This window comes from Mustelus asterias, chromosome 11 (genome assembly GCF_964213995.1).
Source record: "Mustelus asterias chromosome 11, sMusAst1.hap1.1, whole genome shotgun sequence".
NCBI lineage: Eukaryota > Metazoa > Chordata > Chondrichthyes > Carcharhiniformes > Triakidae > Mustelus > Mustelus asterias.
Window position 1 is genome coordinate 91,738,411 of NC_135811.1, and position 60,948 is coordinate 91,799,358.

The 60,948-nt window shown below is 46.0% G+C and overlaps 1 protein-coding gene and 1 pseudogene across 1 annotated transcript; both read right to left on the bottom strand.

Annotated features, from left to right (window-relative positions):
• Window positions 1-30,915: 30,915 nt before the first annotated feature.
• LOC144500968 (cyclin-dependent kinase 6-like) lies at window positions 30,916-60,434 on the bottom strand. The gene is made up of 7 exons (XM_078224468.1): window positions 60,214-60,434; window positions 54,071-54,206; window positions 49,718-49,885; window positions 47,482-47,591; window positions 43,748-43,798; window positions 39,290-39,425; window positions 30,916-31,069 (listed from the first exon to the last, which is right to left on the bottom strand). Exons 1-7 carry the CDS (start codon window positions 60,432-60,434, stop codon window positions 30,962-30,964), a joined length of 930 nt encoding a protein of 309 aa, XP_078080594.1. The 3' UTR covers window positions 30,916-30,961.
• Window positions 52,657-52,890, bottom strand: LOC144500969 (reactive oxygen species modulator 1 pseudogene; annotated as a pseudogene).
• Window positions 60,435-60,948: the final 514 nt, after the last annotated feature.

Here is a 60,948-nt window from a genome sequence, read left to right on the forward strand (position 1 = left end):
CTACTTTATTTATCTTCCTCCCGCCATTGAAATAGTGGCAAATTCATAGAGCAAGCGCACCTTGGGGAATTGATTCCCTATCCTCTTCTAATTCCCTACCCTCTAACACATGCAGTAGAATTCCCAGCTGACATCCAGAACATCACCCAAAGGTCTTGAAATGGATGCCTGGAAGGGCATTGTTGCGCTTTTCAATTACAAGGGCATCACTGTCAAACCTAATCCTGTCCATTCCTACACTTCAGTCGGCACTGAATAGCAGTTGCAAACCGGAACCTTAAGTCACTTTTTTCTCTCTCTCTCTACTCTCCAGCTAAATTTAGCCCCTGTACTGCCACCTAGCAGATATCAGGTAACTTAGTGCAGGCCAAGATCAAATCCTTTCCTATTCTATTTACCTCCCATTCCTGAATAGGGACTGAACAAGTGAGGCATAGTGGAGCATGTAGTAACACTCGATCATGAGGTTAAAAGCCTGGTTTGATCCCAAAAACAGGCAATGTTTCAGTGCTCCGACTTGTTAGACAGTAAATGCAGAGCACAAGCAATTGTGTGAAGTGAATCTAATTCTCCTGTAGCCATCTTGAGTGAGTACCTTCTTCCTGCAGACCCATGCAGTGAGGTTACAGTAAAGGAGGAGGCCTGCAGTTCTTCACTTTCCTACCTGACGTTAGGGAGTATGACGGAGAGATTGAAGAGATGCAAAATGGATTACCAGCTTCTCACACTGTAAAGTTTGTATTATTTTGATTTTAAAAAACCTTTAACGTTTGCCCACATTAGGAATGAATTCAAAAACAGGTTTGAAGGTATCAAGTGAATAAAGCTATACCAACTGGATTTTTAAAAAATCCAAAAATCAAATTAGGATGCTACCATATTAATATATGATGCCATGATGATTTATGTATGCACGGATTAAACTGACTGAACAGCAACAAGATGTCTCGGGTGGCACAGTGGTTAGCACTGCTGCCTCACAGTGCCAGGAACCCGGGTTCGATTCCTGGCTTGGGTCACTGTCTGTGTGGAGTTTGCACTTTCTCCCCATGTTTGCGTGGGTTTTCTCCAGGTGCTCCAGTTTCCTCCCACAGTCCAAAGATGTGCAGGTTCAGTTGATTAGCCATGCTAAATTACCCCTTAATGTCAGGGGATTAGCAGGGTAAATGTGTGGGGTTATAGGAATAGGGCCTGGGTGGGATTGTGGTCGGTACAGACTTGATGGGCGGAATGGCCTCCTGCATTGTAGGGATTCTATGAAGATGTTACTGTTGGGTTATTCAGACCTGACTGTTTGCATTTGGCCAACATGAAACTATTCAGTTGCTTAAATAGGTGCTCCTGTAATCCGTTGCGAAGGAGTTTAGATCTCATTTGCCCTCTAGTGATAAGTACAGCAAACAGCAATGTTTTCCATATTCTCTATCCATGCCAACATCAACTTGTGTTTATATGGCACCTTTCAATGTAATAACATGTACCAAAGTGCTTCACTCAGAAGCCAAATTGACTCCGAGACAAGAAGGAGATATGAGGATGAGTGGTCATAAGCTTGGCTGAAGAAGTAGGTTAAATGTGGTGGAGGTAGATTTAATCCAGGCCTTCAAAGAGAATTACCTGAGAGAGGAAATTTCCGAGGCTACAGGGAAAAGACAGTAAAGTGGGTCTAGCTGAGCTGTTCTTACAGAGCGTCGCAATGAACCTATGGCCTCCTCTGTGCTGAAACCATTCTTATGATTCTCTGAGTTTCTGAAATGAAGAGAGGTGGAGGGACAGGTTTAGGGCAGGAATTCAGCTTGGGGCCTAGGCAGCTCAAAGCACAGCCAGTGTTGGAGTTATTAATATTGTGGATGTGCAAAAAGCCAAGATTTCAAGAGTGCAAACACCATCTGTGTTCAGCACGCAAAAATAAAGCTGGTTCTTTTATTCTGTGCAGAAAGAGCTAGTGTAAGTCTCATTCAGAACTTGTTCAGGCGACAAGTTGGCCAAAATTTAATGTCCTGACAGTTTTGGTGGTGGGAGGAATTCAGTTGGGCAGGATAGTGGTGGGTGGGACCCTGCTGCCTTCCTGCCCCAATACCAATTAAGGCCCTTAAATGGGCGATCAATGGCCACTTAAAGGTCTCATCCCACCACTGCTGGTATTTACCCAATGGCAGGCAGGGTACTCGCTTTGCTGAAAGCTTGAAAAGTAAGTCCTGTTGTGTTGCGTATGGACTACTTTGGTTGTGGGGGGAGGGTTTCATTCAGAGTCTGGTGGAGGGACCTGGCATTGGGAAGGAGGAGGCCTGTTGAGATCCACCGCCCTGCCCTTGTTGCCACTTCTCATCCCCCTCGACCCTAACCCTGCAACCCCCATCCCACCATTACTCACTTGTGGCTGGGACCAGTGCAAACGTGGGTCTCAGATGGGTGTAATACTGGCAGCAGCCACCAGCTCCCTGATGGCACTGCTGAGCAAATGAAGAGCTGCCACCCTCTGGCCAGCAGTTCTTGGCGGGCAGGACTTCCACCACTACCACCATCTCTTCCCCCCCACTACCCCCCCTCTCCCCAGGGTCATTGATTTGGTGAATGCCTGCCACGTTAAACTGGGCAGTAGTGGGCCATCCCAAAATGATTCAGTACCGCCCCTTATGTCTTGTAATAGCAGCCTGGGTCCCTCCTTTTCATACAACAATGTATTTGTCCAGAGTCATTAATAACTGGGAGGTTATGTTCAGTTTCTGATCACCTCTATAATATTGTTGACTTAGCACACCTGCTACTGAAATCCTCATCCAAGCCTTTGTTACCACTGGACCTGCCTAATCCCACGCATTCCTGGCTGACTTCCTATGTTCAACCCTCTAAACTTGACATCATTCAATGTCCCCCTTCCCACTGCACCAAGCCCTATTTGACTATCATCCCTGTTCTCGCTGATTTACCTTGGCTCCTCTTGAAGCAAACACCTCAATTTTAAAAATTCTCATCCTTGTATTCAAATCCCTCCCTTGCCTAATTTCCACCAGCCCTACGACCTCCCTGGTATTTCTGTTCTCCACCTATTGCTTCTGATAGTTAACAGATTAATAAAGTTATCACTGTGGACCAAAATGCAAAACTCTTTTCTTTCAGTTCCATTGGTCCTTCATTTGAATCCTTGAGGCCATCTCTACTAGTATTGTATTAAGAGATTTCATACCCACCCCCCAAAAAAAAAGGGTATTAATTCAATTTCCACATCAAAAATTGTCTGTGTTTAATGGTAGTCTTGATCTAGAATCATAGAACCTCAGAGTGCAGAAGGAGGCCATTCGGCCCATCGAGTCTGCACCGACCACAATCCCACCCAGGGCCTATCCCCATGCATTTAGCCGAGCTAGTCCCCCTGACACTAAGGGACAATTTAGCATAGTCAATCCACCTAACCCACACATCTTTGGCATGTGGGATGAAACCGGAGCACCCAGAGGAAACCCATGCAGACATGGGGAAAATATGCAAACTCCACATAGACAGTGACCCAAGCTGGGAATTGAACCTGGGTCCCTGGTGCTGAGGCAGCAGTGCTAACCACTGCGCCGCTGTGCCACCGCTATAAATCAGTAAAGGGCAGGTAGATCTCAGTACATCAAACTGCATTATCCATTTTGTTATTTAATAACTCCCGCCTTCCAAAGTAGTATAGACTGCCCCCTTTTGTTCTTTTTTCGACCCTCACACTCCACCCTTTTCCCTCATTCAGTATTTAACTTCTTCCAATTCTGCCAGGAGATTTATCCACCTGAAACTTTTATCCTTCTCTTCACAGATGCTGCCTGACCTGCTGAGTGTTTACAGCATTTTCCCTTTCGTGCACACAGCTATTCCTGAGCTCTGAAGCTTCATTATGTTCAGTTTCTGATCACCTCTATAATATTGTTGACTTAGCACACCTGCTACTGAAATCCTCATCCAAGCCTTTGTTACCACTGGACCTGCCTAATCCCACGCATTCCTGGCTGACTTCCTATGTTCAACCCTCTAAACTTGACATCATTCAATGTCCCCCTTCCCACTGCACCAAGCCCTATTTGACTATCATCCCTGTTCTCACTGATTTACCTTGGCTCCTCTTGAAGCAAACACCTCGATTTTAAAAATTCTCATCCTTGTATTCAAATCCCTCCCTTGCCTAATTTCCACCAGCCCTACGACCTCCCTGGTATTTCTGTTCTCCGCCAATTCTGGCATTCCTGCTTTTAATTTCTCCACCATTAGTGGCCATCCCTTTGACTGCCAAGGCTCCTTAGTTCAACAATATCCTCCCTACACCTCTCCTCCTCTCTATCGCATCTTCCTCCTTCAGATACTCCTTAAAACTTCGCTCTTTGACCAAGTCTTTCGTCACTTGCCCTAATATTTCCTTAGGTGGCTCAATGTAAAATATTGATTGATAATACACTTGTGAAGTACCTTGGGATGTTTTAGTCCATTAAAGAATTAATATATATAAATACAAGTCATTCAAAGAAGAATCTAGATTTAATTCCAAACTGGTTTATCAATTTTAAACTGCTTTACCTTCTAAAAAAGTGATCTATGTGCCTGGAGTTATGATATGCCTCTTGCACCTATGAGCCTCCATTTTTCTATTTTAAACATTCTGGCACAGTGGTTAGCACTGCTGCCTCACAGCGCTAGAGACCCACCCTCAGGTGACTGTGTGGCGTTTGCACATTCTCCCCATGTCTGGGTGGGTTTCCTCCAGATGCTCCAGTTTCCTCCCACACTCCAAAGACAAAGAACAAAAAAAATTACAGCACAGGAACAGGCCCTTCAGCCCTTCAAGCCTGCACCGACCATGCTGCCCGACTGAACTAAAACCTCCTACGTTTCCGGGGACCATATCCCTCTATTCCCATCCTATTCATGTATTTGTCAAGACGCCCCTTAAAAATCACTATCGTATCTGCTTCCACTATCTCCCCTGATAGCAAGTTCTAGGCACGCACCACCATCTGTGTAAAAAAAAAAAAAAAAAAATCTGCCTCGTACATCTCCTTTAAACCTTGCCCCTCACACCTTAAACCTCTGCCCCCGAGTAATTGACTCTTCCACCCAGGGAAAAAACTTCTGACTATCCACTCTGTCCATACCTCTCATAATCTTGTAGACTTCTATCAGGTCGCCCCTCAACCTCCGTCGTTCCAGTGAGAACAAACCAAGTTTCTCCAACCTCTCCTCATAGCTAATGCCCTCCATACCAGACAACATCCTGGTAAATCCTTTCTGTACCCTCTCCAAAGTCTCCACATCTTTCTGGTAGTGTGGCGACTAGAATTGAACACTATATTCTAAGTGCAGCCTAACTAAGGTTCTATAAAGTTGCAACATGACTTGCCAATTTTTAAACTCAATGCCCCAGCTGATGAAGGCAAGCATGCTGTATGCCTTCTTGACTACCTTCTCCACTTGCGTTGCCACTTTCAGCGACCTGTGTATCTGTACACCCAGATCCCTTTGCCTATCAAAACTCTTAAGGGTTCTGCCATTTACTGTATATTTCCTATCTGTATTAGACTTTCCAAAATGCATTACCTCACATTTGTCCGGATTCAACTCCATCTGCCATCTCTCCGCCCAATTCTTCAACCGATCTATATCCTGTTGTATCCATTGATGGTCCTCATCGCTATCCGCAAATCCACCAACCTTTGTGTCATCCGCAAACTTACTAATCAAGATAGTTACATTTTCCTCCAAATCATTTATATATATTAGACGTGCAGGTTAGGTGCATTGGCCATGCAGGGTAAATACGTGGGGTTATGGGATAGGGTAGGATTGCTGTCACTGCAGGCTTGATGGACCAAATGGCCTCCTTCTGCACTGTAGGGATTCTTTGATCCTCCCCATCATACAAATAATCTAGTTGGCAGCATCCTCTTTCTACACTAGTATTGTGGGACTCTCTAATCCCAGATATTCAAGAGCAAGGCATGCAATTAATCCTTGATAACATTGATGAGCAAAATAGGAGTAGTTGGATCCCATGATTAGTGAGAATTTGCCTCACTTTTTTTTACCTTTATCTGAGCCACGAGAAATCTTCCGATTCAGCCTCACAAACAATTATCTCCCCTTCCTATCAGCCATTTCTAAGCTGGCATTAGCAATTGTTTTCACAAAAAAAACATTTGAATGAAGGGACCAAAGATATCATTGCTAAATTTCATGATGACATAAAGATAAATAGGAAAGTAAGTTGTAGGGAGGACATGAGAAAGCTACAAAAAGATATAGGGGGTGGCTCTCTGACCTCACCATGCCTGGCACAGATCACGGTGATCTCAAAGAATAACATGTGGGCCTAAAAATACGTTTTGCGCCCTGCGCCAAACAGTTTGCGATTCTCCCGGCCCATTTTTAATGGCACAAACTGGATCACGCCCAAAAAGGGTGCAAGGCTGATTAGTGCATTTAAATATTCATAGCCTGTTCAACCCCCAGCGCGCACATTCTCTGGCCTTCGGGTGCCGCACAATAATGGCAAGAATCACTAATGACCTAGCAAAGATCTAACAAATTAAATATAATATGGGAAAATAGGAGGTTGTCCATTTTGGAAGGAAAAATAAAGGAGTATTTTATCGTCACAGTAAGAGATTGCAGAGCTCTTAAGGTACAAAGGGCAAAATGGTTCAAATGGAGATGCAGCAAGTAGTTAGCAAAGTAAATGGAATGTTCTAATTTATTCTAAGGGGAATTGAATACAAGAGTAGGAATTTATGCTTCAGTTGATGAGATCGCATGTGGAATACTGTGTACAGTATTGGTTTCCATATTCAAGGAAAGATATAAGTGCATTAGAAGCAGTTCAGAGAAGGTTCTTAGAGTCATAGAGGTTTACTGCATGGAAACAGGCCCTTTGGCCCAACTTGTCCATGCTGCCCTTTTTTTTTTAAAACCCTAAGCTAGTCCCAATTGCCCGCATCTGGCCATATCCCTCTAAACCCATCTTACCCACGTAACTGTCTAAACGCTTTTAAAAAGACAAAATTGTATCTGCCTCTACTACTACCTCTGGCAGCTTATCCCAGACACTCACCACCCTCTGTGTGAAAAATTGCCCCTCTGGACCCTTCTGTATGTCTCCCCTCTCACCTTAAAGCTATGCCCTCTAGTTTTAGACTCCCCTACCTTTGGGAAAAGATATTGACTATCTAGCTGATCTATGCCCCTCATTATTTTATAGATTTCTATAAGATCACCCCGAAGCCTTCTATGCTCCAGAGAAAAAAGTCCCAGTCTATCCCGCCTCTCCTTATTACTCTATCAAGTCCTGGTAGCATCCGAGTAAATCTCTTCTGCACTCTTTCTACTTTAATAATATCCTTTCTATAATAGAAGATTAATACCTGGAATGGACGGATTGTCTTATGAGCAAAGGCTTGTATCTGCTGGAATTTAGAGTAAGAGATGACCTGATTGAAATATATATGATCCTGAGTGGATTTGACAAGGTGGAAGTGGAAGGGATGCTTCCTCTTGTGGAAGGGGTGTTTCCTCTTTCCTCTATGGGCGGCAACGTGGAACAGTGGTTAGCACTGCTGCCTCACAGCGCCTGGGACCCAGGTTCGATTCCCAGCTCGGGTCACTGTCTGTGTAGAGTTTGCACGTTCTCCCCGTGTCTGCGTGGGTTTCCTCCGGATGCTCTGGTTTCCTCTCACAGTCCAACGATGTGCGGGTTAGGTCGATTGGCCAAGCTAAATTGGGTCAGCGGGATTAGCAGGATAAATATGTGGGGTTATGGGAATAGGGTGGGATTGTTGTTGGTGCATGCTCGATGGGCTGAATGGCCTCTTTCTGTATTGTAGGGATTCTATGGGAGAATCTAGAACTCGGGGTCACTGTTCCAAAATAAGGAGTCACCCATTTAGGGCAGATGAGAAAAAAAAATTCTCTGAGGGTCGTGAGACTTTGGAATTCTCTTCCTCAAAACATGGTTGAGGTAGAGTCTTAAAATATCTTTAAGGTAGAGATAAATAAATTCTTTCACCCCCTTGCTTATTGGGTATAGGCAGGAGTACACAGTTAAGGTTAAAATCAGATCAGTCATGATCTTATTGAAAGTAAAGCAGGCTTGAGGGGCTGAGCAATCTATTCCTACCCCTAACTTGCATGTTTGTATGTAACCATGAATAATTCTCATGGAGACGTCTACATGTCTAATATTTGAATGTTTCTCTGTTCCCAACTGAACATTTTCAGAACCCCACACACCACCAAGATATGGACATGAGAAGTAGGAGCAGAAATAGGCCATTCAGCCCTTCAAGCCTGTTCCACCATTCAATAAAATCATGGCTGATTTGTCTGTGTTTTGAATTCCACATTCCCATCTACCATTGATAATCTTTGATTTCCTTACCCAACAGGAATCTATCTACCTTTTGCCTTAAACATATTCAATACCACCCACCACCATCCCCCCACCCACCACCATCCCCCCCCCCCCCCCCCCCCCCCCCCCACTCCTCCACTGCCTTCTGAGGCAGAGAATTTCAAAGTCACACAATCCTCTGAGAGAAAAAAAAATCTCCTCATCTCTGTCTAAAAAGGATGACCCTTAATTTTAAAACCGTGCCCTCTGGGTTCTGGGTGGCACAGTGGCAGTGGTTGGCATTGCTGCCTACAGCGCCAGGGACCTGGGTTCGATCCCCGGTTTGGGCCACTGTCTGTGCGGAGTCTGCACGTTCTCCTCGTGTCTGCGTGGGTTTCCTCCGGGTGCTCTGGTTTCCTCCCACAGTTCGAAAGATGTGCTGGTTAGGTGCATTGGCCATGTTAAATTCTCCCTCAGTGTACCCGAACAGGTGCCGGAGTGTGGGGACTAGGGGATTTTCACAGTAACTTCATTACGATGTTAGTGTAAGCCTACTTGTGACTAATGAATAAATGAACTCATCCACAAAAGGAAATATCCTTTCCACATCCACCTTGTCAAGATCATTAAGGATCTTCTATAGTTTAATCAAGTCACTCCTCACTCTTCTTAAGTCCAGTCTATCCAAACTTACCTCATGAGATAATTCCAGGTATCAATCTAGTAAACCTCTACTGAATTGCCTTGAACACATTTACATCCTTCCTTAAATGAGGAGACCAAAATTGCACTTCATATTCAAGATATGATCTCACCAATGTCCTGTGTAACTGAAGCATAATATTGTTGGTTTCATGTGCAATTCCTGTCATAATAAAGGATAGCATTCCATTTGTCTCCTTGATTACGTGCTACACTTGCATGCTAGCTTTTCATGTCTCCTGCATTAGAACACCTAGATCCCTCTGAACCTTGGAACTCTGTAGTCATTTCTCATTTAAATAATACTCTGCTTTTTAATTCTTCCTGCCAAAGTGAACAATCTCACTTCAGCGCACATTATACTCCATCTGCCCGATTTTTGCCCACTCACTCAACCTATGTATAAGTCTGCAACCTCCTTATGTCCACTTCACAATATACTTTCCTACATTTCTTTGTGTCAAGAGGAGAGAATGAGGGGAGATTTTATAGAAACATATAAGATTATGAAGGGAATAGATAAGATCGAAGCAGGGAAGGTGTTTCCACTGGCGGGTGAAACTAGAACTAGGGGGCATGGCCTCAAAATAAGGGGGAGCAGATTTAGGACTGAGATGAGGAGGAATATCCACACCCAGAGGGTTGTGAAGCAGTTGAGGCTACCTCCATTGAATGTTTTTAAGGCAAGGATAGATAAATTTTTGAACAGTAAAGGAATTAAGGGTTATGGTGAGTGGGCGGGTAAGTGGAGCTGAGTCCATGAAAAGATCAGCCATGATCTTAGTGAATGGCGGAGCAGGCTCGAAGGGCCAGATGGCCTACTCCTGCTCCTAGTTCTTATGTTCATCTGTAAATGTAGCTACCATGCCTTCACTCCGCTTGTATAGGTCATTGATACAAATGGTTAAAAGTTGAGGCCCCAGCACATACCCCTGAGGGATTCCACTTGTCACATCCTGTCAATCAGAAAAAGACCCATTTATGCATACCCTCTGCTTAACACCAGCCAACTAATCTTCTATCCAAGCTTTCCATGTTACCCCCTACCCCATGAGCTTATAATTTCCGCAATAACATTTAACTTGGAACCTTATCAAATGCTTTCTGGAAATCCATCTCCAGGGTCCTCTTTATCAATAGCACATTTACTCCTTCAAAGAACTCCAATGGTTAAATATGATTTTCCTTTCACTAAGCCATGCTGATTCTTCCCAATTACCTTGAGTTTTTCTAAGTGCCCAGCATTAACCTCCTTTAATAATTGACTCTCACACCTTCCCCACAATAGACATCAAGCTAACTGGGCTATAATTTCCTGTTTTCTGCCTCCCTCCCTCCTTGAATAAAAAGGTTATATGTGCTTCTTTCCAGTCTGTTCGAACCTTTCCACAATCTAGCAAATTTTGGAAAATTATCACCAACACATCTACTATCTCATTAGCTACCTCTTTTAAGACCCTAGCAGGAAGTCCATCAGGACCAGGAGACTTGTCAGCCTGTAGCTCCCAGTTTATTCAGTACGGCTTCCCAGTGATTGTAATTTCACCAAGTTCATCTCTCCTTCCCACCTCCCTCATTTACGCCTATTACTGGAATGTCGTCTGTATTTCTATAGTGAAGACAGGAGCAAAATGTTTGTGTATTTCATCCACCATTCCCTTATTATCTACTATTAATTCCCTATTGTCACTCTTGAGAGGACTAACACTCACTTTACTTACTCTTCACCTTTTTAAATACTTGTCGAAACTCTTGTTATCCATTTTTTATATTTTTAGCTTTCTTCCTCTCGTACTCTAATTTCTTTCTCCTGATGAACTTTCTCGTCATTCTCTGCCATTCTTTATATTCTGACTAATCATCTGACCTACCACACAGTTTGCGCATTATATGCTTGCTTTTAAGTTTGAAGCTTTCCTTAACTACTTTAGTTAACCATGGATGGTGTCCTCCCTTTGATAAATGTTCATTATTGTAGGAATAAACTTAGGAGTATTCTGAAATATCCCCTTAAATGTCTGCCACTGCTTCTCTATTGTCCTATCCTCTAGCCTGCACAGGTGTCGGAGTGTGGCGACTGAGGGATTTTCACAGTAACTTCATTGCAGTGTTAATGTCAACCTACTTGTGACACTAATAATTAAAATTAAACTTGGTTCACTTCAGCTATCTCTGCTTTCATGCCCACATTGTTGCCCTTATTTAAGTTTAAAATACTAGTCTTAGACCCACTCTTCTCCCTTTCAAACTGGATGTAAAATTCAATCATAGCATGGTCACTGCTTCCTCGTGGGTCCTTTACTCTGAGGTCATTAATTAATCCTGTCACATTACGCAATACCAAGTCTAATATAATATCTGCACTCCTCTAATTCGTGCTCCTTTTAATCACTCCACCTTTGGCTGCAACAACAGTTGCCTAGGCCCTAATCCCTGACACACCTTCCCTACACCTCTCCACCACTCTGCCTTGCTTTACTCCTTTTCAAAACACTTTTTAAAGCCTACCTCTTTAACTAAGCTTTTGGTCATCTGACATCATATCTCTTTAAGTGGCTCAGGGTCAGTTTTTAATAATGTTCCTGTGGGAAGCGCCTTGTGCCATTTTATTATGTTAAAAGTGCTAAACTGTAGTTGGACTGCCATCCACCTTCCTCTAAACCTCAATATTCCACACATTTCAAGTAACAGGAAACAATGAACGGGAATGTTTTTAGGTGATCCCTGTTTTCTAATAAAGTTTAAGTTTATTTATTAGTGTCATAAGTAAGCTTACATTAACACTGCAATGAAGTCACTGTGAAAATCCCCTAGTTGCCACACTCCTTTGCCAGTTCAGGTACACGGAGGGAGAATTTAACATGGCCAAACTCCACACAGACAGTAACGCAAGCTGGGAATCGAATCTGGGCCCCTGGCGCTGTGAGGCACCAGTTCTAACCACTATGCCACTGCGCTGCCTATAATAAAACTACTTTCACTGCTCTTTTTAATAGGTGCAATGTATTTTTATGCTACTATTAAGATACAGCAAAACCCCATCACATTCCCAAGACTGAAAATCGGTATGCAAATGGCTGGGGTAAAATACATTCAGTCGTTTGCTTGCAGGATAACTTGACTGGAACTTGATCTATGTTATTAAGTGAAAGGCTTTGACGTTTTTATTATGCATTCGGACCAGTAAAGCGATGTGCGTTGTACGGTGCACAATTAGATTCCAGGCATGAGCAAGGCTGGATCTGATTTCCTGCCATACATACCAGTAAATTGTTTATTCTATGTCGATTATGAACATCGTTTGATGGTGGCCACCACCAGATTAGGATTGAGAAGGAATCACTTAGCTGAAATGCTGACTTGTACTGGAGATACTAAATCCTGAGCTTAGCTTCATTCAGATCCGCCAACTATGAAGATTTTAACAACACTATAAATTCTCCATCCAGCCTGGTGCAGAATACAGTTTGGAATCTTAGTGCAGTGCAGCAGAGCAGAATATTAATATGGAAAGATGTGCGTGAGGAGTAGTAAGATTCAGATTCACGCGGGTGAATGAATCTCTGCATTTTCCAAGTCGCACTCTCCTGAGAGGAACATTTTTTCTTGTGCTCAAGCAGGTGATTACAGCAACACTGGCTGAGGTTTAAAGGTCATTTGTCAATCTTCAACAAGGGATCCTTTGTAAATGCGAATTGTCGGCAGATAAATATGTTGTACGTGGAGGGAGAATACATCATTGGCATTTGACTTCAATCCATTAAGGGTATAGCTCAGTGGTCGAGTTTTTGACTGCAGATCAAGAGGTCCCTGGTTCAAATCCAGCTGCCCCCTACCATTTACAGGCGGCACAGTGGTTAGCACTGCTGCCTCACAGCGCCAGGGACCCAAGTGACCTCGGTGACTGTGTGGAGTTTGCACATTCTCCCCATATCTGGGTGGGTTTCCTCCAGGTGCTCAAGTTTCCTCCCACAGTCCAAAGATGTACAGGTTAGGTGGATTGGTCATGGTAAATTAACCCTTAGTGTGGGATATTACTGCCTTGCTCGGGCGAAGCTTGTAAAATCCCACCCGAGGCCAACGCAAAATTCTGGTCTTAATGTCAGAGGGATTAGCAGGGTAAATACGTGGGGTTACATGGATGGGCTGAATGGCCTCCTTCTGCACTGCAGTGATTCTATGATCAACTTGGACAAAAAAACAATTCTACCAATTCATAAACACCCAAAAACATGCACAAAGTACGTTACAGATTGCATAGTGCGTTATCCACTGAAAACACCATAAATCACCAAGGACAAAAGTGCAGTGACTGAGACAAATAGGGAGGGAACCTCCCTATAACACATTGGCAACATTTATTTATCAGTGGGATCTTGCATGTATTTGTGATGCAGGCCATAAACTAGTTACAGATTCTACCTTCAGTGTAATCAGTGTCACCAGCAACTATGTGTTTCATGCAGGAATACATGAAATTTGAGATGTTTCACAGGAATTGAATCGATAGTACGCATAGGATTGAATATACCAACTGGGTACTTGCTGCCCTGTACCCATCTGTAACAAGACATGCTCCAAGTAGGGACCAGGCAGACTTAGGATATAAAATATATAACTAGAAAATTGTGCAGTTGTACATTGACAAAGGCAAGCTGGGGACGTGCCAACTAATTGCACCTGGCTGGATTCATAATGGCCAGGATTTTTAGGATGACGGGGTTTTCCTTCTCGCCACCTGATGTGTCAGTGGCCAATGCGTCACCGCTGGTACTGGCTGCCCTGTGAGCCATTTAATGCTCCAAGGGCTGGTAATGAACTGGAGGAGGGAGTTCAGTCCCTCAGTTGGCCATGTGGATTGGCCAGTAGCTCTCAGGTTTCAACAGTACCAGAAGCTGCAGTGGACAGGACTGGTACTGCAAGCAATCCCCAGAGTATGGCGGTGGGATTCTCCACACACCCAACACCCCCACCTCCCCCCGCGGTGTGCTTCTTGTCAATGGGAGGTGGCCTCCCATTGCCTGACAGCGGGATCTTAAGGTCCTGCCGTGATCAGTGGGATTTCTCATTGAATCCACAGCCTGCTGACTGGAAGTCCGTGCCTGGGGTGCGCCATTGGCGGCACTGGAAGATCCCGCCAGCATGAACAGCAGGAAGATCTCACCCAAAGTCCTGGGAGCCCAGGATTGGATAAATGTGGTGATCCCAAGGCAGGGGAAGTGGAGGTGAAGCCTAAGATGGTGGGCAGAGGGGAGATGGGGGTGCTGGTGGAGAGGCCAGGAAGGGCAGGGACCAGACCTTGTGGGGAGGATGCCTGAAGTTGAAAGGAGACTCTTGATGGAGGTGAATTTCCCATTTCCACCCCCCCTTCCCCCCGCCCCCCTGCCCACACACACACACAACCTGAGCAGGGTCAGGGTCACTTTCTGGGCTCCAACTCCCACACCCCCCTCGCCCGACCCCTGAATTCCTCCTGCCAATCTGAAAATTGAGGCTGGATGAGAACAATCCTGAAGTGTTCACTAATTTCCTCAATCGGGGCAAGGATGGGCAGAGGCCTAGGCCTCGCTTGTCCTACTGTTAAATTGCAGAGAGGTTGTGAAAGGCAGGAACCCGGTGGGAAAGCGATCTGAGGAATTTCACACCCTAGCCTAGCTGGGAAACCCGCAGCAGGGGTGCGCCATCGGCAGGACTGGAAGATTCAACTGGCAAGAATGGCCGGAAAATTCTGGCCAATATCTTTGTCTTTGGAATCCGATGCATCTTCAATTCAAATCAGATGGCATGATAATGCATCTTGCACTTTCCCCATGATATTTGATGGCAGTAAGAGATCTGTTTAAAATGGATGACACTGCCCTAGCTCTGTCTATTCAGGTTGAATTAGCTGCTGGACTTTCCAGTTCTGCTGCATCAGAAGAGGTTTGCTCTCCTCATTCTTGGCACTGCCCTCTTGTTTTATGTCCTTAGTTTGCTAGCCCTCCTCTGAGACAGAAAGTTGGAGGTCCGTGCTCCACTATGGATCTAAGAATAAAATCTAAATTAATGAGTGGAATTCTCTTATCCCGTCCGCAGCTGGTTTGGGGCAGACCGGTTCTATCTCCATGCTAAGCTGGTCTTCGTAGGCAGCACCATGCTGCTGCACCCATGGGTCTTTCTGGATCAGTATTGCTCCTGGAGTTGGGGAGTGCGGAGTCACTTCCACCCTCTTTAATGCAACCTGCGCTACAAAGGTCTGAATTTCTACTGGGTATGGAGTGCGAGGTGAGGCGGGGGACTGCTGGTCGTGATGGTCTGATGAGGACAAAGAGGTAATGTGGAAGAAGGGCTGTGCAAGGCGGCACAGTGTATAGCACTGCTGCCTCATAGCACCAGGCGTCCGGGTTCAATTCCGGCCCTGGGTGACTGTGTGGAGTTTGCACATCCTCCCCGTGTCTGCATGGGTTTCCTCCGGGTGCTCCGGTTTCCTCCCACAGTCACAAAGATGTGCGGGTTAGGTGGATTGGCCATGGTAAATGCATGGGGTCACGGAAAGGGCAGAGGGGAGGGCCTGGATGGGATGCTCTTTGGGAGAGTTGGTGCACACTCGATGGGCTGGATGACCTGTACTGTAGAAATTCAATGGTTCTAAGATCTGCTTGTGTCTAATGCCACAAGTTTAATAGAACCACTATATATTTATCCAAACCGTTTATGTTTGTTTTAAAAATATTTCCCCTCATGTTAACTTGTGGTTCATTTCCTACTGCCATCTCCCAGCATTCTTCAGCCACTGATGGCTCTCAGCTGTGTTGCTGAGAGAAGCAGCCACGTCTGACAGATTCCTGTCTGGCTGAAGGATGGAGTATTGCATAACTAGTGTGAGGCTACAATTTTCCTAGGCAGGAGGGGCAAGTTTGAATGACAGTGAAGGCTAAGATTTTCAAACTTGTGACCCTCTGTTTTGAAAGGGGAGGTGGAAAGGATTATTTGAATGGTCTTGTTTAGAGTTGATCCAAAAGGAGGCAGTATTTTTGCGGGGTTGGATTTGACTCTCGAACGGCTTGCACTGAGAATCATTGCGTCAGATTGGAACTCTCGTCCTGTTTTGAGTTCAGAAAATATATAATAAAGAGACTGTGAACGAGAATTTATAGCTTGCTGGTATGGCATCAACTTTTTAAGTTTGGTTTTCTGGAACCTGGAATACGTGAGCTGACTGGGCTTGACAATGCTGTCAATATGCCTTTTGTCTCTTGCAGTTCTTCATCTGCAGGCCCAGACTTGTGAACAGATTGCCTCAGGCTAGTGGCATATTGATAGGTATCCATGTGCATGTAAGAGGATCCACTTGTCATAATTGCTATCACAAATGACCTTGTTGTTTCAAGAGTTAATTGGTTCCACATTTTGTTCATATTCGCATGATTCAGTTGAAATAGATGCACATTGCATCTGGAGACAAAGTTTGTTTTATTTATTAGTGTCGCAAGTAGGCTTACATTAACACTGCAATGAAGTAACTGTGAAAATCCCCTAGTCGTCACACTCCGGCACCTGTTCGGGTACACTGGGGGAGAATTTAGCATGGCCAATTCACCAAACCAGCACGTCTTTCGGACTGTGCAAGGAAACCAGAGCACCCGGAGGAAACCCACACAGACATGGGGAGAACATGCACATTCTGCACAGTCACCCAAGCCAGGGATCGAACCCTGGTCCCTGGCGCTATGAGGCAGCAGTGCTAATCATTGTGCCACCGTGCGGCCCTGAAGGTAAACGGCCCATTATTTACAGGTAGCAGAACTATTTAAACTTGAGCAAAATGTCTATTGCCTTATCATGAGGTTTGTTAAATGTCTTTGGATCAATTTTTCATACTGTGAAGACATCCTTTTATCACTTTCTCACTGTTACATTGTTTTGAAAACACATTCAATAAGTATTGTAATATAGCTGTTTTTGTTCATTGTTTAATATTATTTTGTAATAAAATTGACTTGTAGTCTTCATCCCAAGTTATGCGACTTGTTTATAATGAGACAAAGAGATCTAGGGGGAATTCTCCCCAAAAAAATTCTAAATGTCGAATTCGGGTAAGAACTGGAGTAAATCCTGCTGGTTTTTTCAGCGGGATTTTCAGGATGAATCTCCCACACTCTGTGCGCTGCAGAGAGCCCTAGCATGAATTGTGTTAAAAATCTGTGGGCAGAGCTCATTCCCACTAGAGAGGCCGACAGCCTCTCTAGTGGGCCACTGTGCATACGCTGATCTGTCAGCGCCAATCTGGCTGGCCAGCATTTATTGCTCTGTCTGCCGGCCTCCCGATTGCTGGCCAGCCTCGCGACCCCTGCGTCACCGGCCATCTGACCCCACCCCCAACAGCCCAATCGTTGGCCCCCCAGACATGCCCAGGCCAGCTGGCCTCCTCCCTCTGTCACTCAGCCCAAATGCAGAGTGGCAGCGGGACCCCCCCACTGCCACTGCTTGCTCCCCAGAGGGGTGAGAAATGGCTTAATGCTGAGATTCACTATCCCAAATACTTTACTTTTCAGTTCATAGAAAACGAGAACTTGTATTGGACACAAATGCACCCGTGTGAATTGTAACAACTGTCAATACATGTCTGAAGTTACCATTGGAAATAAATTCTCCCAACCATTATGGAAGGAACCATCTCATTTAAATATACTTAATTTGCAATCAGCAGGGATCCCTACTAAGAGCGCGTTCCCTTCTCGAGGAACGATTGATTCCAATGAATATTGTAAATGGGATCATTTGATTTTTTTTTTGATATTCATTCATAGGACATGGGCGTCACTAGCTGGCCAGCATTTGTTGCACTTGGAGGACAGTTGAGAGTCAACCACATTGCTGTGACTCTGGAGTCACATGTAGGCCAGACCAGGTAAGGACGGCAGATTTCCTTCCCTAAAGGACATGAGTGAACCAGATGGGTTTTTCCAACAATCGATAATGGTTTTGTCATCCGCAGATTTGTATTCCAGATATTTTTTATTGAAGTCAAATTCCACCAGCTGCCATGGTGGGGTTCGAACATGGGTCCCCAGAATGTTACCTGAGTTTCTAGAGTAATAGTCTAGTGATAATACCACTAGGCCATTGCCTTCCCCATATGAATCCTCCAACAGTAGACAGTTGTACCTGTAACGTTAGAATAAGTAATGCTCTGTTACTCATTATTTTCATCCAGTTAAGGTTGGTAAAAGGGCCATTGATCCATTGACTAGAAATAAGGGCAAAGTTTCAATTTGGTGCATTTGGGGAAAAGTCATGTTTATGCTTAGTATTCCACAACCAAACACATTAGCCCTCTGTGTGCAGTAAATGAGTACATTGGCACTGTTCTGGCTTTCAACTGGGAATCTAAGCAAAATGGTAAGTGTCTAAAACTTAAGGATCTAGCTGCAGGGATACGATGCAGAAATAATAACTTGGGTAGGAAATAAAATGACAAGTCAAAAATGTTAAAATAGAAGAATGAGAATGGAGGGAAGGCAGAAAAGAAAAACTGCAATTAGAATGGTTAACATTTCATAGAATCCCTTCAATCCAGAAGGAGACCATTTGGCCCATCAAGCCCAGGGCGGCACGGTGGCAGAGTGGTTAGCACAGCTGCTTCATAGCGCCAGAGACCCGGGTTTGATTCCCAGCTTGGGTCACTGTCTGTGTGGAGTTTGCACGTTCTCCCCGTGTCTGCGTGGGTTTCCTCTGGGCACTCCAGTTTCCTCCCACTATCCAAAGATGTGCAGGTTAGGTGGACTGGCCATGCTAAATTGACCCTTAGTGTCAGGGGGACTAGCAGGGTACGTGCATGGGATTATGGGGATAGGGCCTGGGTGGGATTGTGGTCGGTGCAGACTCGATGGGCCGAATGGCCTCCTTCTGCACTGTAGGATTCTAAGTCTGCAACGACTCTGTGACAGAGTATCTTTGTTACCCTTGATTGTAATGAATGTTTTTGGAATTAATATAAATAATAAAAGCCTCCTGCCATTTAAGAAGGTTTATTAAAGTAATATTAATACTAATTTAAGATTATTCAACTCCAGCTGCAAAAGGTTGACCTAGGAAAATGGTTATTTCCTGGGATTTACTGGCAACATAAGGGTTAAATACAAATTGCTAAGTTTAAAGCTTACCTTGAAAAATGGCCATCCATAAAAATTAAATTGAACATTTGATGAATATTTTAGCATGTATTCTATTGGGTTACACAACTGGTTAAAATCTCCTAACAAACTAAATGTTCCCTTAGCTGAGGCAGATTAGAACTACCTGTTTGCTTTGGATGTGGCCATTACACCTACCTTCAGTGGCAGAGCTGATGTTTTCATGGACTATCATAGAATCTCTACAGTGCAGAAGGAGGCCATTTGGCCCATCCAGTCTGCACCGACTCCCTGACAGAGTATCTTATCCAGGTCCTATCCCTGTTTTTGCCCCATTAATCCACCAAACCTACACACCCTTTGGACACTAAGGGGCAATTTAGCATGACCAACCCACCTAAGCTGCACATCTTTGGACTGTGGGAGGAAACCTGCGCAGACATGAGGAGAACGTGCAAACTCCACACAGACGGTCACCTAAGGCCGGAATTGAACCCGGGCTCTTGCTGCTGTAAGGCAGCAATGCTAATCACTGTGCCACCCCCACTTTTTTAACCTGTAAGCAATATATCGGAGAGCATAATGGACAGACTTCAGCAAGGTTTGGCACACAGGGTATGACTAAAGAAGAACTGATCATCTTTTGGTGAAGACCTATAGCCTTGAATTTTTTAAGGGATCTGTTAACATTGGGGGTAGAATTTTACATCTGCCGGGTGCTTGCACGCCCAACCCAGAAGCGCGTTAACAGAAGCGCGTTATCCCAACATCATCATGCGCTGGCGGGATCTTTCAGTCAGTGCTGTGGATTGGCAGCATACTCGCTGACAATTAAGCTGCTTGTTTGGGGGATTAAATCCCCAGGTGACCCACGTTTTACATGCCCAGTGCAATTTCAATCTCACACATGGAAAACACAGGCAGACGGACCAACCATTTTTTAAAAAACCATTTTTAACCTCTTGGATTCAAGGGCGGGATAAAATGGGAATGGAGCAAATGCTGGATGAGGAATTAGGAATGTCAGGGATTGAGCTCAGGTGGTGTTCTGGCGTTTTCAGAGAGTGCTTTCTGTGTTGGGTTCAGCACAGTGTGGGGCTTTCAGGACACTGCTGGCCGCTGCAAGTTCACTCCCATCTGCTTTGGCCATTCCGCGGGCAGTGACGCCTCTGTGCCCTTTGCATATCATCTTTAAACTTCTCAGTGGACCGCCATTGGCCATGGCACTAGCCATGCATCTGGTCCATCGACCCCACTGGCCCAATGTGGCCACGATTGGTGATTGCTGCCACTTGATGTAATATCGTGATTCTGAATTGATTTCGGGTGTGACTGGAAATTACGGCCATTTCTAGTTCCGCCTACTGAGCATGCGTGTTGCATGTGAATTTCTGCCCCGGGAGATGGGGGCAAATTGATTTTTGTTTCGGAATGCTGTTGATTGTTTTAGGACATTATAGATTGTCTGAGCTGGTGTGGTGGGATTTGTCACAGCTGTCAAAATGTGAGCAGAGTTTTCTGTGCAGGTTGTTGGATGTGCATGGGCATGAAGCCCTGCTCAGTGAGATAGAACCTCTGAATGAAAAGATTCCTTCTTTGAGCTTTGTAATTGCCAAACGTCAACCAGGAAGAGCTGCGTAATTGTAATAATGTTGAGTTAACACAGCGTGGCGGAGGTATGCGCTCTATTGAGTGACCACTTTGTTTATAAAGTGTTAGACATTTCTCACCTGATTTGTTTTGATAGCTTTTTTAACCTTGCACATTAAGTTTGGTGGACAAAAACCACATCTATAACTTCAAATCACCGAGTAAACTAAAGCTATTGGGTAAAAGGTGCTAAATCTTCAGTGACTTTGCAAGTTTTCCCAGCAGTGGGATTTGAATAATGCGTTTTAATGTCATCCCTAATCTCCAGCATAGTCCATTCATTGACACATCTAAGATACTTGATAATAAAACAGTGCCTAAACTTTGATAGCTTGATGAATGACAATAAAAGATTTTGTTTCTTTCCTAATTAAACAAGGCAACTTCAATCACTGAATGACTACTCGAGTACAGAAGAAATGCGGATAAGCACCAAAGGAACCAGATGTCCTCTTATATTAGGTAAAGTGCATTGCTACCAAACACAGTGGGACCCTTCATACGGGCAAACACATCAGAATCTGGTGTACAGCCAAATGTAACAAGCAATTGCAATGGTCCCCTGCTAGAGCTAAGAATAAAACGCTTTTTTTTCTCCAAATCATTAAAATGTAAAATAAGGTACTTTGGTGTGTGTGCCTATCTGAGGATGAATGAGCTGAAAACGATGTCTTTGGGGAATATTTCAATTGTTCGTCACTTGAGTGCTTTAAAGGTGAATTAAGGTCACAGCTGACTAGTCTGAAACATTAAATACTTTCTCACATGTGAATGCCACATTGAGACAGGAATTAGGGTTTAAGGACATGGGAGCAAACAAAATCATGTTACTGTAAATGCCTTTGAGTCAGTAAAACGGCAACATATATACAGCCCAGTGATTGAAGTGGCCATTCCCCAGCACGCTGGTCTGGAACACCAGGTTTCTTCCCTATAACAACTACAAACTGTGACTGTGGGAGATTGATTTTGCCAAAGCAATTCTTAATGAGCTTGTTAAACACAATTAAATGACAGTTCTGACCCAAATAAAATTGCTTGCTCCAGAAGGCTGAGATTGACACCTAATTCTGCTTTCTGCCAACCTCCTTCAGTAGTAACTATGGTTTCAAGCGATTGATTGTAGCTTTCATGACTAGAAGACTTTAAATTCCAACTACATGGAAAGAACAATGAATGTGTCTGGTCATTATCTTAACTGTTCTGCACAGTTGTTCATCGCCACAGAACAAATAACAAATCCCTGCCAGATCTTAACCTCTGGAGCGACTCTCCAAACCTTTTTGCTCCCCTTTTAAGATGAACCTACTTCTTTTGACCAAGCTTTTGGTCACTTCTCCTTTTATGGCTGATTGTCAGATATTGGGCTGGATTGTCTGACCTCTGTTACAGCCGAGATTCTCTGATCCTACGGCAGTGAACGGAGACTCGGCTGAGTGCCAAATTCTCCATCCTCGCTGGAAGCGTTGGCGGGGTGTAAACAGCTGGAGAATTCCGGCCATTGTCTTGAGACATTTTACCATGTTAAATGTGCTGTATGATTGCAAGTTGTTGTAACTTACACCAGTCGGCGCAGTGGTTAGCACTGCTGCCTCACAGCGCCAGGGATCTGTGTTTAATTCCTGGCTTGGGTCACTGTCTGTGCGGAGTCTGCACGTTCTCCCCGTGTCTGCGTGGGTTTCCTCCGGGTGCTCCGGTTTCTTCCCACATCCGAAAGACGTGTTGGTTAGGTGCATTGGCCATGCTAAATCCTCCCTCAGTGTACCTGAACAGGTGCCGGAGTGTGGTGACTAGGGGATTTTCACAGTTACTTCATTGCGATGTTAAGGCTAGCCTACTTGTGACATTAATAAATAATCTTAAAACTTTAAACTTCATTTCTGATTGATGGGGTGTTAATATTGAGGGGGAAAAAAGTCTACTTTTATATTTCAACTTCCTTTCTTAGAGTCACACTTGCAGAGTCAGTACTTGCAGAAAATATCATGCACATAGACTTCTAAAATGTTCACTCTGTTTAATCCTAAGAAATTGCAAAACAAATCCAAATCCACAAAGAAGGCATGAGCTCCCATTCCAGGGTCTTGGCAAAGCACAGGATGCAGACCAAGTCCACGTTGATGTGTGTTCTGAGAGTGCCCAGGCACGATCATAATATTTTGACACTATATTCAGTGTCTTCATCGTATTGCTGTGCAACTAGCTCTTCACGCCCTCCTCACACTGGGATATTGTATTCAGACTGAACTCTACTGAAGATCACACTGCAGCGATTCCAAGACCAACGTCCACCTCCTGCAGCTTCAGCAACCTCCTCACCCACTTGGTGAGGCAGCCTTTGACAGCTTCTCTTAAATTGCCAAGCACGAATTGCACTTTTCTCAATCTACTTGAGGTGAACTTTGTTTTTAAAGAAAAATATTTGGTGGGGGAGGGTCGCGTGGAACTTACAACTTGAATTTCAGGCCAGCAGGGTTTACACGTGTGTGGGTGGGTGTGTGTGTGGGGTGGGGGGGGGGGGGGGGTGGAATTGAAGAGACAGGATTCCCTCTGGGTTCCGGCCCACCACAACCTTGCAATGATTTTATGCTGGAGCGAACAAGACGGACATCCACCTTGCCTCAATTGAGGTCCTTAACTGGCCAATTATTGGCTGCTTAAGGGATCTTGCACACCCTGCCTGAATTTTGGTAGGTTGGCAGAAGGATTTACCAACGTGGGGACACCTGAAAAAGAACGGGCTCAGACCTTGGGCAGGAAGGGGGCACTTCTATTAGAAGCTTCCTTCCCCCACCCCAGTCCTTCCCTACCCTGCGACCCCTGGCTGTCCGATCCCTGGACTTGGGCTCAGGCATCTTCCTGAAGTTCCCCTTTTTCTTACTCATTCATGGGACATGGATGTCACTGGCTTTTATTACCCATCTCTAGTTGACTGAGGGCAGTTGAGAGTCAACCACTTTGCTGTGGCTCTGGAGTCACATGTAGGCCAGACCAGGTAAGGACGGCAGATTTCCTTCCCTAAAGGACATTAGTGAATCAGATGGGTCTTTCCGACAATGATTCTTAATTCCAGATTTTAAAAAAAATTGAATTCAAATTCCACCATCTGCCATGGCAGGATTCAAACCCGTGTCCCCCGAACATTAGCTGAGTTTCTGGATTAATAGTCTAGCGATAATACCACTAGTTCATCGCCTCCCCTGCAGCTCTTGTCGCGACAGGAACTTGAGAACTGCCGGCCAATCAGATTGAGTGGCAGCTCTCTAAGGCGGAGCCTCCTCCCGAGTGACGGATGGAAGTCCCGCTTGTAGCCAATAGATGCCCAGTCGAGTGTGAAATGGCTGTGGGGGCGTTCCCTGCGTCTATTTGGACAGCGGGAAAAATTCAGGCCATTATTATTCAAGGTGGATTTGAGTTCATGTTTTATATTTACTGGAGGTACTTTTTTTTTCACGCTTAACAAAAAGCTTTTTAATATTTGTTCCATTTTTGTTTGCGGCTGCTTTTAAGGAAATGTGTGACCCGAGTAAAATCAGGGAGTAGTTTCTCTGTGGTACAAATATCTGTTGATGCTTTTCACTGTTGCTGAGAGTCCGATTCCAAGCATCCCACTTTTTCCTCCTGTGTACAATACTATGTTGAATTGTTTTTGTCTTGTCCAGAGAGTCCGTGTGAAACTTAACCCATTATCTATGACTGATTTGTAGTATCCCCAATTTTCACACTCCCATTGACAGCCGTGACTTCAGCTGTCTGCTCTCTGAAGCTCTGTAATGCCCTCGCTAAACTTCTCAGTCTCTCTTCTTAAAATGCTCATTTATAACATATCTGTCTCAGTTTTTTAATTATCTGTTTGGTCACTTCTTGGGTCAGAGTCTTAGAGCAATACAGCACGGAAACAGGCCCTTCGGCCCAACTGGTCCATGCTGACCATGGTGTCCTCCCAGCTAGTCCCAATTGCCCATGTTTGGCCCAGATGCCTCTAATTCTTTCCCATCCATGTACTTACCCAAATGTCTTTTAAATGTTGTAATTGTACCCGCCTCTACCACCTCTTCTGGCAGTTCGTTCCATACACGCACCACCCTCTGCGTGAAAAAGTTGCACCCCGGGTCCCTTTTTAAATCTTTCCCCTCTCACCTTAAACCAAGCCCTCTGGTTTTCAATTCCCCTTTCCTGGGGAGGAGACTATGGCTGGAATTTTACAGGCCCACCCGCCAAGGGAATCGGAGCAGGCAAGAGGCAGAGGGAGCATGGGAAGGTCCGTTGACCTCGGGCTGAATTTTACGGTTTTGGGATGAGTGAGGCCATAAAATCCCGCCCTGTGTGTGTTCATCCTATCTATGCCCCTCATGATTTTATACACCTCAATAAGTTCGCCCCTCGTTCTACTACATTGCAAGTTTGGTTTTAGACACTGATAATGCTCCTGTGTCATTTTACTATTTTAAATGACTGTTTTATAAGCTTTATGGTAGATTTACATTTTGCACAATAGGCCATTTGGTCCAATTGGCCGTTATCAGTGTTTATGCTCCATATGACCCGAGCCTTACTGTTTCTCATCTTTCACTCAATTTCTTTCTTTTTCATACATTTAACCAGCTTTCCCTTATAAACGTGTCTGCTATTTGTTTCAACTAATCCTTTATGATAGTTAGCCAGTTCCACAGTCTAACTACACTGGGTAAAACAGTGATACTGAAATAATTGTTGAAAAAGAATCAAGTCTTAAGAGAACTCTCCCAATAGGGGCAGCACGGTGGCACAGTGGTTAGCACTGCTGCCTCACAGCGCCAGGTACCCGGGTTCAAACCCGACCTTAGGTCACTGTCTGTGTGGAGTCTGCACGTTCTCCCCATGTCTGCATAGGTTTCCTCTGGGTGCTCCAGTTTCCTCCCACAGTGCAAAGATGTGTAAGTTAGGTGGATTGGACATGGTAAATGTGTAAGGTTACAGGGATTGGGCCTGATATTCTGTCAGAGAGTCGGTGCAAACTCATCCTAACCCTGTTAGGTGGATTGGCCAGACTAAATTGCTCCTGCTCTGCCCAAGACCCTAAGAAAATACAAAAGGTCCTGAATGTAGCCCAATCCATTACGCAAACCAGCCTCCCATCCACTGACTCTGTCGACACTTCCTGCTGCCTCGGCAAAGAAGCCAGCATAATTAAGGACCCCACACATCCTGGATGTTCTCTCTTCCACCTTCTTCCGTCGGGAAAAAATACAAAATCTGAGGTCACGTACCAACTGACTCGAGAACAGCTTCTTCCCTGCTGCCGTCAGACTTTTGAATGGACCAACCTTGCATTAAGTTGATCTTTCTCTACACCCTAGCTATGACTGTAACACTACATTCTGCACTCTCTTGTTTCCTTCTCTGTGAACAGTATGCTTTGTCTGTATAGCGGACAAGAAACAATACTTTTCACTGTATGCTAATACATGTGACTACAATAAATCAAATCAAAGATGTACTGGTTAGATGAATTAGCCATGGTAAATGTGTGGGATTACAAGGATAAAGTGAGGGGCTGGGCCTGTGTAAGATGCTCTTTTGGCGTGTCAGTGTAGACTCAATGGGCCGAATGGCCTCTTTCTGTACTGTAGGGATTCTATGGTTCTATTTTCACCAGCACAACATTGGCTTCAAAAATAATGCCATAACCTACCTTGAGTACAATGTTCTTATTTTATTTTTGGGATGCTGGCAAAATTTATTACCCATCCCTCGATACCAGATTTAAGTGGACTTTTAACCTTGGAACCACTCGATGCTTCTGTTACTGGTGTTATTTTCCCATGCTGCATCCTTTGTAGATTGAATTCAGGATTTACAGGTTGTTAGATTGACTCGTTGCCTACTGCGAAGTGGCCGTGGGTTTGGGAGGTGCTGTCTAAAGAACATTGGTGAGTTGCTGCAGTGCATCTTGTAGATAGTACCCACTGCTGCTACTGAGCGTCGGTGGTAGAGTGGATGTTTGTAGATGTGGTGCCAATCAATTGGATCACTGACCTCCCTCCTGTTCCCATCGATCCCAAAGCAAAGTGGCAGCGAGAACCCCCACCCCGTTGGCACTGCCCAATGCCTGGTGGGCAGTGCCAGGGTGCTCCCTTGGCATAGGCATTTTGCCCCTTGGGCAGTGTTGGGGGCACAGGCTGGCACTGCCAGGGTTCCCATGCCCAGGGGGCACCCCCCACGCCTGGGGGGTCCCTTCACTCCAGCGGGATCAGGCCACTAGCTTCCCGAAAGTCAGGAGTAACTTTAAACCCCACTGGAGTGAAACACTCTGCCGGGGTGGGAGAGACTAGAGGGTCCAGAAAATTCAGTCCCGGGCTCGCTAATAGCATTTAAATGCTATGTAAAATATTGTTTAAATGCTAACCCTGCCTGCCCGCCGATTTCCAGTGTGGAGCAGACCGGGAGGCGCTAGCAGGGCGCGAACTCTTTCCCCCCGCCACCCTTCCGTATCCAAAACTGTTCACCGTCAGAAGAGTTGCCAACAAATGTGCTCCACAAATATTTAGTTGCCAGGAAAAGGAAATGCATATCAACGTATTTGTCATATTATTTTCTCAGTTACTACTTAGAATCCCTACAGTGCAGAAAGAGGCCATTCGGCCCATTGAGTCTGCACCACCTCTCCGAACGACCATCCCACCCTTGCCCTCCCCTCTGCCCTACCCCCATAACCCCGCCAATCCACTTAACCTACACATCTTTGGAGTGTGGGCGGAAACCCAGGCAGACACGGGGAGAACGTGCAAACTCCACACAGTCACCCGAGGCCGGAATCTAAGCCGGGTCCCTGGCGCTGTGAGGCAGCAGTGCTGACCACTGTGCCACCGTTGATATAAAATTGCTTGGATAATATCCAAGGGAAAAAAAACTCATGAAAATACATTGTGTGATGCCTCAACACATTTCCACACATGGTGGGTTTCATTTTCTTTAAATTCGTCACCATGTCCAATAGCAGATGTTTACCTTATGGTTGTTTAAAAAATATTGAATCTTCCTACATAAAGGACTCCAAAGCCGTCACGTGTTGGCTGCCACTGTAGGGGAAATCCAGCCAGTCTAGTTTGTTGTTCAGAAGGTTAATTGTAGTGAGATTAGGGCCTGATCAGGGGGAAGTCGTTTTGATTTTGAGTGTGTGGACTCAATAAAATAATAAAGCTTCAGGCATCACTATAATGGTAGAAATAATACCGCATTCTCACATTCATAGAATCTCTACAGTGCAGAAGAAGGCCATTCGGCCCATCAATCCGACTACAATCCCACCCAGGCCCTACATTATTCCATTTGTATCTATTTTCACCCAATTAGTTCTTCAGCAAAACACCTGTAATTTTCTTTTAATTTGTTGGAAACAAGACTGAGGAGTTGAGCCTTTAACTTTTCAACCATTTTTTGGTTTTAAACATCGGGCCTCCACAACTTTATTCATCACCATTGCTCTGCTTCCAGACTTGGTAAACTTATAACCCCTGCAGCTAAACCACTTAGTTTAGTGCATTTGCAAATGTAAGCAGCACAATCCAATAGTCCAGGAGGAATTCGGGGAGTCAATATACCTTTTATTAATTCAACACGTGCTTTATACATGGTAAAGGGCTACGGCCTAACTGAACTCTCATTTCCCCTCCAGTCCCAGTCCTTATCTTTCCACTATGAATGATTGGGCTAACGTGTCACCAGAAGCAATACAAACATCTTGCACAGCACCCACTTTGAGAGGTTATCTGGAAAAATGACAGATTGCTTTCCAGTGTTGATATCCTAAGTGTCATTTCAAAATCTTTAAATGTAGCCAGGACTGCACCATCATTGACGCAGCAGCTTGCCATTTTGGATGAGTTATAGAATCGGACGGTTCTAGCACAGGCCATTCAGCCCATCACCATGACTCTGCTGGCCCTCTGAAAGGAGCAATTCATCATCCAGTGCCACATCCTGGCCTTCTACCTGAAGTTTGGTCACAGTTTTCTTCTCCCTTCTGAAAGGAACTGTTGTTGACTTCCTCTTCCTGAGCTAAGGCCATTGTGTATTCAAATCACTGGCCCACCAGTCATCCCATAGCAATGATCAAACTTCGGATCTTTCTACTCTCTAGAACTCGGCTCAAAAAGTATGTGGACCGCATTGCTGGAAATGCAAGTATTTCATTCACAGACATTATGTTTCCGCATTCAATAAAATATTTGTGCACAGCAACCATATACACAATGACATTATCCAATTTTGCTGAATTTTAAAGTTTACTTATTCATCACAAGTAAGGCTTACATTAACACTGCAATGAAGTTACTGTGAAAATCCCCTAATTCGGGTGCACTGAGGGAGAATTTAACACGGCCAATGCACCCTAACCAGCACGTCTTTCGGATTGTGGGAGGAAACCAGAGCACCCGGAGGAAACCCACGCAAACACGGGGAGAACGTGCAGACTCCACACAGACGGTGACCTAAGCCGGGAATCGAACCCGGGTGCTGTGAGGCAGCAGTGCTAACCACTGTGCCACCAGTTTCAGTTTGATATTCCAGAATTTTTAATATTGTATCCACGACCAGTTTATGGACATTGCAAATATGATTTGCTCTTCAGCCAGGACTCTTTTTAAAAAGTCAAAATGAAGTTGCATTGAAATACTGGTGCAAAAGGAAGAAAGAATCTGCAAGCGTCCTTATACCTCAGGCGGAAGGGTTGGCAGAGTGAAGCACTGCTGTAACATCTTCCGATCCATCATAAATGGATCAACCACTCTGACATTGTTTGAAGTGGGGCCCACAGGCTTTTAAGTAGATTGCTTCCCCGCCCCCAACCCTGCAAACAAGGGACCCTTTGCAACACTGGGATTGGGGGGGGGGAGGAATTCATATCAATGGCTGCATAATACTCCTCCCCCCACCTTCTGATAAGTGGAGCATGGGACTGAAATTCTGCTCCCACATGCCCAGAAGGTGCCCCAAGGAGATTCGCTCTCCTCATAATGACATGCTGACCTGTGGGAAGGGTGCAGGTGGGTAAGGATTATCGGCAGTCTATTTGTTTGACTGTCATACAACACAGGTGCCTGCTGCCCTTCTCGATAAATCTTACATCCTCGATGTTTCCTTCATCTGAACCATTGCTTGTTTGTTGAACTGGGCTGACATTCATTTTTCTGAGTGCTGATGTTTCATAGAACTCCTAGAATCCCTACAGTACAGAAGGAGGCCATTCGGCCCATCAAGACTGTACCGATTACAATCCCACCCAGACCCTATTCCTCTAACCCCACACATTTACCCTGCTCATCCCCCTGACACTACGCTCAAACTTAGCACGGTCAATTTATCTAACCTGCATGTCCTTCGGACTGTAGGAGGAAACCGGAGCACCCGGAGGAAACCCAGGCAGACACGAGGAGAATGTGTAAACTCCGCACAGACAGTGACCTGAGGCCGGAATTGAACCCGGGTCTCTGGCGCTGAGATGCAGCAGTGCTAACCACACTGTGCCGGCCCATTATTTCAGCTATATCTGTTTCTTTTTTGTTTTGAAAAGGACATATTAATGATCCCAGTTGCTGAAGTTTATGCTACTCGGAGCCGTCGGGAGTCTCACACCTGCCACTTGGGTTGCGTTTGCCACTGTGTTGCAGGATCCATTTTCAGGGTTTGAAAAAAAAAAGCCCACCTTTCGCCAGTCTATCAGCCGCAGGTCCCTGCACAACAGTAACACAAAGAAACCTTGCTGTCACTCTTCAGGTTGCCAGGTGGCATTCAAAGATTAATAAGCATAGTGCTGTGTTAATGATACGTCATGCTTCAACCACGATCGTTCAAAACCAAAACCCAAACATTTAGCAATCAAAACACTGGAAATCTTTTTCAGTTGCAACGATTCACTTCTTGCCGCGTTTCAAATACAAAAAAGGTTGCATTTATTTCGCACCTTTCACGACTTCTGAGTGTTACAAAGTGCATTACATCCGATGAAGTACTTTCCAATTATGGTCACAGCTGTATTAGGTGGAACGAATCTCACTGTTGGATACCGACGATAGCTGCAGTCATGTTGCCTCTTCCTAACATTTCGGTTTTTAATTCAGGATTAGCCTCCTTTTAGTTCAACACAAAGGGTTCCCTTTGTTCATTCGTGGCTGCAGACCTCAAAATGTCCTGACGTATCGCTGAAATAAGGATGGGCAAGTGCTTCATAGGTGGACGTCCTTCGGTCTGGGCTGAAGTGGAGGCATTTCTGAAAACAGAAGAGAATTAATGCGATCCCTTTGGTGTCCCTTTACCTGACTCCCTTTATTTACAAACTCAATTCCACTCCTATGAGTGCTTCAGATGCAACTTTAAAGTTTATTTACGAGTATCACAAGCTTACGTTAACACTGCGATGAAGTTACTGTGAAAAATCCCCCAGTCACCACACTCCGGCACCTGTTCGGGTACACTGAGGGAGGATTTAGCACGGCCAATGCATCCAACCAGCACGTCTTTCGGACTGTGGGAGGAAACCGGAGCACCCGGGGGAAACCCACGCAGACACGGGGAGAGCGTGCAGACTCTGCACAGACAGTCACCCAAGCCAGGAATTGAACCTGGTTCCCCGGCGCTGTGAGGCAGCCGTGCTAACCACTGTGCCGCCCTGTCAGAATCCAGAGTATCGGTAGACCTGACATTCTTTTTTATATACATACATATCATATATATATATATATAGTGAGACTCCCTGATTGGACAGGCAAACATTACCTCAATCAGGGAGCTCATACTCCAAAAGGCCAACCTCCAGCGGGCTGGTAGAAGTCATTACAATAATAATAAAACAGTTGTGAATCAGAATGTCTTGTTGCCTGCTTTTGCTAAACGGATATCCACCTATTAGACTTAAACATTTTGGACTTGGGAATATACATCAGTCCGTTCCCGTAGCCTGCCTTAGAAATTCACTCTACTCTGACCTGCCCATTTCCAATCTCCAAAATGCTGAGGTACAAATCCAATTCCGCCCTCCCATATCTTCCGCAAGTGTCCATTTTGCGTGCGGAAACCTAGCCCGAAGAGGACATGGTTCCAGCCCACGTGGCTCAACACCACAGCTGTGCATTTTAATTAAATCCTACATACTTAGAAATAAATATGCGACGGCCTAGTCCATTTACCCTATCTGCCTCCACTTTTACATCACAAGACTTTACTGATTAATTATTTTGCAGCACCTCTTTGGCAAACAAAGGTTGTATGTTGTGTTTTCCTCCGGACAGGTTAAGCTGTGCCTGCGGGAGGCAGAAGGCTGGATTTTTCTGCCTGTGCTTCCAGGCTCAAGCCATGTTCCTGGGTTCAGGTTTATTTTAAATCTGTGGTTATTTCATCAAAATAACAAATGGTGCTTTTTAAAGAGAAAGGCACTTGCAATATTCTTAGCATCTTTTTTTCTTTATTCATTCATGGGACATGGGCATCGCTGGTTGGCCAGTATTTATTGCCCACCCCTAGTTGCCCGAGGGCAGTTGAGAGTCAACCACATTGCTGTGGCTCTGGAGTCGCATAGAGGCCAGACCAGGTAAGGATGGCAGATTTCCTTCCCTAAAGGACATTAGTGAACAAGATGGGTGTTTCTGACAATCAACAATGATTTCATGGTCATCAGTAGACTCTTAATTCTAGATATTTTTTATTGAATTCAAATTCCACATCTGCCTTGGCGGGATTCGAACCCGGGTCCCCGGAACATTAGCTGAGCTTCTGGGTGCAAGTGATGGGAACTCGTGGTGTGATGTACTCCCATTATTTGTCCACCAAACAATGTGCCCACCCATATTTGGAATCTGAAATCCATAGAATCCCTACAATGCAGAAGGAGGCCATTCAGCCCATTAAGTATGTACCGACCCTCTGAAAGACCACTCTACCGAGGCCCACTGCCCCTCCCTATCCCCGTAGTCCCACATATTTACCCCATTAATGCCCCTAATCTGCACATCTTGGCAGAGTAAGGGACAATTTAGCATAGCCGATCCACCTAACTTACACATCTTTGGAGTGTGGGAGGAAACCGGAGCACCCGGAGGAAACCCACGCAGACACGGGGAGAACGTGTAATCTCCACACAGGCAGTGACCCAAGCCGGGAATCGAACCCTGGGTCCCCGGCGCTGTGAGGCAGCAGTTTGCCGCCCTAAAATGCAGAAAGTGCCAAGTTTTGTGGTCAATGGCAAGCCGGTGTATAATGGTGGATGTGCTTAACACCTGACATCACTTGCAGTGGAACATTCTAGAATTGCGGTGAGGGTAAGGAGTCGGTGGGGTGGTTCCCCTTCAGATTTGTTTTGCCACCCCAGCCCACTGGGGGGGTTAAACCTGTCCTAATTTGTGTCTTGAAGAAATTCCTTACTGTAATTATTTTTCTGGTGATTTTACAACTTTACTGCAGATCAGTTACGGAGAAACGCCAGGAAGGCTGGAATGTTGCAGTGCAATTTTTTTTCACCTCTGCGGGAGAACCCGGCCAGTTATACAGCTCAGCAATGCCCTCCAGTGGCTCAACTGGAGGCTGCAGCATTAAGTCACCCTTGTTTAAAAAAAAACCTGGACGACTCAACCATTTTGACACCGACGCTGGGACCAGTATTGCCACAATACTGCTCTTCTCCAGCGCGAGTTGGCCGTCAGTGTGTATGAGATCCAGATTGATTCCAACACCAAGAAGGTTTTTAAAGGGTGAGGAGAGGAATAATTTAAAGAAGAAGATCAAGGGCAAAGGAGGGAGGTGAATAAAGAACCAAGCATGGTGGCACAGTGGTTAGCACTGCAGCCTCACAGCACCAGAGACCAGGGTTTGATTCCCGGCTTGGGTCACTGTCTGTGCGGAGTCTGCACGGTCTGTCCATGCAGGTTTTTCCTCCGGGTGTCTGAGGTCACATACCAACCAACTCAAGAACAGCTTCTCCCCTGCTGCTGTCAGACTTTTGAATGGACCTACCTTGCATTAAGTTGATCTTTCTCTACACCCCAGCTATGACTGTAACACTACATTCTGCACTCTCTCGTTTCCTTCTCTGTGAACAGTATGCTTTGTGTAGTGCGCAAGAAACAATACTTTTCACTGTATGTTAATACATGCGACAATAATAAATCAAATCAAAGGTGCTCTGGTTTTCCCCCACAGTTCAAAAGACAGTGCTGACGAGGTGCATTGGCCATGCCAAATTCTCCCTCCGTGTAACCCGAACAGGTACCAGAATGTGGCGACTAGGGGATTTTCACAGTAACTTCATTGCAGTGTTAATGTAAACCTATTTGTGACATTAATAAATAAACTTTTAAACGGAGAGTGAAAGTGTGTGGATGGGGGAGTAATTGTGGAATTTGCAGGTCGGAGGGAGGTTGGGATAAGGGTGCTTCGGACTTTAAAACAAATGCAAGGTGCTGAGTGATGGAGAGTTGGGTGTTTTAATGCAGGACAATGGTATTTAATGGTGGGGGCACTCGCCAATCAGCCCCCTCACACCCAGACCCAGCATTAGAATTGGTACTGACACACACACGCACGTCACAAAGAGAGCACCTGGCAAAGGAATACTGACTCCGCAGGAAAGAAAGTAAAGGTTTGTGGGGCGATTCTCCCAAAAAAATTCTAAGTGTCGAATGCACGTGAAAACTGGAGTAAAACTGGAATAAATCACGCTGGTTTTTTTCAGTAGGAGTTTAGAGAAGAATCTCCCACACTCTGCACACTGCAGAGAGCACCAGTGGACAGGGCCTATCCCCGCTGGGAAGGCCGGCAGCATAGCGCTGAGTGGGCCACTGCACATGCGCCGATCTGTCTGCGTCGAGACCGACGGATGCACAGTAACCCCTGTCTGCCGGCCACCTGCTCGCTGGCCAGCCCCGTGATACCCGCAACACTGGCTGTGCGCGCGCCCCCCCCCCCCTCCCCCACAGCCCAAACGCTGATCACCCCACCCCCCCCCCCTCCCTCCCTCTCCACAGCATGCCTGGGCCCAGCCTCGACCCCACCCCACAGCCCCAATCTGTCCCCACCCTGATGGCCAGCCCCAATCGCTGGCCTACCTCCCACCCCCACTAATCGCCCCCATTAGGCCTCGCCCCCTTGGCACTGCCCATGCCTGGTGGGCAGTGCCAATATGCCCCCTGGGCATTGCCACTTTGCCCCTTGGGCAGTGCTGTGGGTCCCAGGCTGGCGCTGCTAAAGTACCAATGCCCTGGGGGCACACCCCCCCCATTGCCTGACCCTCTGGGAGGGGTCCTGATTGCCGCCCCCTTCCCTCCCAGTGAGGTCGGGGAGCTACTGTAAACCCTGTTGGAGTGAAATACACCTGGGGAGGAGGGAGAAGAGGCTAGTGGGACTGGAGACTCCAGACCCGGGCCCGCTAATTATATTTAAAATATATTTAAATGAAGCCCTGCAGAGGTAATGCAGCTCCGCATTGGAAATCCGGGGCTGGGAGACGTGCTTGGGGCCGGATGCCCAGCGCGGATTGTGCTAATTAGGCCCCGCTTCAATCTCCCGGCCCACTGTGCTAAAAATTCAGCGCAGAGGGATGGGAGAATCGCCCCCTTGCAATTTGGACTCAAGTTTATTTTTGCAGGAAACTATCTGTTCGTGTCACATCTCTGCACTCTCAGGGTTATTATAGGGTGTGATGCGGGGAGTCACTGTGAGGAGTGCAAATGAGGCTCGGAACAGGGAGATTCTACAGTTGAACGCGTGGCTAAAGGACTGGTGCAAGAGGGAGGGTTTTAAATTCATAGATAACTGGGAAATCTTCAAGTCAGGATGGCAACTGTACAGAAAGGATGGGTTACACCTTAACTGGAAGGGAGCAAATATCCTGGCTGGGAGTTTTGCTAGAGTGTTTCGGCAGGATTTAAACTAGTGTGGCAGGGGGGTGGGGAACAAAACAGTAGGTCAGTAAATACTGAGGCTGGGGTTGAGCTGGGGGCCAGGGCAAGGCTAGCTAAGAAGAGGAGCACTCTGGAGGAGGATGACCTGAGTGGGCCTGGAGGTCTGGAGTGCATCTGCTTCAATGCGAGGAGCGTAATGGGTAAAACTGACGAACTTAGGGCCTTAATGCTTATGCGGAATTTGGATGTGGTTGCGGTGACGGAAACTTGGTTAAAAGAAGGACAGGACTGGCAGCTGAATATTCCGGGGTATAAGTGTTTTAGGCGAGACAGAGGAGGGGCTAAAAAAGGTGGGGGAGTAGCGATATTAGTTAAGGAGCATATTACCGCGGTGCAGAGGGTAGACAACTTAGAGGGGTCATGTACTGAGTCGCTGTGGGTGGAACTCAGAAACAGGAAGGGTGCAGTCACTATGCTGGGGGTGTACTACAGACCACCCAACAGCCCACAGGAAGTGGAGGAAAGGATATGTCAGGAGATTCTGGATAGGTGCAGAAAAAATAGGGTTGTTGTAGTGGGGGACGATCACGAGGGGTCACGGGCTCAAGATGAGAGGGGCGAAGTATAACTCAGATATCAGAGGGATGTTTTTTACACAGAGGGTGGTGGGGGCCTGGAATGCGCTGCCAAGTAGGGTGGTGGAGGCAGGCACACTGACATCGTTTAAGACTTACCTGGATAGTCACATGAGCAGCCTGGGAATGGAGGGATACAAACGATTGGTCTAGTTGGACCAAGGAGCGGCACAGGCTTGGAGGGCCAAAGGGCCTGTTTCCTGTGCTGTACTGTTCTTTGTTCTTTGAGTGGCAGCTCCATGGGGAGGTGCGGGGGGGTGTCACTGTGCTTTTTGGTTTGGTGTGGGTGGACACTGGGAAGGGGATACAGGAACACTTGTAAAGTTAAAGTTTTAAGTTTATTTATTAGTCACAAGTAAGGCTTACATTAACACTGCAATGAAGTTACTGTGAAATTCCCCTAGTCGCCACACTCCGGCGCCTGTTTGGGTCAATCCAACCAACCAGCACGTCTTTCAAACTCTGGGAGGAAACCAGAGCACTGGGAGGAAACCCACACAGACACGGGGATAATGTGCATACTCCATCATAGAAACCCTACAGTACAGAAAGAGGCCATTCGGCCCATCGTGTCTGCACCGACCACAATCCCACCCAGGCCCTACTCCCATATCCCTACATATTTTACCCACTAATCCCTCTAACCTACGCATCTCAGGACACTAAGGGGCAATTTTTTTTTAACATGGCCAATCAACCTAACCCGCACATCTTTGGACTGTGGGAGGAAACCGGAGCACCCGGAGGAAACCCACGCAGACACGGGGAGAATGTGCAAACTCCACACAGCCAGTGACCCAAGCCGGGAATCAAACCCAGGTCCCTGGAGCTGTGAAGCAGCAGTGCTGACCACTGTGCTACCGTGCCGCCCACACACAGACAATGACCCGAGGCCGGGAATCGAACCCGGGTCCCTGGCACTGTGAGGCAGCAGTGCTAACCACTGTGCCACCGTGCCGCTGTGCTGGGGAACTTTCAAATTGGAGTGACCTTGTTAGTACTGCCTCTAGGAGTACAATGCTGCAGTGTGGACATTGGGCAGCCTGCGGGCAATGTAATGTGTGACATACCTTAGTGGGGGAAGGAGTGTGAGAGAAACAAGGGCTGAGTAACACCGGGGTGGCACACCCTCCTCCCCTCCCCTCCCCTGAGAAAGCAGGCCGCCATGGAGCTGTCACTCCCCACGCTGACCTGCAGATGTTAAGCACTGTGGGGCTGATCAATAAGGGCCGCGAGGGACTGCCACTCCTTACTGGGGTGTAAGTCCCGCTCTACCCAAGGTGCCGGACAATCCGATTGGTCAGCGGCTCCTCCAGCCCCAGCAGCTAGAGAACAAGAGGCCTCGGATTCCTGGAACTGGTGAGACCCGGCCGGCCTTGGACTGGGCGAGTTCGGATAGGTTAGCGAGAGGAGCAGTCACTGAAGGAGGGCAGGGGTAGGATTGGGGTTCAACTTAAGTGGGGGGATTGGGGGCTACCCTACAGTCGGCAAAGGGTGGCTCCCTAAAAGTGACATCCTCCCCCCCCCCCCCCCCCCACTGCCTTCCCACCCTTTAACCACTTGAGGAGAAAGGTCAGACTTTCCACTCCGGCCCAGCTGGCAATGTCAAAGGTTTTATGGGATGGACAGGGTATTGCCAGGGGTAATGGGCCTGATTGCGAGCATAAGTGACCCTTAATTTTTCATGTAAATATGGCAGGCAAACTGATTTCGCTCCACCCCATTGTATTAATAGGGTGAGCCCAGCGAGGAATGTAATGCCCCATTCCCTGCAAGAAATGTGATGGCCAAGGGCATATAAACTTAAACCCAAACTGTATGTGTGCTTGTGGGGGAAGGGGGAGGAGAAATGGATAGAAATCCCATTTACACACACACACACAAAAAGGAATGACATCTAATTATTTGTTTAAACTCTGGCTGGTGTCCCACATTCTGTCCTCCGTAAACCTAAGTTCATCCAAAACTCTGCCACTTGTGTCTTTAACGTGCAGCTAGTAGGGGAAAAGATACAAAAGTCTGCGATCATCCTTTCTGGTTGTATCACAGCTCGGTATGGCTCCTACTCTGGCCAAATCCACAAGAAACTACAAAGGGTTGTGAACATTTTCCAGTCTAATCTGTAAACCGGCCTCCCATCCAGTGACACTGTCTACACTTCCCGCTGCCTCGGGAAAGCAGCCAGCATAATTAAGGACCCCACGCACCCCGGACATTCTCTCTTCCACTTTCTTCTGTCGGGAAGATACAAAAGTCTGAGGTCACGTACCAACCGACTCAAGAACAGCTTTTTCCTGCTTCCATCAGACTTTTGAAATAGATTTACCTTATATTAAGTTGACCTTTCTTTACGCCCCTAGTTATGACTGTAACACTATATTTAGCACCCTCTCCTTTCCTTCTCCCCTATGTACTCTATGAACGGTATGCTTTGTCTGTATAGCACGCAAGAAACTGTATACCAATACATGTGACAATAGTAAATCAAATTAAATCCCGTTCCCCAATCACCCCCCCTCACGGTACCCACTGATCTACACCGGCTTCTGATCAGGCAAGGATATCAAATTCTCATCCTTGTTTTCAAATCCTTCCGCAGCACTCACTCCTCCCTCTCTCCGTCACCTCGCTTCCAGCCTAAGTCGCTCTGAGACTTACACTCATCAAATTGAGGCTTTTTAACCCTTTCACCATTGGTGACCATGGCGATCTGGTTGCCTAGGACCCGAGCTCCAGAATTTTCTCCCCGCACAGCTGCGTCTCAAACCTCGCCTGTTCCCTTTAAGATCCTCCTTCAAATCGAGCTCGTTAACCGAAACGTTTGTCGTCTGACCTAACAGCTCGCGTGGCCGGGTGTCAGGCTCGCTTTTACAACAAAGCGCTTTTGGACATGTTATTTGTGTTTAAAGGCACCAGATAAATAGAAGCTGCAATGAAACACAGGATTCAGACAGGAGAACTCACAAGTAGAAGGTCTTTTCCCAATGAATCAATCTGAGGCAGTAAATCTTCGATGGGCTTTAGGGGGCTGGCTGTGAAGGAGCTGTAGGGCAGAGGAGCATCGGTGGGCCATTCCTCTTCATCAGGGAGCCCGAGCGTGCTGAAAAGATAAGGCCAAGGTTAACCCAAGTACCAGCCACTCATTAAACACTGAATGCCTTTTAATGATGTGTTTAGTGAATGGCCACTTTTAGTGCTCCATCAATCATCACGCAGAATGCACCCATTTCAAAAGGCCTACCCTGCCCTCCGCTCCCTGGACTGACTCGGCTGGAAGCCCAGGCTAACACAGAACCCTGCAATGACCTTTACTCCATTCATTACGAATGGCTCGATTTAAATTACAGCTTTTTATAATTAATAAATGTGAGCAGCAGCAGAACCTGGGCTGGGATTTAGATCCACCTACTGTGGCCCTGTCAGAAATTCTGGTGATTTTTGGTAGTGGGTTCGGAGATGGGACGTGACATCGCAAGCGATAATCACCGAATCATAGAATCCCTACAGTGCAGAAAGAGACCATTCGGCCCATCGAGTCTGCACCAACCATAATCCCACCCAGGCCCCATCCCTGTAATTCCATGTATTTATCCTGCTAATCCCCCTGACACTAACAGTCAATTTAACCTGGCCAATCAACCTAAGCTGCACGTCTTTGGACTGTGGGAGGAAACCGGAGGAAACCCACGCAGACACGGGGAGAACGTGCAAACTCCACACAGACAGTGACCCAAGGCTGGAATTGAACCCGGGTCCCTGACGCTGTGAGGCAGCAGTGCTAACCACTGTGCCACCCTGCTGCCCATAATGTGGCGTAAATGAGGAAAAGACATTTATCTTGTTTCCTTCCACCATTGCATCAATTGTAAAATAAGTACAATAAAAGAAAATAACTCCTTCCTGCAAAGCAGTGGTTAAACACTCACTTGACATCTAATGATACCAATGGCGGAAAGGGAGCAGCTGTTCCTTTTAGTTGAAGGGTCAGTTACGAGGGGACACACGTTAAAAGTGAGGGGTGGGAGGTTTAGGGGGGGATTTGAGGAAAAACTTTTACCCAGAGCGTGGTGACGGTCTGGAATGTGCTGCCTGGGGGGGTGGTGAAGGCGGGATGTCTCTCATCCATTAAGAAGTACCTGGATGAGTGCTTGGCACGCCATATGGGCGGCACGGTAGCACAGTGGTTAGCACTGCTGCTTCACAGCTCCAGGGTCCCGGGTTCGATTCCCGGCTCGGGTCACTGTCTGTGTGGAGTTTGCACATTCTCCTCGTGTCTGCGTGGGTTTCCTCCGGGTGCTCCGGTTTCCTCCCACAGTCCAAAGATGTGCGGGTTAGGTTGATTGGCCAGGTTAAAAATTGCCCCTTAGAGTCCTGGGATGCGTAGGTTAGAGGGATTAGCGGGTAAAATATGTGGGGGTAGGGCCTGGGTGGGATTGTGGTCGGTGCAGACTCGATGGGCCGAATGGCCTCCTTCTGCACTGTAGGGATTCTATGATTCTATGATTCTATGATAACATTCAAGGCTATGGGCCAAGTGCTGGCAAGTGGGATTAGGTGGGCAGGTCAGGGCACTTCATGCGTCGGTGCAAACTCGATGGGCCGAAGGGCTCCTTCTGCACTGTGGTATTCTGTGATTTTAACATTTAACAGTGTCCAGTGCTGGCCAATATTTTCAATATTCATTCATAGGGTGCGAGGATCACTAGAAATTTCAGCACTTATTCTCCTTCCCTGGTTGTCTTGAGAAGGTGATAGTGAGCTGCCTTCTTGAACCGCTGCAGTCCGTGTGGTGTAGGTACACCCACAATGCTGTTAACTTGGGAATTCTAGGATTTTGATCCAGCAGCACTGAAGCCAATGATGATAATAGTTTCAAGCCAGAATAATATTTGGTTTGGAGGGGAACTTGCAGCTGTTGTTATATTTTCTTATTCATTCAAGGGAGATGGACTTCACCGACTAGACCATTGCCCATCCCTAATTGCCCTTGAGAAGGTGGTGCTGAGCTGCCATTTTGAATCGCTGCAGCCCATGTAGTGTAGGTACATCCACAGTGCTGTTAGGGAGGGAGTTCCAGGAATTTAACCCAGCGACAATGAAGGAATGGTGATATATTTCTAAGTCAGGATGGTGAGTGGCTTGGAGGGGAACTTCCAGGTGGTGGTGTTCCCACGTGTCTGCTGCCCTTGTCCTTCTAGATGGTAAAGTCTGTGGGTTTAGAAGGTGCTGCCTAAGGAGCCTTAGTGAGTTCCTGCAGTGCATCCCGTAGATAGTACACACTGCTGTCTCTGTTCATCAGTGGTTAAGGGAGTGAATCTTTGTGGATGGAGTGCCAATCAAGTGGGCTGCTTTATCCGAAATGGTGTCAAGCTTCTTCAGTGTTGTAGAAGCTGCATTCATTCAGGTGAGTCAAGAATATTCCATCACACTCCTGACTAGTGCCTTGACGATGCTGGATAGACTTTGGGGAGTGAGGAGGTGAGTTACTCACCACAGAATTCCCAGCCTTTGACCTGCTCTTGCAGCCACAGTATTTATATTTCTAGTTCTGTTCAGTTTCTGATCAATTTTAATTCTACAGGGTGTTGATAGTGGGAGGTAACGCCATTGAATATCAAGGGGCAATGTTGGAGATGGTCTTTGCCTGGCACTGGGTGGCACGAATGTTACTTGCCACTTGTCGTCACAAGCCTGGATATTGTCCAGGTTTTGCTACGTTTGGGCATGAACTGCTTCAGTCTCTGAGGAGTCGTAAATGGTGCTGAACATTTTGCAATCATCAGCGAACATCCCCACTTCTGACTTTATGCTGGAAGGACATTGATGAAACAGCTGAAGATGGTTGGGCCCAGGACACTACCCTGAGGAATTCCGGTAGAGATGCTGGAGTCCCTCAGACTTATCAAACAAGCAGGTTGTTTAGTCCTGGATGGGGTTGAGCTTCTTGAGTGTTGTTGGAGCTGCACTCCTCCAGGCAAGTGCAGGGCATCCCATTACACCCCCCGGTGGCACAGTGGTTAGCACTGCTGCCTCACAGTGCCAGGGACCCGGGTTTGATTCCCGGCTCGGGTCACTGTCTGTGTGGAGTTTGCACATTCTCCCCGTGTCTGCGTGGGTTTCCTCCGGGTGCTCCGGTTTCCTCCCACAGTCCAAAGATGTGCTGGTTAGGTTGATTGGCCATGCTAAACTGACCCTAGTTCCGGGGGCATTAGCAGGCTAAATATGTGGGTTACAAGGATAGGGTGGGATTGTTGTCGGTGCAGGCTTGATAGACCGAATGGCCTCCTGCTGTATCAGATAATCATAGAACAGTGCAGAAGGAGGCCTTTCGACCCATCGAGTCTGCACCGACAACAATCCCACCCAGCCCCTATCCTCGTCAACCCCATGTATTTACCCTGCTAACTCCCCTAGACTACACATCTTGGGACATTAGGGGCAATTTAGTACGGCCATTTTTGGACTTTGTACTGTAGGGACTCTATGATTGTATGAACTTTGTAGATAGCAGACAGGATTTGGAGAGTCAGGAGGTGAGTTACTCGACACAGAATTCCCAGAATGCTGTATTTGCATAACAAGTAGTTAAGTTTCTGGCATGGCAGCATATTGCAGGGAAAGGTAAATCTAAGAGAAACAGATAGTACAGCTGAGATAACCAGGATAAACTGCGGGGTGTTGGAAATATATAAAAGATCTGTCGGCATCTGTGTGAAGAGAAGTTAACATTCTGGGTTCAGAAGCTTCGTCCGGTCATAGAATAAAATGCGTTGTCCAATGAGATAGATTTACTCGGTCAAACAGCACAGAAAAGGCCATTTGGCCCATCAAGCTAAGTTGGTTCTTTGGAAGAGTGCTTCAATTTAGTCGCAAACCCCGGTTTATTCCACATAATCCTGTAGATTAGTTACGAGGGTTACTGCCAATTAACTGCAAGCCTCGCTATCAAATTTTAATAACTGCTGAATGGCCACTGAAATGGTAAAACTCCACCAACTATGTCTTTGTCAGCAGTCATTAGAGTGGATGCGGAGAGGATGTTTCCACTAGGAGGAAAAATTAGAACCAGAGGGCACAACCTCAGGCTAAAGGGACGATCCTTTAAAACAGAGATGAGGAGGAATTTCTTCAGCCAGAGAGTGGTGAATCTGTGGAACTCTTTGCCGCAGAGGGCTGTGGAGGCCAGGTCATTAAGTGTCTTTAAGACGGAGATAGATAGGTTCTTGATTAATAAGGGGATCAGGGGGTTATGGGGAAAAGGCAGGAGAATGGGGATGAGAAAAATATCAGCCATGATTGAATGGCGGAGCAGACTCGATGGGCCGAGTGGCCTAATTCTGCTCCTATGTCTTATTACTTTGAAACCCTGGGTTCGAAACCAGGTGGATCGTTCATAATCTGGGTACCGGGCACAATACTTACTCAAATATTTTTTGAAGTTGATTAATATCCGAAATTCCACAAAGAAAGGGTCTAAAAATTAAAAAAAAATAAGATGGTCAAATGATGCTTGATCCTTTCACTATTAAGGGTGCAAACATTTGCTATTTCGACTTCAGCCCCTGGAGATTTTAAACCGCATCTTTCTTTGAATCTCAACATAGGGATGGAGCTTTCACTGCTCCTTGTTATTCGGCGCACTCCGTGTAATGTAATTTCTTCCAGCTATGCTTAATCTTTCACCCCTTTCGCTCTCCCGACAGTTAATCTTTTTCAAGTATTGGGTGTTTTGCTTGAGCGGGATATGATTATAGATTTGTGATTACCGTTCAGTACCGCTGTGTTAGCCTCCTGTTAGGAGCAGGGCGTTACATAATCTCCGAGGCAGCGGTCAGAAGCTTGTTTACGCTCAAACAGAAACCTTGGCTGGTTTTAATCCAGTTTTTAAATCAACCTGCCCATGAACTGGAACCGAGATGAGACGAGTTTGACAGTACGTCACAATGTATTGCTCAAATGCAAATTTCACAGAATCTTTCCCTAAAAAAAAACTCTTGCCATTTTGACCTAGGGTATACGTTCAAATAACGTTCAAAGACTATTTCCTCGGGTGGATGGAGCTATTACAAGGGGGCATAACTACAGGGTTCCTGGTGGGAGATATAGGAAGGATATCAGAGGTAGGTTCTTTACGCAGAGAGTGGTTGGGGTGTGGAATGGACTGCCTGCAGTGATAGTGGAGTCAGACACTTTAGGAACATTTAAGCGGTTGTTGGATAGGCACATGGAGCACACAAGGATGATAGGGAGTGGGATAGCTTGATCTTGGTTTCAGATAAAGCTCGGCACAACATCGTGGGCCGAAGGGCCTGTTCTGTGTTCTATGTATACTTTCGCCTTTGCAGAACATATGGCAGCGAATGAGGTAACATGGGGGTTGGAGCACCGAATGGGGTTACGAAGTGGCAACTGGTTATACGATAGAGGATTTGGTTACAAAGAGATTGTGGGTGAGATTTTCCAGCGGCAGAGGTAGCTTGCCACCAGCCGGTGGGGATTTTCCAGTCCCTCCAATATCTATGGTGTTTTGCGTGGCTCGCTCATCCAGCCACCGGGGTAACCTGCCATGGCGGGGGGGAGGGGGGGGGGGGGGGGGGCACCTTCGGTGAGACCGTAAGACCCCACCGGTGGGAAGAGCTGGAAAATCCTGCCCTATATTTTCATAAATGACCTGGATGAGGAAGTGGAGGGATGGGTTGGTAAGTTTGCTGACGACACCAAGGTAGGTGGTGTTGTGGATAGTTTGGAGGGATGTCAGAAGTTGCAGCGAGACATAGATAGAATGCAAGACTGGGCGGAGAAGTGGCAGATGGACTTCAACCCGGATAAGTGTGTGGTGATCCATTTTGGCAGATCCAATGGGATGAAGCAGCAGTATAATATGAAGGGTACCATTCTTAGCAGTGTACAGGATCAGAAGGACCTTGGGGTCCGGGTCCATAGGACTCTTAAATCGGCCTCGCAGGTGGAGGATGCGGTCAAGAAGGCGTACGGCGTACTGGCCTTCATTAATCGAGGGATTGAGTTTAGGAGTCGGGAGATAATGCTGCAGCTTTATAGGACCCTGGTTAGACCCCACTTGGAGTACTGCGCGCAGTTCTGGTCACCTCATTACAGGAAAGATGTTGAAGCCATTGAAAGGGTGCAGAGGAGATTTACAAGGATGTTGCCTGGATTGGGGGGCATGCCTTATGAGGATAGGTTGAGGGAGCTTGGTCTCTTCTCCCTGGAGAGACAAAGGATGAGAGGTGACCTGATAGAGGTTTACAAGATGTTGAGAGGTCTGGATAGGGTAGACTCTCAGAGGCTATTTCCAAGGGTTGAAATGGTTGCTACGAGAGGACACAGGTTTAAGGTGCTGGGGGGTAGGTTCAGAGGAGATGTCAGGGGTAAGTTTTTCACTCAGAGGGTGGTGGGTGAGTGGAATCGGCTGACGTCGGTGGTGGTGGAGGCAAACTCGTTGGGGTCTTTTAAGAGACTTCTGGATGAGTACATGGGATTTAATGGGATTGAGGGCTATAGATAGGCCTAGAGGTGGGGATGTGATCGGCGCAACTTGTGGGCCGAAGGGCCTGTTTGTGCTGTGGCTTTCTATGTTCTATAGGATGGGTTAAATGGGGTTACGGTATGGCAGAAAACAGAGTTAAATTACTTTATTATGTGACAAAAAAAATGGGGTTACGATGCGGCAGCTATGTAGTGTTACTATGAGACTAGGTATGGCAGAGAACAATGCGTCATAAGAATACAGTATGGCCAACAACAAGAAACGTGGACGGCATGGACGGGTTGGGCCGAAGGGCCTGTTTCTGTGCTGTATATCTCTATGACTCTACAACAGGATTATATGAGGTTAGATTAAGCAAAACTAAACAGGATTGCAAAATGAGAAACGTATTGTTATAGAAAATGGAGTTAGGTAGAGACTTAGGTTATATAGTAAAGACTGGTGTTACTGTATAACAGCAAATAGATTATATATGATAGAATGGGATTAAAATGTGTTACATATGACAGCAGTTGGGATTACATTGGGTTATGGTATGACAGAGGGTGGGGTACAAAAGAATGTGGCTATGAGATGACAGAGAATGGGGTTATACTGGGTTACAATAGGGTAGAAAACAACACTACCATTGGAATGGATCTGCCCCAGCATAAAGGAAGAATTTAGGAATCACAGCATTGTTGCATCACAGAAGGAGGACGTTTCGCCCATTGAGTCTGCACCAGCTCTCCAAACAAGCATCTTGACTTCGTGTCATTCCCCTGCCTTTCCCCTGCACATTGTTTATATTCAAGTAATCATCTAATACTCTCATGAATGCCTCGATTAAACCTGTCCCCGCCACACTTCCAGGCAATGCATTTCAGACTCTAACCACTCGCTGTGTGAAAAAGATTTTTCTCACATCACATTTGCTCCTATTGCAAATCACTTTAAATCTGTGCCCTCTTATTCTTGAACCTTTCACGAGCAGAAACACTTTCTCCTTCTCAACTCTGTCCAGCCCCCTCATAGAATAGAATAGAATAAAATCCCTACAGTACACAATGAGGCCATTCAGCCCATCATGTTTGCACCGACCACAATCCTCCCAGGCCTTATTCCCACAACCCCACATATTTACCCTGCTAATCCCCCTGACACGAAGGGTCAATTTAGCATGGCCAAACAACCTACCTTTGGAGTGTGGGAGGAAACCGGAGCACCCGGAAGTAACCCACGCCGACACGGGGAGAATGTGCAAACTCCACCCAAGCTATGACTGTAGCACTACATTCTGCACTCTCTCGTTTCCTTCTCTATGAACGGTATGCTTTGTCTGTATAGTGCGCAAGAAACAATACTTGTCACTGTATGTTAATACATGTGACAAAAATAAATCGAATCAAATCAGTGACCCGAGGCCGGAATTGAACCTGGTTCCCTGGCGCTGTGAGGCAGCAGTGCTAACGACATGATTATGAACATTTCTATTAAATCTCATTTACAACAATAAGCTGCTATTGTTAAGTAGATCGGAATACTATCAAGAATCAATAACACACCGGGTTTATTTTAAAAGCAGCAAAATATCAAAGTGAATCTTCATGGGCATGAGACTCGGAATAAATCGCTGCATTTATCATCAGTTAGCTGCTTCATATCTTACCGGAGTTGAATCATTTCAGCGAATATACAGCCAACACTCCAGATGTCAACAGCTGCTGTGTATCTTGAATACAAAAGGACTTCCGGTGCTCGGTACCAGAGAGTAACGACCTAAATAAGAGGCAGATTTGTTCAAAAGATCCACCTTCCAAACAGGTTCTCCCAGCTCTGATATTAACACAGGCAATGAGGGAAATGGGGATGGGTGGAGGGGGAAGGCAGATCATGATCACTGGGGCGGCAGGGTGGCAGAGTGGTTAGCACTGCTGCCTCACAGCGCCAGGGACCCGGGTTCAATTCCGGCCTTGGGTCACTGTGTGGAGTTTGCACGTTCTCCCCGTGTCCGCATGGGTTTTCTCTGGGCACTCCGGTTTCCTCCCACTGTCCAAAGATATGTGGGTTAGGTGAATTGGCCATGATAAATTGCCCCTTAGTGTCCCAAGATGTGTAGGTTAGGGAGTCTAGCGGGGTAAATACATGGACAGGGATAAGGCCTGTGTAAGATGCTCTGTTGGGAGAGTCGATGCTGACTCAATGGGCCGAATGGCTTCCTTCTGCACTGTATGGCTTATATGATGTTCATGTCAAAAATATATTTTCATTCTTACATTAATGCAATGGGGTGGGCTGCTTGGCAAAGGGGGCTCCATCTATATAAAATGGAAGGTAATAAAACGCAAACTTAATCAGTCTGAATAAATTGAACACTCTCATGCCTGATCATCCATGTAGTTTTTGAGTTGGGGGGTCGGGGGGAAGTAACTTCAAGAACACAAATGAGGAATAAAATCTTAGACGGTGGTTTAAAAAAGGAAGAAAATTGACACAAATTTCTTTGTTGGCTTTTCCATTGAACCCTTAGAAACTAAGGAAATATATTTACGGTCATTTTTAGCTTTCTTGTCATTCTGAAGACCATAATCTCTTTTCAGTGCATCCCTGAAGACCTCCCTGAATCTTTGAACTCATCATGAAGCGAATCCCTGCTGTAAATCTGCTTCTCGTGCCCCATTATACAACCCAGGGTATTGTCCAATAAACATACAGCAGCAGGCACCAGGAAGTAACGTTTCTCAGACTGAATGCATAACTCTGATTTAATCTGATGGAATGACAAGTACTGGGTACGCCAGTTCAAACTCCTTGGGTCACTGTCTGTGCGGAGTCTGCATGTTCTCCCCGTATCTGTGTGGGTTTCCCCCGGGTTCTCCGCTTTCCTTCCACAGTCCAAAGAAGTTCGGGTTAGGTTGATTGGCCATGCTAAATTGCCCCATAGTCTCCAAAGATGTATAGGTTAGGAGGTTTAGACATGGTAAATGTGTGGGGTTACGGGGATAGGGTCTGGGTGAGATGCTCTTCCGGAGTCAGTGCAGACTCAACAGGCCGAATGGCCTCCTTCTACACTGTAAGGATTCTATGATTCTGTTTTACCCTGTCAGGATCTACCTTTTAGCCAATTATCTCCAATATATTGAACTTGCGATGTATGCTGTCCATCTGTCCCTTCAAAAGAGGATGAAGTGCAGGTCTATAAGAGTTCTCCATGATCCTTGCCAGTGTGACCTTTCTTGAAGGATAGGTCTAGACAGAGACGAGTTCCCTCTTTCCAAGCCAAACACTGCCCTGACTTGGAACTTGATCAGTCACTTCTACCCTTCAACTTAATGGCTGCGGAGCCTCTCCATAGTTCATACCTCAATGCATTATATCCAGCCCAATTTGTCCACTTTATCGATTGTTTAAATTCATTTGTGGGACATGGGCATCGCTGGCTGGACTAGCATTTATTGCCCAGCCCTAGCTGCCCTTGAACTGAGTGGCTTACTAGGCCATTTCGGACAGCAGTCAACCACATTGCTGTAGCTCTGGAGTCACATATAGGCCAGACCAGGTAAGGACGGCAGATTTCCTTCCCTAAAGGGCATTAGTGAATCAGATGGGTTTTTTCCAACAATGGTTTCATGGATCATCAGTAGATTCTTAGTTCCAGATATTTTTTTACTGAATTCAAATTCCACCATCTGCCGTGGCGGGATTCGAATCCGGGTCCCCAGAACATTAGCTGAATTTCTAGATTAACAGTCTAGCAATAATACCACTAGGCCATCGCCTCCCCCTTGAAGATCGCTGTCAATCTTGAATCTTGTAAAGGTCCTGCTTACGTGAGCTCCTTCTTACCTGAGAGGCTACCATTGTGACAGGACAGAAAAAGGAACAGTATACTTAAAAGAACTCACCACGGGGGTCAGTGCCATGTTGAAGCTGTACACTCGAGCCAGGCCGAAGTCTGCTAGCTTCACCTGACCGCTGTTGGAAACCAGGATATTTTGTGGCTTCAAATCTCGATGTACCACACGGTTTGAATGGAGAAAATCCAAGCCTCTGAACAGTTGTAGCATTATGTCCTAAGTGTACAATGATAAAACCATTAAAGACAGAAGTAAAAGGTGAGGTTATTAGAAAGTTATGTATAGTTTCACTGTTCGTACCGGAGAGAACATGGCTACTTGTTGGCAGGACAACCACATGCACTCCGGCTACACCAAGCATTCTGGGAAAGCCAGTCATTCTGAAGATATTTGGTGCCCTCTGCCTTTTGCTCCACTGGAACCATTCCAAATTTGAAGAGCTCTCCAGCTTCTCTGTCAGTAGCCTGTCAAAAGTCGTTCCTCGATTTATGTGACAGCAGATCCCGCAGGGATGTCTGGAAGGAGCCAGACATTGAAACGTCAAGGGGCTCATCTTTATTTCCAGAGTGTGGACCGAGACTTTGAGCCACCTCGCAGTAAGTCAAGGTATTGTCCGATGGCGCCCCCTGTGAAGTGAGTCGGGTATAGCTCTTCAAACATCTCCTGACAAACACATCAATCAAGACCTGCCTTCCGAACAGGCTGCCTGTGATCAGACTGCAGCCAAAGATGTGCTAGTTAAGTGAATTGGCCATACTAAAGTCCCCCTTGGTGTACCTTTCTACAGTAACTTCATTACATTGCTAATGTAAGCCTACAACTTATAAGCCTACATCAATAAATGGGTGCGTTTCTGGTTGGCAGTTGGTGACTAGTGGCGTGCCACAGGGATCGGTGCTGGGGCCTCAACTGTTTACCATATACATAGACGTTCTGGAGGAGGAGACCGAGTGTAGGGTAACAAAGTTTGCAGATGATACAAAGATGAGTGGGAAAGCGAATTGCGTGGAGGTTGCGGAAAGTCTGCAGAGAGATTTGGATAGGCTAAGTGCGTGGGCGAGGATCTGGCAGATGGAGTATAACGTTGACAAGTGTGAGGTTATCCACTTTGGAAGGAATAATAGTAAAATGGACTATTATTTAAATGGTGAAAAATTACAACATGCTACTGTGCAGAGGGACCTGGGGGTCCTTGTGCATGAATCGCAAAAACTCAGTTTGCAGGTGCAGCAGGTGATCAAGAAGGCAAATGGAATGTTGGCCTTTATCGCGAAGGGGATGGAGTATAAAAGCAGGGAGGTCTTGCTGCAGTTGTACAAGGTACTGGTGAGGCCGCAACTGGAGTACTGTGTGCAATTTTGGTCCCCTTATTTGCGGAAGGATGTATTGGCCTTGGAGGCAGTACAGGGAAGGTTCACCAAGGTTGATACTAGAGGTGAGGGGGTTAGCTTATGAGGAGAGATTGAGTAGATTGGGCCTCTACTCGTTGAAGTTTAGAAGGCTGAGGGGAGATCTTATAGAGACATATAAGATAATGAAGGGGCTAGACAGGGTAGAGGCAGAGAGATTCTTTCCACTTAGAAAGGAAACAAGAACTAGAGGACACAGCCTCAAAATAAGGGGGAGTCAGTTTAGAACAGAGTTGAGGAGGAACTTCTTCTCTCAGAGGGTAGTGAATCTCTGGAATTCTCTGCCCATTGAAGCAGTGGAGGCTACCTCGTTAAATATGTTTAAGTCACAGGTAGATAGATTTCTGATCAATAAGGGAATTAAGGGTTATGGGGAGCGGGCGGGTAAGTGGAACTAAACCACTATCAGATCAGCCATGATCTTACTGAATGGCGGGGCAGGCTCGAGAGGCCTACTCCTGCTCCTATTTCTTATGTTCTAAGCCCACTGGGGACACTAATTAATTAATAAATAAATAGATAAATTGTCTATAAAGTAATTTTTGCACTGCCAACAAAAGACCTATCCTCATACCGAACACATAAACCATCCGAATAAACGGAAATGTCCCTACACCAATTTGCTCCGCCAACAATCCAATACATACTACCCGAATCCACACCCTGACATCTTGCCCACCACAACATAAAACACCCACAAAGAATAAAAAGTCACCTCACCCCACCATATCTGGGAGCCCCCTCACTCCACCCAGCCTAACAGGCACACATGAGAGATGAAAGCGCCAGCACAGGGGAGGACAACAAGCCATCCTTCAACCATCCCTATCAGGAAACCCCCAGGACTTTTTTTCCCACCGCCTGACCTCTTGCCCCCTCCCACCCCCAGTAGCCCACCCACTACCCTCCCGGTAGCCCACCCACTAATAAAACCTTTTCCTCGCCCAAACCCCTCCCCGAAAAAACAGAATCTGACTCAGCAACAGACACAAAACCTCCCCAGCCAAGAAACCTCCCCAAAAAACAATTCTCCAACAGACACACCACTTGGACATCCATCCCAGCCCCTGGAAACACGTAAACACCCAACCTAGCAGCCCCCTCCTCCTAACACACACCACCTCAACAACCACCTCCTCCCCCTCCCCCAATCACCTAAAATATGACAAAAGCAGACCATCACCCTGTTTCCCACTCCGCACCCCCCCCATTCCTTCTCTTTTGCCACAGTGCGGTACCCTCCCCACACCACCCCACACAAGAGAAAACTAACATGGATAATAATATATAATATATAAGAAGAAAAAGGCCCAGGGGGCAAGAAGACAACAAGCCACAAGATAAAGGCAACAAGGGTTGGACATGAGCCGAAAGAAAAGTGTCAGAACACGAAGAAAAGGGGACATGTCCTCTCTCCGTCCCACCCCAAAAATCTACCTGCTTCACTCTATTTTTTTTCATGCAATATTAAATCATACACTTCAATCTCCATTATTATACAGCTGGTAAACAAAGGGACATTATGGTGATACATTATCTACAACACTTGACATTTCAGCGGAAAGGAAAGATTGTTTGTTAGCATCTGATTCCCATTCCAATCGCCATGAAGGTTCCAACTATGCCGCCGCTCTGCATCTTCCCAACACCGCCCAGCAGCTCTCGACCCCTCAGCCCCAGCCTGGGGCATGAGAAACTGCCAAAAGGTGCACCAGCCGCCATTCCAACCTCACGGCCCATCGTCATGCCCATTTTAACTCTGTCAAAGCAGCTAGGCTGTGATTGTCCATATAATCCCACTGTGACTGGCATCGCGGATGCACTTTCCGAATCTCAATGCCTCAGAGCCGACATCTTACCCTTACGTCTTACTCTTTGGGCCTCCTATCTCTGGTTGTCACCCTTGCTCCCTGCAGCAGCACTAGATGACAGTGGTTTCAAATCTCTGCTGGCCAGCTGGTCTGCACTTATCTCGGTCAGCTGCCAGTGTTCTGTAAGCCTGTGAATATGGACACGATGAGCCCATCGCTCTCCCAGTTTCCCCCCCTCCGCACCCCCGCATCCCCCCCCCCCGCCCCATCCCTCCCTGAACAAGTGTCGTCAAGAGAAAAAGCTGAATGCAGATCCACTAATGGAGGTCTGTCTGGATGCAGAGTTCGCAGGGACTTGCGTATAATGTGTTGCATTTTTGCATAAAGTTCAAACAAATTCCACAGTCTTTCAAGTCATATAGATTGTTTGTGCCTGTCTCCCTAGTCACAAGGTGTGGAGGACAGAACCATGGTGCCTATACAACCAATTGAAATACGTGCCAGCACAATGGACAATCAGGATGTGAGCAAAAGTCCACATTCATCTGCGACCGACACATTCAGGAAGATCTGAGCCGGAATTCTCCGGCCGTTCACGCCCCGCCGCTGCTGCAAGCAGGGACGGAGAATTTGGAGCTCAGCCAAGTCTCTGTTCACTGCACGGGACTGGAGAATCCCGCCGGCATGAACAGCTGGAAAATTCCAGCCTTGATCTCCTCCGAATATGGGTCTGTTAAAGATCTGGGAATGCGTTTGAAGATTTTCTCCTTGAGCAATAATCAACACTTACAGTCATTCCTCACTGCATTCCACCATGTGGGGTATCAGGGTGGCACAGTGGTTAGCACTGCTGCCTCACAGCGCCAGGGACCCGGGTTCGATTCCGGCCTCGGGTGACTGTGTGGAGTTATCCATGTTCTCCTCGTGTCTATATGGGTTTCCTCCGGCTGCTCCAGTTTCCTCCCAGATGTATGGGTTAGGTTGACTGGCCATGCTAAATTTCCCCCTAGTGTCAGGGGGATTTGCAGAGTAATCATGTGGGGTTACAGGGATAGGGCCTGGGTAGGATTATTGTTGGTGCAGGCTCGATGGGCCGAATGGCCTTCTTCTGCACTGCAGGGATTCTATGATACAGGAGCTCAAGGACAAAACAGTTCCAAAGTGTGTTATACCTGACCTACCTTAACTTGATTATGAGGAAGGCCTGGCTTGTGAACTTTGGTCAGAAATGTTGATAAGTCCTGCTCAATGAGTTCAAACACAAGTGTCAGCTTCATTATTTGATCCGTCTGAGATCCAAGATCGACGTTAAATAACCTGAATGACAGAGGGAAAAATCTTCACTGCAGCAATGCTCAACTTTTGTCAAATTCTGTTTGATAACACTCCCATGAAGTGAGAGATCTTCTTGTGTTCAAGACCCAATGAATACAAGTGATTAATTGAGATAACACACTATAAACTTTGGACTTTTTGAGAAACTGCTGGGTTACTGTGGAGAAAACAGACTGAAGTTAGTAAAATTCTGGAAATTATTGATCCAAATTTAGGAGCATTGCCAAATCATGACCTAAAGTTCAGTTTTGCAGAACTCAGGATACAAAACATAGGCCAATTTGCCAAAAGTATTTGATGCTATTGTTTCTGCTCCACATGAGCTTCCTCCCACTCTAATTCATCGGACTCTATCAGCAGACACTTCTATCCCTTGCTTATTCCTGTGTTTATCTAGCTGGTTTAACATTCTGTTAACTGTTGAAATGAGCCCCGTGATCTTTAGATGAGTTGCTAAAAACCAGTCATGCAGAGTGAAACATAATGGTCATTGCCAAAGCACACAGTGACCAAGTTAATGGGAAGGAATCACTCAAGCCTCATACAACGGACTGATGTGCGTTGACCTTTTTATTTGATTTTTTGTCACATGTATTAGTATACAGTGAAAAGTATTGTTTCTTGTGCACTATACAAAGCATACCGTTCATAGAGAAGGAAAGAAGAGGGTAGAATGTAGTGTTACAGTCATAGCTAGGGTGTAGAGAAAGATCAATTTAATACGAAATAGGTCCATTCAAAAGTCTGGTGGCAGCAGGGAAGAAACTGTTCTGGAGTCGGTTGGTACCTGACCTCAGACTTTTGTATAGAATTATACAATCACTACAGTACAGGAGGCCATTCGGCCCATTGAGTCTGTACCGACCACAATCCCACCCAGGCCCTATTCCTGTAACCCCACACATTTACCCTGCTAATCCCCTCCTGCTATCTTTTTTCCCGGCAGAAGAAGGTGGAAGAGAGTATGTTCGGGGTGCGTGGAGTCCTTAATTATGCTGGCTGCTTTTCCGAGGCAGCGGGAAGTGTAGAGAGAGTCAATGGATGGATGGTTTGCGTGGTGGACTGAGCTTCATTCATGACCCTTTGTAGTTCCTTGCACTTTTGGTCAGAGCAGGAGCCATGCCAAGCTGTGATACAACCAGAAAAAATGCTTTCTACGGTGCATCTGTAAAAGTTGATGACAGTCATAGCGGACATGCCAAATTTCCTTAGCCTCCTGAGAAAGTAGAGGTGTTGGTGGGCTTGTGCCTGTTATAACTTGGCCAGTGCTTCCAAAGACAACAGCAATTATTCTGAATCTTTAAAATGCACCTGTGTAACTGTTTGTCCATTTTTTTGGATCAGATAGCTGAAAGACTTCTGACCTAGGAAGTTTATTGAAAAAATGCCGATTACTGGCGGCAAATGCAGATTAACAGTTCAAGTTTAAGAAGCAATAATGTCTTCCTTTTCCGATTAGACAGCAAAGCTATCTTTCCTGCAACACGTCAACATGTCTTCCCCTGAGGACCCATGAAACATGCCCATTAACACATTTGGTTTGCAAAACTTGCTCATGATGAATGGAATAAGCAGTAGTAATTTGCTGTAAATGATGAAATAGTTTAGGATGTCAAACCCTGGACTAATTACGTATGATTGCAATTCGATAAACTGAATAACTAGTTGTACTTGAATAGAAGACTGGCTAACTGACAGAAGACAGAGAGTTGGGATAAATGGATCTTTTTCTGGTTGCCAAGATGTAACTAAAGGTTGCTACAGGGTTCAGTCCTCGGGCCCCAACTATTTACAATCTTTATCAATAGCTTGGATACAGGGATAGAAGATACAGGAGCCAAGTTTGCAGATGACACTAAAATAGGTGAGATAGTAAGCTGGGATAATGAAATAAGAAATATACAAATGGATATAGATAGGTTAGGTGAGTGCGCCAAAAAGTGGCAGATGGAGTTTAATGTGGATAAGTGTGAGGGATGACGTCAGTGTACCTTTAAGAGTTTTTAAAAAATCATGTTCTCTGTAGCTCACAGCCTTAGCTGATGTCATTGTTGCCGGGCTGTTTATGAGGAGTCCTTCTATTGCTCCTAAATGGGGGTTGGTTATTTTTCTTTGGGAATTAGTTTTATGACCCTGCATTGTCAGGAGGATGAATGTTTGCAGGTCAGGTGACAGGAGCACTTTCATTTTCAGTTCTGAGCTGTAGGTTTTAGTTTTAGAAGGGACATCAAGCTGGAAAGAAGTGTCTCTCTCTCTCCCTGATTTTGGGAAATTCTGCTGGTTAGCTGAAAGCCTTCCTGGAGTAGAAAGTCTGCTGTTGATGGTTTGACCAGAATCTCTCCCTGGTGTTCTGGGAAGCTGTCCTGACTTCAAACTGTTCCGCGTGTATCTAGAGGACTGCTAGAAGTTACAAGCTGAGAAGTCAGGATTTTCAATTCTCCAACCAAAGGACTCAGTTCCAGTATCACGTGAGCTTTTGTTTGATTGGAACATCTTAGATATATTTGTTAAGGGTTATACATTATCATGGTTGTTTTGTTTCTATTTGTAATTGATGAAGGTTATTGCTGATTTTCTTTCCATACATGTTAACTATATTCTTAAATAAACTTTGTTTGATAAAAGCTCCCTAGTGGGTCATTTGAATCATACCTGAGGTGAAACATATTATGCTTATCCTAGCCAAATTCAGGATGCAAAACATGATCCAGACGGGCTTCATAAAACACTTTGGAGTTTCTGTCCTGAACCATAATAGAGGTTATCCATTTTGGTTGGAAAACTGGAAAGTGAACTTATTATCTACATGGAGAGAGGCTTCGGGTGCTTTAGTGCAGAGGGATCTGGGTATCCTCATGCATGACTCTCAGAAAACTGATATGCAGTACAGCAAGATTAAAGAAAGCAAGTGGCGTTTTGGCATTTATAGCTCAAGGAACAGAGTATAAAAGTAAGGAAGTGTTGTTGCAACTATACAAGGCATTGGTGAGACCACACCTGGAGTACTGTGCACAGTTTTGGTCCCCGTATTTGAGGAAGGATGTGATGGCATTAGAGGCAATTCCAAGGAGGTTCACTAGATTGGTTCCAGAGATGAGGGGTTTGTCTTATGAAGAGAGATTGTGCAGTTTAGGCATAAACTCTCTAGAGTTTAGAAGAATGAGAGGAGGTTAATTGAGGTATAGGATGCTTCCTCTTGTGAGGCAATCGAGAACAAGAGATCATAGTTTTGGGATAAGGGGTAACAGATTTAAAACAGGGATGAGGAGAAACTACTTCTCTGAAAGGGTGGTGAAGCTGTGGAATTCAGTACCCCAGAGCGTGGTGGATGCTGGGACACTGAGGAAATTTACGGAAGAGACAGACACATTTTTAACTAGTAATGGATTGAAAGGTTATGGAGAACAGGCAGGAAAGTGGAGTTGAGGCTGAGAAGATCAGCCATGATTGTACTGAATGTCGGAGCAGACTCGAGGAGCTGAATAGCTCAGTCCTGCTCTTAATTTCTATATTCTTACTCTGTATCACCGGGCTTCGTCAGGTTACACCTAATCTACTTGAAGGTGAGTAACCAGTGGAGAAATAGAGTGATTGGTAGCAGAATAATCACTGTGCGGAGGTGTGGCAAGTACAGATGTGAATCCACAACTTATGATAGAAACTCTGAAGTTTGCCATTCCATCAGGGCAAACAAAAATATGGAAGAACTGCTACTTTAAGCCATTGTTGCATAATCTCCGGCAATGTTTTGAAAACAAAAACAGTAGGCGGGATTTTCTGGCCTCGCTCAAGCAAGACCGGAAATTTCCACCCGAGGTCAACGGACATTTCCATTGTCTGCCCCTCGCCCGCTCCGATTCCATGGCCGGTGAGGCGGTAGAATTCCAGCGAGTGAAATAGTCTGGGATCAGATCTATTTCCCCCTTGTTTGATTTTGATTTGATTTGATTTGTCACATATATTAGTATACAGTGAAGAGTATTGTTTCTTGTGCACATACCATTCATAGAGAAGGAAACGAGAGAGTGCAGAATGTAGTGTTACAGTCATAGCTAGGGTGCAGAGAAAGATCAACTTAATGCGAGGTAGGTCCATTCAAAAGTCAGGTGGCAGCAGGGAAGAAACTGTTCTTGAGTTGGTTGGTACGTGACCTCAAACTTTTGTATCTTTTTCCCGATGGAAGAAGGATGAAGAGAGAATGTCACAGGTGCGTGGGGTCCTTAATTATGCTGGCCGCTTTGCCGAGGCAGCGGAAAGTGTAGACAGAGTCAATGGATGGGAGGCTGGTTTGCGTGGTGGATTGGGCTACATTCACGACATTTTGTAGTTTCTTGCGGTCTTGGGCAGAGCAGGAGCCAAGCTGTGATACAACCAGAAAGAATGCTTTCTATGGTACATCAGTAAAAGTTGGTGAGAGTCGTAGCTGGCATGCCAAATTTCCATAGTCTTCTGAGAAATTAGAGGCATTGGTGGGCTTTCTTAACTATAGTGTCGGGATGAGGGGACCAGGATAGGTTGTTGGTGATCTGGACACGTAAAAACCTGGAGCTCTCGGATCCTTTCTACTTCGTCCCCGTTGATGTAGACAGGGGCATGTTCTCCTCTACGCTTCCTGAAGTCGATGACAACCTCCTTTGCTTTGTTGACGTTGAGGGAGAGATTATTGTCGTTGCACCAGATTCTCTATCGCATTCCTGTACTCTGTCTCGTCACTGTTTGAGATCTGACCCACTACAGTGGTGTCGTCAGCAAACTTGAAAATCGAGTTGGAGGGGAATTTGGCCACACAGTCATAGGTGTATAAGGTCAGTAGTTAAACATAGAGTGAGATTAAGTGAGAGATAAGAGTCGAGATTTAAAATGTTAGTGATTTTCCAGCAGCAGAAATGGGTTTCTATACCTTCGGGCAAGAACCTCTCCTTTTGCTCTTAAAAAAACCGGATTAAACTGAATTTTCAAATCAGGAACTTTTCTACATAATATTAAATTGATATGCAAATCAGGGACATAGGCTGAAACTTTTCCAGTCTCGCCAAAGTCAATGGGCTTTAGAACAACCTGCCACATTTCCCAATCTCATCCCCACCACGACAGGGCTGTAAAATTCCAACCATATCTTCTACTAAGATGTTTTTTTCTTTGAAAATGTTTACTCTTTCATGAATCCATTATTTGAAAGATCAGCAGTATGACACTCATCGGCACAGTGGTTAGCACTGTTGCCTCACAGCTCCAGGGACCCGGGTTCGATTCCAGCCTCGGGTGATTGTGTGGAGTTTGCACGTTCTCCCCCGTGTCTGCGTGGGTTTCTCCCAGGTGCTCCGATTTCCTTCCAGAGTCCAAAGATGTGCAGGTTGAGTGGATTGGCCATGCTAAATTGCCCCTTAGTGTCCAATGATGTGTGGGTTAGATGGATTAGCCATGCAAAAATGTGTGGGGTAATGGGGAGAGGGCAGGGCAGAGGGAAGGGTAAGATGCTTTTTCAGAGAGTCGGTGTAGATTCAATGGGCCGAATGGCCTCTTCTGCATTATAGGGATTCTTCAAAAAAGTTGCACTTGCTTTTGTTAAACTATTTGCAAGATGCATTACAATCAAGGCCTTCTTCTTCCCCACTCAAAAATAAAGTTATCATCGTCCCAGATGACCATAGGCTGCTCTCCCCTTTGAGGGAGAGAGCTGACTGGTGGTGATTTAACCTGAAGATTACCATACCTCAGGCAAAGGGCAAGGTTGAGAAGGCTGAGAGTCTTCATGAATAACCGTATGGGAATTGAACCCGCACTGTTGGCATTGCTCTGCATCACAAACCAGCTGTCCAACCAACTAAGCTAAACTGACCCAGATTGCTTGTTAAAGGTGTATGGTTGACCTCAAGCTTGCTTATCCAATCTTATTGATCAGAAAGGATCAACAAAGGATAAACACTTGTGGGGAGCGAGTATATACAGGAGGAAAATCGGAACGGTTTCAATGCATGAGTAACCTCACCTGATGACATTTGGATGGTCAAAGACTTCTAACTGTTTTAACCAGGCCACCTCCCGAATGACTATGAAAGGGATACCTTCCTGCGTTCTGGGAATCTCAATTCTTTTCAGTGCCACAAACCTCCCATTATTTTCCAGGTCTCTCGCTTTGTACACTTTCCCGTAAGCTCCTTCACCAATCTCGGCCATCAGCTCATATCGCACCGAATGACTGTTTTCCATTCTTACCGGTAATCAGTTCCAAGACTGAACAGCACCACCTGGAGAAAATAAACATTGTTAGCGGCAAAATCCAGACAGACACGTGCTTCTTGCCAGTCAAACTCTGAAAATGGTTTAAGTGACATTGAAATGTTCGTCAAATCCTATGAGCTATATTTTATATAAACACTGTCTCAAGAGACTGTGGCGGGATTTTACGGCTTCGCTCGACCTGAGTCCGGAAAATCCCGCCTGAGGTCAACGGACATTCCCATTGTCGGCCCCACGCCCGCTCCGATTCCATGGCGGGCAGGGCGGTAGAAATTATCACTTTGGGATTCTATATTAGAATGGAATAGAATCCCTATAGTGCAGAAGGAGGCCAGTCGGCCCATTGAGTCTGCACCAACCCTGACACAGCATCTCATTCAGGCCCAATATCCCCATACATTTACTCTGTTAGTCCCCCTATCCTGCACATCTTGGGACACCAGGGCCCAATTTAGCATGGCCGGTCCACCTAACCTGAACATCT

Excerpts from the sequence above, each read along its gene's own strand:
- LOC144500968 (XM_078224468.1), bottom strand. The coding sequence starts at position 60,434 with ATGGAAAACAGTCATTCGGTGCGATATGAGCTGATGGCCGAGATTGGT. Across the intron at positions 39,426-43,747 it reads CAACTTCAAAAAATATTTGA|CACGCTCGGGCTCCCTGATG; the intron begins GTAAGTATTGTG and ends TTATCTTTTCAG. Across the intron at positions 31,070-39,289 it reads TGGGAAAAGACCTTCTACTT|AAATGCCTCCACTTCAGCCC; the intron begins GTGAGTTCTCCT and ends TTCTGTTTTCAG.